This window comes from Protomyctophum bolini (assembly GCF_963924005.1).
Source record: "Protomyctophum bolini genome assembly, chromosome: 24".
Classification (NCBI taxonomy): domain Eukaryota; kingdom Metazoa; phylum Chordata; class Actinopteri; order Myctophiformes; family Myctophidae; genus Protomyctophum; species Protomyctophum bolini.
The window spans coordinates 23346377-23418465 of NC_137885.1; the positions used below are offsets into that span (position 1 = coordinate 23346377).

At 43.3% G+C, this 72089-nt stretch overlaps 1 protein-coding gene across 1 annotated transcript; it reads left to right on the forward strand.

Moving 5' to 3' along the window:
* Positions 1-14344: 14344 nt before the first annotated feature.
* slitrk6 (SLIT and NTRK-like family, member 6) lies at positions 14345-41925 on the forward strand. The gene is made up of 2 exons (XM_080758875.1): positions 14345-14880; positions 37391-41925. Exon 2 carries the CDS (start codon positions 37406-37408, stop codon positions 39947-39949), a length of 2544 nt encoding a protein of 847 aa, XP_080615001.1. The 5' UTR covers positions 14345-14880; positions 37391-37405; the 3' UTR covers positions 39950-41925.
* The last annotated feature ends 30164 nt before the right edge of the window (positions 41926-72089 follow it).

A 72089-nucleotide genomic window follows, 5' to 3' on the forward strand; every position in this document is an offset into this window, starting at 1 on the left:
TGTTCTGTGTATTCGCTGCCAGCCGTACTGAATTATTCAGTTCTTATTTTTGCCTGCCCCATTTTATGGGAAGTCTAAGTTAGAAAATAAACATCCTGAACTTTGAATCCTGCCGTTTGTCGTACTGCTTTTGGGGCCTCTGAACGCACCCTGACAAGCATCATGTCCAGGGGGTGTACTTGTACATCATGTCCAGTGGGTGTAGCATGCTTGTACATCAAGCAGCCTCACGCTACAGAAACAGGAGATAGACTCCTGCCCTATTAGGCCAGTCAATCTAAGCAACAAAAAAAAGGGGCCTAATGCAAAAGTAATCGTTCAAGGTTTTTTATGATCCTTAGGGTCATCCATCCAAATAACATAAAAGTATTATATACATTGTGGATCATGGTAAATTCAGGGGTTGAAAGTCGGAGTATAGGCAAACAAATGCTTTAAGTAGCATGTAATGTGTCAAACTAGGGGATGTTCATGATTCTGAATCCATTCCAAGCATTAGTTTTGCCAAAAAAGCTTAAAACGGCCATTGCCCAATGAGTGTCAGCATCATGAAAACCCCCTAGTTTGACACATCACATGCTACATAAAGCATGATGAAATGTTGAATATTTTGCCTTCTATAGGTTGTTAATGGTATGGTCACATGTTATGCCAATTATGAAAATTGCTCAACATTATTATGCAAGGTAGCATCCGGCAAGTTTCTACATGCTGGGGACCCATACTAATTACTAAACATTTCTAACATAAAACCTTGGTGTACTCAACATGTCCGGGTTCACAATGGGGCTCTATGGGCTGGCTACTTGCCCACATTTGCCCACATGTGCCCAAATGCGCTGGCTATGGCTATGTTTTGGCCAACTTTCAACCCCTGAATTTACCATGATCCACAATTTACTATAATACTCTATTTTTAATATGCTATTTGGTCAATTTGGAATAAACTAAGTATCATAAAAAACCTTGAACTTTTACTTTTGCAATTTATTTTGGGTCAAATCTTATGGGCCTCATCATGGCTCAGCAAGGCGTTACTTCACTCCGGATTTGGCTGTGTATTCAGCCAAACTGTCTCTAAAACAGTCATCTGTCTTTCTAGGGAACCGCCAGCAGAGGGCGATGTTAACCAAGGAGAAAGCATCCAGTCCTGTCATGACCTGGCAGACAGGATTGTGAGGATTTTCTGAAAGTAGAGGCTGTCGGTGAGTTCATTATTGTCATTTAGTGTAATAAAAATCAAACCAGCCTTTCTCTACAGTACATCACTTGTTCTCAGTGGTTCTAACAGGTCCACAGCTAAACAAGTGATAGATAGGAACCAAATGGAAACGTACTGTATGGTATGGGTTTGTTACTTACTCTCTGTGAGAGTAATGATGTGTCAGTAGTATGGTCAGTAGGCGTATAATGGCAGTATTATGGTCATTATTATCAGGTTGACTCAAAGTTTTTACTTAAGTAAACATATCAATAATAATAATAATAATATACGATTTATATAGCTCTTTTCTAGGTACTCAAAGTCGCTTTAAAAACTATTTTTATTAGAAAACTAGTTAAAAGGTTAAAAGGTTTGGGGGGGGGGGGCATGTAGAGGAAGCCTGTCTGAAAAGGTGGGTTTGAGTGTGCTTTTGAACATTTCGAAGGTGGGGGCAGCTCTGATGAGTGAGTTCCACAGAGAAGGTGCGGCCACTGCAAAGGCCCTGTCATCCCAAGTTTGTTTGTAGGATTTGTGGGGTTCCAGTTGGTTGGCAGTGCTTGACCTGAGTGAGCGGGAGGGGACATGGTGTCTGATGAGTTCAGAGAGGTCGAGGGGGGGCCTGATGGTTGTTGAGGGCTTTGTAGGTGATGGTGAGTATGAAATCAATTCTGAATTTGACTGGGAGCTAGTGGAGTTCACGGAGGACAGGTGTGATGTGGTGCCTGGATCGGGTTCTGGTGAGCAGGCGGGCGGCCGAGTTCTGAACGTACTGTAGTTTTTTGAGAACCTTGGTGGTGACGCCATACAGGAGGCTATTGCAGTAGTCGAGTCTGGATGTGATGAAGGCATGAATGATTGTCTCAGCGGCAGCGGTGGGATAGCATGGGACGAAGGCGGGCGATGTTGCGGAGGTGGAAAATAGGCCTACTACAATGTAGAACTAACTTTTGAGTAAAAGTATAAAAGTATTGGTATCAAAATGTATTTAAAGTACCAAAAGTAGAAAGTACTCCAAATGCAGAATGTCTCATTTCAAGATTTCTCATTTCTGATACTGTATATATAGTTGTGGCCATCCAGGATTGCCAGTTGATGGCTATGGCCATCAACTGACCATGTGTATATTCGCAAATGAGTGATTCAAAACATTATTTTATGGTTCAAGCAGATAAATGTCAGTCCAATAATCCTAACATCTTAACAGTTTGAGAATCATGGTAGAATCACTACTCTACATGGATGTCTGGATGTATTGGATGTACAACAAGAGAGGGAGTGGACACCTACTTCAGCATAGAAAGCATAACAAAGCACTCCAGTGACTCTTTTACTCCAGCCACCAGGGATAGATTACGTGGCGGGAATGGGCCCAGTGCCCAGGGGCGTCTGACCTCTAGGGCACTGTTCCTCAGCGTGGGGTATGGGGATCGAGTGTACAAATTGGACCCTTTATTATTATTGGGCTAAATGGACCAATAATGTATATCAAACCTGGGATCCTTGGAATTAAAACAAAGGTAGAGATTCACTGAACTAAACTATTCTGGAACCCCGCATACACGGTAGAATCCTCAGTGTTAATTGAACTCTGAGAGTGTACAAATGGAACCATTTGGTCCATTTGGTTCCATTTGCACTTTTGAAGTTACAGACCTGTAGAAGTCCATTTGGTTACATTGTGTACACTTTTGGAGTTACAGACCCGTAGGGGTCCATTTGGTTCCATTTGTAGCCTACACTTTTAGAGTTACAGACACGTAGGTGTCCATTTGGCTCCAGTTAGACATGCTCAGAGTAAAAGACCCATAAGGGTCCCGACCCCAACGCTGAGAGGCAGAGCTCTAGGGGCCTGCCGCCTTGGCCCCAGACAATTATAGTGCAGGGCCTCGGGTTCTGCAGCCAAACTCCTGATATCATACTTTGCCCAGTGCCCAGGGGCATCTGGTCACCAGGGCCTTGGCTCCAGCCAACCTCAGTGCAGGGACTCTGGTTATCTGCCCAGTGTCCTGCAGGGGCCTCTGACCGGGTTGGCAGAGGGAGCACCAGATGCGCACCAGATTATGTACCAAACAAGAATCTGTTGGACTTTTGGGGCTAACCATAATGGTGAGAGACTCATACTGTTTAGATACAGTATGGGAAACATGCATAATGACCTTTGGCTCCCCAACGGTCATTATGCATGTAGCCTGGGGTCCACCTATGCGTTCTATGGCATAGGCAGCTCCCGGCAGGATCCGTCGGGAGAATCTAGACACAGCTGCGCGACATGAGACTGATTAATTAGAGCGACAGAGAGAGAGAGGAGTGTGTGTGTGTGTGTGTGTGTGTGTGTGTGTGCGTGTGTGCGTCAATTTAACAAAGATGCAGACGATCAGAAATCAGCAGAGAGTGATCGACATTTGTGCTACTCTATGCCGAATTGAAGTAGACTCGGACCCAGACTTTTTTTTCCCTCCCTGGAAATAAAAACGTCTGGGTTTCCGAGGGAATTATGCATGTTACTCGAAGAAATCGTGCAATAAAATCATTTGATGTAATTTTAGAACAGTATAGGGTGCCCTGAATAGGACACATTCAACACAGTATTTAAAGTAGTGTTTTATTTATTTATTTAACAGCCCAAAGTTGAGAATTATGTCAGTGTTATGAGTGGAAAATCTCCAAAATTATATGGTGAAATCCCTTCAGGATCGGGTATAGTTTGAGACATTTATAAGAATTATATGTGGATTACTTGGACTTCTGGATTGACAGTGAAACGCTGTTCTGGCATTTCTGTCTTTAGACAGGGAAAGGCAAATATAGTCTACACATAATGAGCTTTGGGTTGACTTTAACTTGCATTTTCGTACAAATGGGACAGTAACAAAGTCTAGATACAGAATGGAATTAGATGGGACTACTTGCGGTAGTGGAGGGGGTCACCATGGATGCCATGTCTCTCCTTGGCCCACTCCTGTTCTCACTCTATACCAAAATAGAATATAATCTCTTAGACAAAGGTAGCCAGTGAACCATTAGATTGGCTGTTTTCACTGAAAGGTCACATATTAGACTGAGCACCGAAGAATGATGTAATTTATACATCCTACCTGGTTCAGGTTTTTTCTCCCCATTCTGAATTCCCATAGACTGTTTTATATTGCGTCAAAATAAGAACCGTGTTCCAAAAATAAACTATGAAAATAATCTTGCGGTTTGACTCGAGAAAACGATAATGTTATTGCTTTACCATCAACAGAACAGACTGTATCAAATGAGTGACTGACGATTCAGTCACCTCCCTGAAAATATCGCCGGGACAGTTTGTTTATTTTTGGACCACTATATGAGACGATTCTAAGATGACTTAATGTTATTCTCCATAGAGAAGAAACCTTCCGCGAGCCAGGGGATGAACAAGTGATGCCAGGACCGCACTACTCTATTATGTCATGCATAGAATAGGAATGCTAGGGTTCAAGCGGTTATTGGAGGAAAAATAGAGTCTGCAACACTGGTATGAAAAACTCAGCTCCACTGGTTTATTTGACTCAACATTTCGATCCCTTAGGATCTTCTTCAGGAAGATCCTCTTGTACTGCCTTTTGTCTAGCACCTGGGCTAGAGTGGAGGTGCATGCTCTATTTCCTTTTTTCAAGCGGTTATTGCCATCACTTTAGTTCATAGGAATATACTGTAGGCCTATAGCACATCTTTGACTGTCTTTGGTGCTTTGAAGGTGGTGTTTCTTTTGCTGTTGCCAATTGAATTTCCCTCTCGATGGTAAACCTGAGCAAACCTGAGCCGTGATTCAATTTAATGAACAGAGTTCATCCTCTGAGCACAGATTATGTTAAAACACTGAGCCTATTGAATTAAATAAGATCATGAAGACAAAAGAAAAGGTTTGGAATGGAACAACGTCAAAAATTTGATTTTATTCACAGTAAAATATTCTTCAATGTATCCATTTGTAAGAGTGTACACTGCACACATGTAACAAAAAGCACTATTTAAATGGCTGATTTTACTGTGTGCTTAGCATGTGTGAAAGAGATTAGAATTAGGCTATACAGTAAAGCGGCACTATTCAACTTTCCTCTTCTATCCCGGATTTGAACCTGGTTTAGTGCTTATGTGCTGAAATGTTTTACCATTGAGCTAATCGAGCCGGCCTGCTTGCTCAGAGAATACATTTTATCTTGACCATCAGGTCAAAATGTGTGTCAGATCCTGTGTCCAGGTGCGACATGACCTTTGACACAATCCAATAATAATAATAATAATAATAATAATAAAACTTTATTTGTATACCACCTTTCATGACATGAAATGCAGCTCATTTCAGTGCTTTACAGAGCAATGGAGAAAAAGAAAGAAAAGCAAGGCAAGGACATAAAAAAACAAGCAGTAATTCAATACAGTGAGGACATGAATAACAAAAAATAAAAGATCAATTAAAAGCAATGTTGTAGAAGTGGGTCTTGAGCTGTGCTTTAAAATGTCTACAGAGGCTGCCTGACGAAGGTACAGTGGGAGTTTGTTCCATGACGTCGGCCCGTAGAAGCAAAAAGCTGCTTCCCCGTATTTTTTTGTTGCCATTTTTTTAGGCAAAGCGAGAGCAAATAGAAGAGCAGGAAGACAACATACGTCGTACAAACACCCCAATTGTAAAAGTTATATTGTATTAACATGCTCTCTATACCATACAGACCGACTGTGTTTTGCTTGTGCCTGTTGTAATTCATAGGGTGGGACGGGAGATCAGAACAAGAGAGGTAAATTGAGAAACATGGTGAGAGAGAGAGATAAAGAAACGGCGACAAAGAGCGATTGGGGCACAGTGAGACATGAGATCGACGTGAGATAGCCATGTAGTGGGGTTGAGCCCCCGAGGCCATTCCTCTGAAAGCCGAAGACTTGTCCCACTTTAAACAGTTTCACCTGACAAATGAGTCACTCGTCCTGGTCAGAAAACAACTCATCACTTCCCGTGTTGCCTCCAGGAAGACGATGATTGGGGAGGGGGAGAGGCAAACAAAAGACAAAGCAAACAGAAGACAAAGGCAGCATAGCGGGCCTCTCAGTGCGATTAACAAAAGCGACGGCCTCATTTGTCGGAACACAAAAGCGGCCGGGCGGCTTTAATTAAAACTTGTCCCAGGTGCACAATAAAACAGGATATTGCTCATGTAGTCCTCTTTTGTGATGTACATTCAGAGGGGTCTCCCTGCCACGACGAGAGGCACGGTGTCAAATGAACTCCTCTCGGGAGTCCTGCGTCGACGGCGTGTTGTTCACCTTACGGAAAATGACAAGGGCAACCTTATCGGCGCCACTCATGCGTATGACTCAGCCGCACAGGTAAAAGAGACGTAGAAGGCTGCAGGGAAGGGCACTGTGTGTGACAAATGGTATTGGACTGCTAATAAGATCCCAGCTCAACAATCAATAGGGTTTAGCTCGAATGAGTAATGCGCGCAGTGCGGTGAGTCGCATATACGGTAGACTTTACAGTCAAGGACGTGCGACTCCAGTCCTGTAGTAGTCAACGTACACATGCATGTTGTTCTGTCTCCTTTACTGTCGGATCATCATATACAGCCTACTGCCTAGGACTTGTTTGATTTCATTAGATCTCTCACCGCAACCCCGTGTCTCGTCTGTGCACGTGAGGTTTTTACCAGTTTAGTAGGGAGCTTGTGCGGTGCCTGACTAGGAATTCAATGTCCCTTTTCCTTTTTGTGATCGAATTTGGCAAGGCAAAACATTACCACATGTCTATCTCTTCTGAAATTGCTGCCGTAAAGTTCTCAGAGTCAGACCACCCATGGGCTACATTTTGTCTTCCCTTCAGGCTGAGAATGAAACCACACCCGGGGTGACCTTGACCAAAATCATTGTTGTTTCTCCCAGCTCATTTTTGTGGTGTCGCGTTAAGCCAACCATGTGCTGCCACAACCACAATGAGCCAAAGGTTAGAACTGAAACTATGAGCTGAGCCTGTGCTCACTGAACTTTCTGCACTTTTTCTTGGCACTTCATTTATTCATTATTTCTCTCAGCAAAGGTGTATTTCGCCTGCAGCGTTAGCTTATTACATGTGTCTGATTATTTTGTTTTTGTGGTTACACTAGTCACATGCACCATCACACATTTGGCAAAGTACATAATTACAAACCATAAATCATTGCCAACTACAGAGAAAGCGGTTAGCTACACACAAACAAACCTCTGGGTTAACAGTGAAAACGAGCTGTAGATTGAGAAACCCCAGACTATTTTAAACTGCACATAAAATATAGGCCATCTGAACATTTTGTTTCCGATTTACATAATTTTTCAATGCAATATGAAATTAAATTAACACACCAAAATGGGTTAAAAACCTCAATACTGAAGGGCGTTCAGATGTGTGGGCTTAATTCTCATAAAAGTGTTACTTACACCGAAACTTAAACTGTTTGTGACAGACTGTCTTTCCGTTCAATATTGCACAATTCTCCACTGACAGGTCGACTCTCCACTGACATATCCGACAAGCCTGGACCTGACTGTTGTTTACGAGGGAAATTAACATCTAGTCTCACGCATGAACATGCTTCTAGTCTCACGCACATGCCGTGTTTGAGCAGACCCTGTGATTCATTTGTCAAAAATAGCCCATATTGTCAAAAGCTTTAAGAATGTGTATCTGCAAATGTCAGCCAGGGCCACGTGTCAATTCACCTGTATATTTGCTCCCGGCTTTACATCTCATTGACATTTATTTACACACTTTGTTTTAAATGTCATGCAAGATGTTCAAACACAAACAAGACCATAAATGGTAGACCCATCCCGTCCTTGTTTCTATCACTCCACTCCAAGAAGGTCTTTCTGTCTGATTTTCCCTCTCGTTCCTCTTGTTTACATTCTTAATCCAATAGGTACGACCGTAAAGTCCCTTCGTTGAACCAATAAGGAAAAGGGCAGCTATAGTAAAGGTGGCAGGCTACCGTAAGAGATCAATGCGATTAATGAGCACTCAGAGAGGCTGCTGAGATTCAGCCTAGACTGCAGGGCACCCCGGTGACTCACCTGGTATAAGTGTATATCTTCGCTGGCGGGCAGAGACCTTGTATCTCCATACTTTCACTTTTTATGTGTTTCCCCCTGCCCCCCAAAAAGCTCCAATTTCAAAAAAGCAACAGTCTTCTTGCGTAAAAGTAGCAGAAGTAGCAGATCAACAAGCTCAGAACACGTCACATTGTGATGCGTTGTGATCTTGTAGATCTGCTATGTTTGGAACATGTTGAAAGTGAAAGCGGTTAAGTGTGTCTGTGGTGCATTTTATAAATATTGAACCAATGAAAAGTATTAACAAGATCTTGTGACTAAATAATGACTACAATGGACACATTGTGGACACATACAGTAATCCTTTCTGCACCTGGCCCACGTTCGAATATGATGTGAATCTCTTTTCTTTGTGTCATCGACTACTTACCTGTCTCCCTGTTCACTGCCACTATCAAAAACATAATAATTATAATCTTCGTGGATCCTGAACTATATTTGTCGTGTCGCAAATGGTTTACAGACTTTCCGAGGCGTGTCGATTGGATCAGAGAGAGTAGTATTACTTTTGAATGAGCCTGGTGCACAGAGCAATATTACATTTACTCAATTTAAGGCCTGCGAAGAACAATTTCAAGCATCCCTGCAGTGCATGCTGAGAATCTTATCTGACACCTCCCTGACTGAAGTATATAAACGATGCTGTGGGTAAGCCTTCACTTTGGGCCTGTACTGACACAAACAAACGCACACTGATGTGCCCACGCCCACCCACACACACACACACACACACACACACACAAACATGCGCGCACGCATGCACACAGCTGCTGTTATGGGTGTGTTTGAAAAGAGATTCCCCAAGGAGATGAGGAAAAACACACAGCCTTGTCCTTTGAATCTCATCAGCCGGTACCACTCTTCTCCTATAGCTGCCATTGGCGGTGCAATACCTCCTTGAAGATGACTGATAGTGACATTGAAGACGGGGAGAGAGCAGTGCCACCGAGGGTTCACTATACCATACCACGGAGAGCAGACTGACAAAATAATGATTCTTAAAGGTCCTAAAAGGAAGACAGTGCTTCCTCAGTCATACATATATAAGACAGTCATTTGCCTCCCAGAGTGCAGGCGAGGACGTGACCTTGACCTTTCTGCGGGGCAAAATGAATAATAAGCAAGGCGGGATCTAATGGCGCCGCGGCTTCCATGTGGATCTCTGATGTCATGTGCATCATGTCATAATTGATAACGCCAGTCTTGCCCTCATGATCTGACATTATGAACTCAAATATTATGAAATACAAATATTCACAATGTCTGGCAGTGTGCGTGGGAAACATCATCATGCAGTCAGTCAAATTGATAACAACAGTCTTGTCCTTATATGATCTAATGTTATGAACTCAAATACATTATGAAATACAAATATCCACAATGTCTGACAAGACAGACAGACAGACAGACAGACAGATGACCCCCTTCTCTCCTAGCTGTGGTTTGCTCTGATGATATTTTTGCATATTGTGACTGTCATTATGGACAATATTATATGAAGCTTGTTTGTTCAGGAAAGGTTGTGACAGAACACATAAGTTTAAATAATACGTTGAATAAGTGTCAACATTGTGGGGGGAAAAAACCCAATAAATATACTTACAATAAAACATTGCAGAAGAAAGCTGAGTTGATCGTATACTAATGCACAAGCAATTATGAATAAAAACACGTACAATTGTCAGTTTCACAAGGACATATTAGGTAATTAAAGCACATTTCCTTTGCTGATAATATATTCTTTTTTTTGGTCATTGGTATTAGAAGCAGGAGGTGCTGCACACACTCGCATAATAATTCTATTTCAAATTAAAAAAAGGCTCTCAGTTAGGTCAGCTCCAACCTAATTAATTTCTTCCAGTGCTGTGCTGTCCTGCTGCTGGAACGTCTCCATGGTCCCTTCGGCTCAAACAGCCCCTTGTTATTACTTCATCATTTGAGTGGAGAGGCATGGTGTTTGTCTCGTTGAAATAGCCCAGTGGTTCTCAAACCTTTTTCATGTCAAGGACCCTGAAATTGATGTATGTATTTGGCCGCAGACCCCCACTTGAAAACAGTTTGTGCCAGGGACCCCCCCATAAGAGAAGGTAGATGGTATCAAGATTTCTCAAAATAATTATAAAATAATTAGCCAAAACGTAAAATAGGAACGGGAACCTTCTGAAGGACCCAGACCCCACTTTGAGACCCAGTGAAATACCCCACAAGGCCACCTTTAAAGATAGACATAGCACACGTGGTACCTCATTAATAACGGTTCTGCAAGGTTGTGTTATTTAGGTGCCTAATATATTTCATATTCCTATGTATACAGTTCAGAGACGAATATAACAAAAGAATAAATAAACATATGGTGGGGTTTTTTTGGAACAGTTGACGGGGGTCTCCTTTGTGAATATCACTCTTGCTTTTTGCACATCAGTTTTCCCTGCATTAACATCGCTGTGCGGCGGTACACAATACAATTAGGTTGGGCCCAGATGCTTGACTCAGTCACGCATGGCTGGTCAGAACATTCATCTTCTATGCTACATATGGACTATGGGGGCACACTGTAAACTCTTGAGTGTTAATGAGTGTTCATTTTAACTGCTTCATTTAACTGTGAGTCCTGGCCCTGGTTACACACAACCAGACGTTTTGGCCTGAGGTTAGTGCTAGAATAACGGTCATGGGGTCACTCAATTAGTTAGGATTCATCTTCCAGAGCGCATGGATGAACAGTAGGTTTAACTCATTGACTTCCAGAATTAATACCGGTCTGTCCAGTCACTGTCATGATGTCTTTTCAGGACCTCTGCCTTATTAAAGGGGCAAAAATACCCCAGGTCTTGAACCGGAAGTTAGCGAAAAGCTAAGGGATTCTCTTTAGAAGACATTTTGAAGCTCTTGCTACTGAGATGATCGATTATTTCTATGGGAAAATCCCACCCTTTAATCAATGGGTGAGAAGCGCAGCTTGCCAGACCTTTGTCTGACTGAGTGTAGTTGGTGGGAGTGAAGGGTCCATTGAATCTGCTGGAACTTTCTGATTTCCAGGTGGGCTCTAGGACCATTCAGCTTCACTCAAACTACACGGAGCCTATCCATCCAGACATTTTTTGTTGAAATATGTTGTTTGGGGCCAAGGTCGTGGACGGGTGAATGGTCCGACTGATGACACCTTCATCCTTAGAGTTCTGCCACTAGCATGGCTAAAACAAGTGAGTGGCCAGCACATGGTGACTGGTGGATGACTGTGTTCACTAACTTCAGCTTCGCACATGCGTGCAACCAAGTATGAACAAGTAAGCCTGACACAAAGGTCACATGAAGTTTTTCAGAAGATTACTCACACTATAGCGTCCCTATTCTGGGGTGTACCGTCGGCGAGGTGAAGAGATTTGGTCTAAACAGAGCTTGTATATCTCCTATTTTTGGAAAAATATTTAACTCAACTCTTAGCCTTATGGAGGTGCCTGGAACTAAATATTTTGAGATGGGGCCCCACGGCCAAATACATAATCATTTTGGGGGTCCTTGACATTAAATCGTTTGCTATTCACTCGATAGCATAGGGACTGCTTCTGTCGCAGGTTGATGTCATATGCCCATGTGTGGTCTAGTATGGAATGCATATAAAAAACTACGTAATACTTCCTAAGGATGATATGAGCATCAAAGCGATATTTTAAATACTTTTTATTAGCACATTTTGTCCACTATGGTGTAAGGAACCTTAATGAATATTTTAAGCTTTGGACTGGAGCTTATTTCAGTGTGCGGATCTTATCTTTTTTCTATTATTAACCTTAGCCCGGCACCTGGCGTTTAGTTAGTGGATGTGCATCCTCTATTGTATCTTTCTGCATATTTGTCTTATTAGCCAGGGATCCTTTTAAACGATGATGGGCCCTCTCTCTGAAATGTTGCAGTGTGTGTGTGTGTGTGTTAGAAAGCCAACAGCACACAAGGAGTGTTCAGGGATATTATTATTGATAGGCGCGTGCGTCATTTTTTACGGCTTCATTATTTATCTGTATCTGTATACGAGGTGAATATTACTCATCTCTAGCTCGCAGCAGCACGTTAGTTCCATTCAGAGAGAGAGAGAGAGCACAACAACAAACAGGAGTCTATGAATTTAATTTCATGCTGTTGATCTGCGTTTACAACTCGAGCATCTGACTGACTTTGGGGAAATAATTTGATTGGTAAAAAAGCGGTGTCTGTCCTGCATGCACATCACAGACACAGACATATACTGTAAACAATCCACAAATCATAACAGTATACTATTGCAGCAAGAGAAGGGTCTCGAGGACTTCATTATTGACTGTTACAGTACTTGGCAGCCACGCCAAGGCAACCAACCTCCTAAATGGTAAATGGTGCATTATTTTGTTCAGCTATTTTTGTTTAGCACTCTGTGACAAGGTATAAAATAGTGCTTCAGTAGTTAAGCTAAAACAAAGTGAATGCAATCATTTGCTAAACAAAACACAGTCCATCTTATTGTTTCACTTCTTCTATGCATTATGTCCGCTCAAAGTTGTATAGTTACATTATAGTCTTCCTAGAAACACAGTAGGCCTATACTGTACTGTCTTTTATAAAAACGTTGATAGGCTATACATGCTAATTGCATAATTCTGAGTTGAATATTAACTCTGGATCATCCATTGACGGAAAATAGGCATTCCAGCTAAATAAAGACTGCATGGATATGGACTTCATCTTCATTTCCAGTTGAAAGCCAACGGAGAGCTGCTGAACTGTCACTTTCATTGACGTCAGTGTGTCCTTCATTCCGGGGCGACCTTTGATTATAGTACAACTTATATCAATAGCTGTGATGTGTACGGCCTCTCTAGTCTCTCAAGACATGAACGAACGTCCAACTCTCTGACAGACCCACTTAACCTGCAGGAGGCTGCTTTGCGCCTGCATGGGAGAGGCATTCCAAGTCCATCTGATAGTGATCAACCGTGCAGCTGAGGGAGAACTATAGCCACAAGGCAGAGTTGAAAGCCAGCTGGTTATCCCACGATCATGTTCTTGGTTATTTCAAACACGTTTACTCCTTTGGCAGCTCAACAATGGATACGACTTTGAAAACCATCATGATCTGCGACGTCGGCATAAAAAGCAGCTCTAACCTATATCACATTATTTCAACTGCTCTGTCAACAACTGTTTTAGGGATTCATATTAGCATTCATTTTAATTGCCAGAATGAAAATGAATGACGGGTGTTGTACAGTGGTCTAAAGTAACTAAGTACATTTACTGTACTTAAGCAATTTATTTTAGGTATTTCCAATTTTAAACAGGCTACTTTTATTTCTATACCCCACTACATCTCAGAGCAGGCAAATACTGTACTTTTACTCCACTGCATTCATTTGAAAGCTTTAGTTTCTATAGTTACTTTGCAGATATAAATTCTTATATTATAAAATATAGCCTACATTAACCAAAATTCAGCCCTATTCTATACACCGGTATAGGTTAAAATGTGAAAATAGCAGATCTACAAGCTCACAACGACGTGATGTGAGCTCGTAGATCTCCAAACATTTTAGTACTTTTACCTTTGGTACTTTAAGTATATTTCGATGCCAATATTTTGTACGTTTACTCAGCATTTTGAACACATGCAGCCAGGCCTTTTACTTGCATCATAGTATTTCATGTATATTGTGGTAGGCAGCGTAGGCTATTGCATATTGCTAGTTTTGCTTAAGTAAAATATCTGAGTAGGCCTACTTCTTCCACCACTGGTGTTGTGGTGACATATTTTTCCTTTCGTGGGGTCTATGTTGTTCTACCTGCAGACTCTCCCACCCCAGAACACTTGTATGTCCGCCCCTGACTAAGCTTGGCGCAGTAGCCAGCCCTATTTAAAGCCCATCAATGCATGTATTTGTTCCCTTCTTCCCAGAGCTTCCAATGGGAGGAGCTCTATACGATGCAACTGCATGCGAAGCTTCCCCGAGTCCACCTCTAGAGCATGCAAATGACAGAGGAACTCCACTCCAATATATCACGGTTTGGAACACGATTCACTACAGGGAGCGCACCGCACCGCACGGGCACAGCACAGGATATGCGCGCTCCTCTCATACGCTGGCAGGACTGCGAAAGATGACAGAAGTCAGCACCGGCTTTCCCCCCCACTGTTGTGTTCGATCTCGTGGCGTGACCCTGTTAATGAATTAAGTACACAGTGGAGGAAAGACAGAGGAGAATGAAGAACGTCCCAGGACCCGAATGAACGGCAGATCAACGTGAGGCGAGCGCTACTTTTTTTTTTTTAATGGAATAACCGCGACTCGAACATTCATTGTACAGATTGAAACGAGAGGAGGAAGAAACTGCGGATCGGAGTGAGGCAGAAGGGAGTAATAAGACTGCGCGTAAAGTTTCTGTGATCATCATTCCATCTTTTAAGGAGCACATCGGATCGGACTCGAGAGAAAGTGTTGGCGAGGTTCAATGCGTCGCAGCCCCGCGCCCCCCGATGGAGCCAACACTGTAACATTTGGAGTACCAGGAGTAGCCACTCTTTTTCCTTTTAATCAATTGAGCCGGTAAGCCAAAGACGACTGTATTTTTATTGTCCCATCATTGTGTTTTGTATCGTATATTGTTCCCCTTTTATATTAATATTATGGACTAGCCTGATATTAGGTAGACGATGTTTAATATAGCTTTCAGGGTACCCAGGTGTCCACAAATGAACACGTTCCAACACGATGTTGTAGACTAACTATAAGTCGTTAATATTGCTCTCAGTTTAGGCTGTCATCATAATAAGTCGGTATTTACAAGTGCGCCGTGTCAGCATGAAGCATTTATGATGATGGATTAACATTTCTGAAGTGATTTGCTACTATACCTCCATAACATATTCTATTTAAGCATGCACCGACCGAAGAGTTAGGCTGCTGTTTAATCACTCTCTCCTTGTTTAAATCAAGAAACGAAAAGTAATTTAAAAGTTGTGTAGGCTATAATATATGTCACAGTATCATGACAACTATATAGGCTATAGCTCCCGATAGATAGATAAGATAGATAGATGTGGGAGCTATAGCGTATTGTCATGATACTGTTACTGTGACATAACACATCTTACAGATACAAAATAGAGGAGAAAAGAGAGAGACTTCAGAGGGCTATACTGTAACTCACCGTGCAGGACTCAGGAGGCTATACTGTCCTATGGCGCTGCGCTGGCTGCATGCACAGCATGCGCCGCGCTGATCTGCATAGTGCAGATTTACTGGCTCTGCTGCCTTTCATCTTTAAGCTTATTAGCAGTGGAGTGGGCATGTAGGACATCTACACACCGAACACAGCCGTTTTGGCCGCTCCGTCTTGTTCTCTCAAACATCTGCGGGTGATTTGATTATGATATATTTTGGTCAATTAATTAATTGCATTTCTTGCTCGTGCTCTAGATGAAAACTGATATGGGCTAAAGCTTGTTTTGGCATATTCTTTCCACCTCCCTCCTTTGGTCTACTTTTTTCTGTCTTGCGGAGGCTAGCCTCTGCCATTTGGCACTTCAGGACAGGTCCAGGAGGGTGTGCAGAATGTGCACATTCGGTAAGCACAAGTGCACCTTGCTCAAGAAAAACAGTGTCTCCATTAGCTTCTTATTGTGGTTTCTTTAATTAGATTTGGATGCCAATTTTGGGGTTGACTGCTCCTTTGTTTTAATAGCTTGTGTGCCTTTGTACCCACTTCATGCATCTGTTCACCCCAAGTTGTGTATTTTGAAGAAATATTTAAACTGTTTATTTTTAATTATTTACAAGGCCTTACAATTAGGCTATTGGATACATTCCAAACCAAGATGCACTTTAATATGTTTGAGTAAAGTAGGAAGAGTCTCTTCTCTGCCTCTATATCTGCCAGCTCAAATTAATGGGGCAGCTTCAAAGATCAGTCAACCACAGAACAATTGGGGAAATAATGGACTATAATATAAACTCCCCAGAGGCAGGCATGGTGTGTTTTCTTGTGGTCATCAAGACGCAGTTCAGTTGGATTACCATCACATGAAATTTGATGCTCAAACTGGCAACGAGGGAAAACATTTACTATACCCTGTATACTGTACATCCCACTACATCCCATATTTGGGTTTTGTCTCCTCGGCATTGCAGGTGGGCATGCAGTGCTGCCATTTTGTGAAATATCCCATGCAAATTGGGTTTGTCATCCTTAAGCTGAACAGTCACAGGGGCCATTAGTGGGCGAGAAAAAGGACAGAGGCGGGGGGGGGGCAAGGGGGGGGGGGGGGGATAGATAGTCGAACTCTCTTCAGCCGCAGTGTACTCTGAGACAGGAAAACCCTTCAGATAAATACAGCGAGGCTATTTCTCAAAAGACGCACAGAAAATAGGCTCCGCACACCCACGGAATATTGGATCAGCCGAGAAAAGACGAAACGAGGGGCAGGGGAGTTGAACTCTCTCTCGCGCGCCTCTTCAGTGGGCGGATGTCACAATTATCATTTCCCTGGGATTGCAGTGGAGAGATGCGGGCCGCTAGTAGGCTCGATGCAGATGCAGTATACGTGGGTGCAGGGTCGTGTCAAACCTGCAGGGCAAGCCACATCACTTTTAATACAGCGGGGGGAAAAAGGACGTCAGTGCCACCATAATTGAGGACGGAAAACAAACACACACACGCACGCACGCACGCCAGGGACAAATTAGCCATTGGGCCAGTGGGGCCGTGGCCCAGGGGCCCTTGGCTCTCAGGGGCCCTTCAGGGAAATTGGACCGTATGGTACTAGGTTTGACGCCCTGAAAAGGGCTCCTGGGGCCCTTCATTGGCCATTGATTTTGTTAAATTTAGGTCAAAAAGATGATAAAAACACGGAAAAACATCAACATTTTGGGGGCCCTGCAAAAATTACCGGCCCAGGGGCCCTCGTGGGGGTTAATCCGTCCCTGACGCACGCACACACACAACACACAGGTCATGCTCATGCACATGCAGAAACTCCATTAGTGCACGCACATACGCAGAGGTAATGGGAGCACCAGGGCCTCTAATCTTCCCTCCCGTGTCAAGCTGGAATGAAACTGGCCTCGCTGGATGCAACAATAAGTCTCTCATTCTCAGCCCCTCCAAGTTCAGAACCAGAACACCTAGCACTTTTCTTCTACTGCTCAACGTGACTGTATTTTTATTTTCAATGCTAGTTTAAATGGGAGCGAGTTGGGTAAGGCTGGTTTATGGATGAAAGCCTTTTCTATTGATTGATTAATTGAATTGATTGAAATATTTATTAACAGTTTGCAGAATTACAGTACATTTCAAGCACAAACTCAATACAAAGACTGTTAACTGTGAGTGGACGACCCAATTAAAGCATTACACTTGTTTACAACAGGGTCCACATTGTTCAATTCATCAAAACATTTAGAGACATACAAATAGACACTTCTATGTAGCTAAAGAACAGAACAGGAATTCATCATATTAGCATGCAGCATCAGAATAGGCATTATTGAAGAATATAGCTGCATGTGGCCTGCTGAGTGTATATGCCACTCATTGCTGTGTTGCTGTTGCACGGGGTCTGGCAAAGTTGGCTTTTGTCACGAACACTGACAGGTCGCCTTGTGTAACTACAGTATAAACCCCTTTTTTATGACAAAGCCCTCTATCAGACATGGGGGAGTTCAGGTGAAGGACAGTGGTTTCCAAAGTGAGTGCAGGTACAGAGTCCAATGAGTCCTTGAGGATATTCTTCAGAAAATACAGAGCATAGTATGAAGTTTGTTTTCATTCACCTTTAAGATAAAATAGGTCTGTGCCTATATATCTATGTTAAGCAAAAGTCCCTGCAGGTTGGTTATGGAATGGAAAGCCAGTGTTATGACGAAATGTTCTGTGAACCAAAGGCCATGCAGTGCACACAATTCACAGCCTTTGTATAAAGTGCAGCCTTTCTGTGTTGATGCCTGCCGATCACACAGTTCTAGAGTTCAAGATCATAAACACGTGATTCTTGTTGTCTGTAAATGCATTAATCTAAATCCTCTATTATGAATTGATATATGATATCTGACACTTGCTCATAGGAAAAAATGAAAGAACCTTGCAGGCCATGTTGAAAGCGGTAAATTAGCAGCAACATGACGGGGTCACAGGGTCGTGCTTTCAGAAATGCGTTTGGCCTTCACGCAACAGTACTCTGCAGTATTCACTTTTAATTGGTCTTGAAAAGCCTCGTCCAAGTAAAACCAGGAAGGTCATCACAAGGCCCAGCTGCTTAGGCCATTAAGCATACAATTAACGTACTTGCCTGAAAAATAAGTTTTTATAGCTTTGAAAGAAGAGCTACTGATGCTAATCAGGCAGATTCTTGTAATCTGACTAATTCTGATTACATCATTTACTTTCCTAATTTGCCCAGGCCATGCACTTGGCAAAGAGGTCCATATAATACCATCCTATGTGAGGTTACCCTCTAGAGCTGTATGATGGCCATTGACCACTGTATACAGTTCTGTGCACAGTGGACAAGTCCAGGTACAGAAAAGCACTATACTGTTGCGTTATGGTGCTAAATGACCCATTAAAGCTTAACCTTACATTGCAACAAACAAGCACAGGTCAGCTTCCGCAGGGCTTCCAAGCCTAAAGGCTCGTAAGCCTTTTGCTCTATTGGATTCCACACATCACAAAACACATAGGCCATTTAGATGAGATAATTTTTAATTTGATGTACTTTGAACAGTTAAAATGGACAAACAAAATAAATAACACTACAATGCATGCCTGCCTGCACAGCCCCTAAATCGTGCACGAACGGCACCCACATGCACACAGACTGAAAGTTCAGCACCACGGACAGCGATCCTGTCATTTTGGAACCCACTTCAACTAAAGCAAATTATGTTGGACGTGTATTTCCTATGACATTCCACCCCTGGGGCACTACATTCCTAATGCTTAGCATACAGTAAAGTTGGATGTGATGGGCCCGAGGGGGGGGCGTCCTGGGCCCGAGGACAGCCGTACTTTCCCCCCCTGAATTTCTGTCCCAGGGATGATCATAGCTATAATAAGAACAAAGTGATAAAGGCTACATTGTGAGAACAGCCCATAAAGTATGTGATTTGCAATAGCTTGGCTTTGGCCGTGTGTGCTTTAGCCAGATTAAACAACAAGAACACATTTGACGTGTGCAGTTTTTCTCTCTCTTTTTTTTTTTTTTGTACGGCCATTGTTGCATCGTGCTTACCTTGTCACGTAGCTTCCAGCTGGAATGCAATGCCTCTGTTGGCATCTCTCCAAGCCTCAAACAGAAATCATGTTCATCAATCTGGTGTTCTAAGTGACAAAGGCTACTTTGTGTGCATAGCACATAAAGTATATATGACATGGCTGCAGCTGTGTGTGCATATGACAGATTAGAAAAATAAAAAATAAAACCTATTTGACTTACCCCATTTGAAGAGGAAGGCCATTGTTGCCTTGTGCTTACCTACCTTGTCATGTAGCTTCCTGCCGGAATGTACAAGTATCTGTGGCAGGTCTCCAAGCCTAAACAGAACTCTTGATAGTCAAAAGCATTCATCATTGGTGTTCCGTTTCCCCAAAAGAACAGTATGTTTTTAGATGCTCTGTTTCCTGGCAGGATGACCAAATAGCCCACCCAGTTGTAGCCTCACAGAGTAATGAATGACAATGTTAAATTGCTAGGTCCATTCTTACTTTGCAAGCTTTATGCCGTACACACTTTTCCAAGTCTTGTGTGAGTACAAACTGCTTGTTTTTAGTGTGTTGCTGTTGATTACTATTAATGTGTAATTGCAATCTAGGAACACAACTTCCCCAATGTGTTCCCCACATGGATTTCCCCTGACCCATAAAAACACAGTACCTGGAATGCTGTAGTATCCTGCACGCAAACACGCATGCACGTGTCTGCGTGTGCGTGCACACACAGAACCAAATGTCCCTATATATGGGTCCAAATTTGGTTCCATTTGTGCACTCTCAGAGTTCTTGAAAATGCTTGAAATAAAATGTAAAAGTTTGAGAACCACTGGTCTAAGGACTGTGGTTAACATGATCATAAGAGACCTTCACATTTTGTTCTACGGCATAACTTGCACCTATTAATATCTCAACTGTGAATTTTGAAGCTGTCATGTGCATTTCTAAACTGAAATGTGTGTGGTTCGTAAAAGGTGAAATGTGTTGATTTGGATTGTTAGTTCGATTATTAGCAGCTAACACAGGATGATGGGGTTGTGCTTTTAAAAGAGACATTTGCAATGTTGTTGTTGTTTGCCTATTTTAACTGTCCTCTGCAGCATTCACTTTTAATTGGTCTGAAACGCCTCCTCCAATGAGACCAGGAAGGTCAGCACATGTCTCAGCTGTTTAGGTCATCAGGCACTTAATTAGCTTACCTGCCCTGGAAAACAAAGATGTTAGCTTTGAAAGAAAAAAGACCAGCTAATCAAACATCATTGTACTCTGACACATTCTTATAACTTAATTTACTTTCCTAATCTACCCAGGTTGTGCACTAAGACAAAAAGATTTACACAATGCATTATGCTAGATTATGCTTTAGTGCTGTGACAAAAGTAACAAAGGCGAAAGCCCATAAAGTACAGTTTCTGACATGCAATAACTTGGCTGTGTCTGTGTGTGTATTTGAAACACACACACACACACACACACACACACACACACACACACACACACACACACACACACACACACACACACACAGGAAAAACACTAGAGGAAGGCCATTAAATGTCTTTCGCTTGCGTATGACAGATTGAAAAAAAAAAAAAAACCCATTCCTTACAACATTTGAAAAGGAAGGCCTTTGTTGCCTTGTGCTTACCTTGTCATGCAGCTTCCAGCTGGCATTTAGGCAACATGGCAAGTCTCCAAGCCTAAACGAAAATCATGTCCTTCAATCTAGTGGTACACCTTCCCAAAAGAACAGCCTATCTTCATATTTCCCATGCCCTCTGTGTTTCTTGAACAGGGTGACCAAACAGCCTGCGCAGTAGTGAGTAATGAAGGAAGAGATGTCTTGATCAAATTGTAATTCACTAGATTTTCATTCTTTATTTGCCTCTGGGGTCGGTCTCCCAACTTTATTTTAGATTGTTGACTAATATTGATTCGTAATTCGTTCTCCGAATAATAATAATACAATAACACAAAAAAAAAAACACAATTCACTCGTACATGGCTTTCCTGTAACTCATGAAAACCACAGTACCCAGACTTCTCTAGTAACCTTTAAGGACCACAAAGCTATATTATTAAATGTCTGGAGAGAGCACAGAGTTGCTCACCCATGCAGCTCATAATCCCCTAGGGACACCCTGCTTCCGAGTATTCGGAAGGTGAGTGTCACAGCTTGAAATAACAGCAATGACCGACCTTGGATGCATGCATATCAATGGTGACGGTCCATTGTGTCGATCTACTAAGTACTCTAGGTGTCTGAAGTATAGTCTAAAGAGTTGGATAACAGTGACTGATGGATTCATGAAACAATTAATTTACAGAGGTGAGGTTTGCAAGGTAAATGCATAATGACAACACGAACGTTTCCCCACTCTGCAAGTCAATAGAATACACATTTATTTACGGAATGTTTGGGTTAGTAAATAGTCATAAAGAGGTTATATCAATTAGTGATCGCTCGCGACTCAAGCATGTGCACGCTACATAGATTCCACAGCACATCCCTGCGTGTGTGCGTGGCATGCATGTGTGCGTTCGTGCATGTGTGCATGCATGTGCACCAGCAATATATTGGTAGACCTTTGTTTTGTTTCTGTCTAATGTTTGTGGTTCATTTTGAAGCCGTCATGTCATTTCCAAACTGGAATGTATGTGTGGTCTGAAATGTGTGTGTGTGGTCCTCAGGGAGACCTTTATCGAAATGCCATCTCAACAAAAAGTGACAATAGTTACTTTGTGAGCACGGCCTATAAAGTATCTGATATGCTTGACTGGCTGTGTGTGTGTGACAAAATTAAAATAGAAACTAAAACACATGTCGTATGATGGTGTAATCTTGTCATGTTGCTTCCTTCAAGGTTGGAACGTAGGTCTCCATGGCAGGTCTCCAAGTCTTAGGGCGCACTCACACATCTGCGTCAGAAGTGCTGTAGTCAACGCATGCCGACGCCTCCTCCCATATTGTCTTGGGCAGTAGGCCTACTGTTAGTTTGACTTACGTTGGGAGTGGTTGGCTTATACTGAAAGATAACTGTGTGCGACATCTGCCTTTCTTTTCTGTTGGCCGATAAACGTTCACCAGTGTTGAACACTACAGTTCATAGGAGTTGTGGTGCATCAAAGCACCACAACTGGATGGTTCACCTCGTGTATGTGTGACTGTGTGACTGATGGGGCCCTTATAGTTAATCTAGAAGAGGGTCTGTGTATGTGTGGCAGTATTAATTTACTTATTTTCATTTTGAGTGACGCTAAAGCCTCCAATGCATGGTCTATGGGATTTTCTATGTTTGACAGTGAATGAAGTATATAGTTAATAATGCCTCACGGTGCCCATGCAGCCCACAAGCTTACAAGGCACGTTATTTAGAGCACATTCAGAAAACAAGTGCTTCCATTACCGATATACCAATGGCACGTCAGAGCTCATACAAACAATAAAACTCAAACAAAAAGAAACAAGCCATCAAATCATACAACTAAGCCTCGAAATAAACTGAATTAAGAACTCCTCTTCCACTTTCTGTGCTTTACCTCTAAGGTTTGTCAACATAAAAGATTCCTGTAGCCATTCTAACATGTCTATAACCTTTTTTTTTTTTTTATCAAAAAGACTGCATAAGTCGGAGCTATGAGAAAGATTCTGACAAAACATTACAAGTTGGAGGTTCATTCACATGGACTTTTCCATACCCTGAAGTTGGACATTTCTCATTTCCCCACTTGGTATGAACACCCAAAGTCCTCGAAGCTTATAGAATTGAGGACTGCTCTGTGGGATTTGGAGCAGACTAGATAACATCAAATTGCCCTTAGTGGGGGCCCTCCTTTACCTATAGCCGGGGGGTGATTGATTATTATGTTATTTTTAATTAGCGGGTCTACAAGCTGGTCTGTGAAGTTGTACATATGCCATTTTTCCCTTGTTTTGCGTGACACTGCCATATAGTTTTCTACCCGACAACTTGGCGGTGACGTTATCCCTTGGCTTACATGGTGACACAGCAGTGTCCTCAAACCATTTTCTCCCCATGCCTTTACACAGTCAAATGTATCCATGTGTGCAAATGGAAACAAATGGACCCTTACAGGTCCATTTGGTTCCATTTGCACACTCACAGAGTTAAGTTAACACAGAGGATTTTACTGTGTACCCCCCGTCACTGCTGGCATATGAGACCCGTTGTGTTGCAAGCCAGGTTGTTTTTGCGATCGATCCACCTGCACTTAAACCCAGCTAGCGGGGTTAATCTGGCGTCTTTGCCTGTTGAGACGGCTGTTAAATGGTGTACAGACTCCACACCACAGGTGCAGGCTCGGCACGTTAACGCAGCACAACCCAATTATGTAACGCCCGAGGCTTCTTCTACCTGTTGGATGCGTTTCGCAAAAACAAACTGCCGCCGTCTAAGATATTGATTAAAGAGGAGCCTGTTTATTCTCCTTTCTGTGTTTGATTTGCTCATTTATTACAGTTTGTTTATTGTTCAAAAGTAACTTCCCATGGATACTTCACAGGAGAGAACTTCTGATTTAGAAGGCCTCAGGTCTTAATGGGTTAAAATAATATTCCTGAAATAACACATTCATTATAGGCCTACAGTATTGACCTTTTTCTTACAGCCCATAGTGCATTGCGTTTGTGTGTGCATAAGTTCCTCTTTCTCTTGCTGTGTTGCCAGTTTTGCAAGAGAAACATGTGGCCAGGTCTATGAAAACAAGCACAAATGAAAATAGCTGATCTACAAGCGACACATTGTGAGGTTGTACATCCGTTATTTAAAAACACATTGAGAATAAATCGAAATATTTTGAATATTTTTAAAACATGAAAAAAAAGGCACAAAATATGTTCATATTGATTGATTGATTGATTGAAATATTTATTAACAGTTTGCAGAATTACAGTACATTTCAAGCACAAACTCAATACAAAGACTGTTAACTGTGAGTGGACGACCCAATTAAGCATTACACTTGTTTACAACAGGGTCCACATTGTTCAATTCATCAAAAATAATGGAAGTCTGTGGACAATTACATATTAATCTGGGGAAATGTGGAAGCAAGCCCAAATACGTTAAGCAACTACTGTACACTTTAGAATCAAGCCCAAAGAAACATCAACCACTACCAATAATGTATTTGCAAGTGACTTTACAGAAATAACAAGTCAAAGGTTGCTTATAATAAGCAGACATGGCAACATGGCCTGAAGGAAGCAAAGCACACACACAAGAAGCCCCAGTACCTTGGCGGGGAAAAACGTGGATACAAAGGCCTTATATACTGTAGCTGTAGCACGGCCTGTGGTTGTGTGCATGGGTCACAGTATACTGTCACTTCCATACCAGTGGCTCTCGAACATTTTTGGCTCAGGTCACCCCTGTAAATAACTTTATTTTACTTTTTTACGTAAATCTTTACCCCAAAGATACAGCATGTCACGAGGAAAACCGGAGAGCATATTTGTTTTCCATTAGGACAGAATTGAAAATATCTTTTATACTTGGCGTTTAACCTTTTTTGGTGAAGAGACTTGTTGTATAGAGTGTGTACAGTAAGTGATATTGATAATATTGATGAATTCCAAATATTATCAAAGTATTCTTAGGCACCCCTAGTTTGAGAAGCTATGCTCTACCCACCGCCTGCAAAGCCACCTTTGTGAATATCTAGGGAAGCTTCAACTATCTGATTTTTATTTAGGTATGCTGATTGGATGTGTGAGTATACATCATCACTGTTGGGCAGACACCTTGTATCTCCTTGTATTTGTTTAAACAAATGAATGAGCAATTTTATATGCGACAGTCACGCACAAGTGTGGGGAAAAATCACACCCGTGTGAAACGAGGGGCGCTAATATATTAAAGTCACCTAATCAACTCATGTTGATTATAGGTGATGTGATGTGATGTAAAACAAACGGTGTCAAAACAAACATTAAATTATTTTTATTGTTAATGGCATTTAATGTTTGTGTTAGGGACCAGATGACGTACATTTTCAATGGCATTTTTAAAACAAACATTGAACTAAAGACAACCATTAAACCTGTATATAGGAGGGGCTAGCGCCCCTCAAAAATAGCCAATCTACAAGCTCACAGAACATCACAATGTGACATGTTTTGAGCTTGTAGATCTGCTCTTTTGTTAAAACAAACAAACAAACAAACACAAAAAAACATAGGTTGCAAACCCTATCGGGTTTGCATACTGTTTAAGGAAGCAGATGTACACCTATTCTTAGTCAATTATGAGGCTGCCATTACCCATTATCCTGTGAGCACCGTGGAATAGTCTAATCATTATATGGATAGAGGCTGAGCGAGCCATTGAAAATGGAAATTGAAAGAGCAGAGAGTAAGAATGCACTCAAGGCAGCCCGGGGAGAATCAGGTGGGAGATCTTCCTCCTGCCTTCACCTGCCATTCATAAGGGATCATGGAATAATGGCCTGTGGAGTATTTCTAAAGCTTTCATTCGATGTGTGTGCTCAACTTCTCAACCACACTCATTATCGCACTTTTTTTGACTAGTTATTCGCAGCGAGTAGTACACCTGTGGGATTCTAGTTATTATTCTCCAACATAATCTGCATCGCTGAATGCCGCTGCCCCAGAGTCTGGACAGTGCTGCACTGGAATTCTTCCTGAGAAGAATCTCCTCACATTTAAATAACTTCCTGAGAAAAGAATATCTCATTTAGAAGAGGGTGTCACCTATGTGAATGTACCCAAAACTATTTCAGCCGTGGAAATGTAACTTTTTTTCTCTAATTTGAATGAGAACTGTGATCGGCACCCACCCACTAGTCTTTGCTTCGTTGCCTGCAACCTCACTGATAGAGTAGTTAGGAGCTGGCAAGATTAGGCGAGATGACATCCAACCTCTACGAGAGTCTGCATTGTGTAAGGATGCCAGGGATGCAGCAGACTTACATTTTCACCCGGAGATGAAAATACTCCAGAGTTTGAAGTGCCATCTGCATAAAGTCAATGTAACAATGCTCCACTTCAAGCTGATTCATCTTACAGTGTCCTCGGTGCGACAGCCCGAGGTTTACATGACAGTTTGCCTAACTAGTGAGGTAGTGCAATAGACAAGCTAAATGATATAACAAATTGTCATAGAAAGCCTTGGCCAAAATCACCCACCTCCCACACACCCACATGCCGCGCCCCGCCAAGTGGAAATTGGTTTCACATTACTTATAGCTATAAAAAGTAAACTGTTTCCTTTTTTCGCTACATCCAGAGCACATTCATTTACAATTCATCCACTGTACAACAATGTCCCTGTTTAATGGAAGGAATAAGCATCCTATAAATACAATAAACCATTTCACACTGAAAAAATATTAATCATAGGTGCAGATGTCTTCTCCCTGAAATATACCGTCTTAATCTGCCCACCGATTTCCAGAGAACTAATTACTACACATTAGTTAAACAGACCATTCAAAGTGCAAGCCTGCTAAATCACGCTTGCCAAGGGAGCTGAATGCCCCCCATGCAGTACACCCACCCGCATGCCCACACATACACACACGTGCACACGCACACATGCAAACACACACGCATGCACGTACGCACACGCACACACGGTACATCTATAATTAGTTGTATCATGCTTTTGCTTTTTATCTGACGGCAGGGCCCACTGGCTCAGAACAGCACTGTGTCTGCATGGTTTACGAGGAGGATTATGCGCTGTTGTTAGGCGCAATGATGCAGTGTGTGTGTGTGTGTGTGTGTGTGTGTGTGTGTGTGCGTGCGTGCGTTTGTGTGTGCGTGCGTGCGTGCGTGCGTGTGTGTGTGTGTGTGTGTGTGTGTGTGTGTGTGTGTGTGTGTGTGTGCGTGTGTGTGTGTGTGTGTGTGTGTGTGTGTGTGCGCGCGTGCGTTTGTGTGTGTGCGTGTGTGTGTGTGTGTGTGTGTGTGTGTGGGTGTGGGTGTGTGTGTGGGTCCCTGCATGGTGAAGACACCTCCCTGCGTGTGCTGCTTTGAGAAGGTTCACTGATGATCTTGCCACGCTGCAGGCTGCAAGCTGCAAGCTGCAGGCTGCAGGTTGCAGGTTCTAGGCTGAATGCTGCAGGTTGCAGGTTGCAGGCTGCACGCTGCAGTCCAGGCACAGTATTTGATTCCACAGCACCCCGACAGGTGAAACCTGGTCACCCCACCGGCGGGCTTACATGGTTCTCCTTTTTCCTCGTCGCTCATATATCTCTCTGTATATCTCTCTATCTTTCTCTTTTTGTAAAACTATAGCGTTCATATTTTTTGCTGAAGATGGTTGCGTCCCGTAGTGAGCTTGTCGGGTCTGCTATATTCAGCGAAAGCTTTCCCCACAGTATGGATGCTCATATACTTGTGTACGACAAAAAACGTGCCGATCTACAAGCTTTTGTGTCGCTTTGGCACATTTGCACAATATATGAACAGTATGTTTATTGTGCTTAACATAGTTTATTTGTAATAGTTCACTAGATCGTTAATTTTGTGATATTGTCAAATGCAATGCATTTTGTAATTCATGTATTTATAATCATAATTGCGACCGAAGGTTGCAGACTCGCAGTTAACCATGGAGTCATTTCCCGTCAGTTGGTGTGTCGGGCACCATATATGGTGACCAGGTCTCGTGACATCATGTGACATCATCACGAGGATGTGGAGACCCTGATGTCATAGTAAAGTCCATTTATGGAGATCCCTGATGTCATCCCTTAGATCTCCATTTATTGATATATGTCAGAACTGGTTCTGACATTCCATATATTGATCCTTCCCCGTCCATCCTTCCTCTATGATGTCTCCCTTTTGACGTATTGACCTGTCCATTAAAATTTCAAACTCTAGACGGGCCTGCCCCAAAGTTATTAGTGCAACCACGCCCGGCAGCCAGCGAAAACTAGAGTTTTCAACAGGCCAGAAAAATTAAGGTCAGGCCCTACATAGGCCCTCATCAAACCCCAAGAGAATGTCCCCTCACCCTTAGATCTCCATACTGTATGGAGCTGACATGTTCTGACATTCCATATGTTGATCTGACCTCATCAAACCCTGTACACTCAAGACATGCTCCTTACATGGCCAGTACAGAATTCATTCCATGTTGATCTGACTCCCCATGCCAAAGCGCCAGCGCTCACCCAGCAAAAAGCAAACAAAAACAGCTCACAGCACGTCACAAAAGCTGTTGCTTTTGAATATTTTAGAAAAATCTTAAAAGAGCTCCTGGTTTAGAACGCAATTGTAGAATCGGCCTCAGTTCCATGTTTGGCTTGCTAACCGACATGCACCCACCCTGTGGCTCACTGTATCTCGGCAGAAGCGGCCGAGTTTATTTTGCAGCCAAGTCCCTTCAGTGACTCTGGAAGCAGGCAGCAGCAACCATTTCCTTCCTGCCTGGCTCACACTGTATCAAAGAATTACACTTGGCAAATGAGGGCCTGTGGCATACTGGCTGCAGATGTTTTAGACAGTTTGGCAGACTTATACCCAGCCAAATGCGGAGTGCTCAAATAAAGACGCAGTGCCACGATTGTGGTACATGATTATGTTCATTTGGAGGAGTCTGCATTAGTCCTAATTGTGTGGAACTTCTTGATAATCTATGTAATCCATGCATTTAGTTTTTTTTTCTCAGTCTTAGTTGTACTGCAGTATTGTTGTTGTGAAACTTTTTTTCCCCTTCTTCTTTGGTGCTAATAGAAGTGTTTTAAAAGATTGCAATTTCCATTTGGCAAAGAATGCGCAGACAAGAAGGGAGAGAAGTGGGTGTTGACGAAGTCAAAGCCATGTTTTGTTTTATAATTAATGAGCTGTTGGATGTGTCCACACAGACAAACTGTTTTTGGAGAGAGAGAGAGAGAGAGAGAGAGAGAGAGATCCAGAGTCACAATTACCCAATGAGCATTATATACATTATCTTCTACATTATCTACCCGTGCCACTAGAAGTTAAAGGCTTAATTTGTGCAAAGAGCAATGTTCTGAGTGATGGCTGAGAGGGAGGAAGGCACATTACTGTAATGCAGTAGTGTGCAGTAGTAGTTGTCTCTTGACTGAAGAGACACGATGGTTTCACCAGTTTGGAGGGGAGAACAGGTGTCGTTGTACGTATAGTGGCCTCATGCAGGTACAAGAGCAGGAATTGGCCTTCTATTCATAACCCATTAAGACTGGGTCCGATTCCACAAAATAATGTCTTCTAAATCTTCTGAACAGTTTCCCCGAAAACCGTATGTTGCTACATCAGTGGTTCTCAAACGTTTTCAAATTGTACGTGGCCACCGACCCCACCGCAAAATAGTTTGTTCCAGGGACCTCCAGAAGCAAAGATTTGAGTTAAGAACTTTCGCTTTCAGAAATATACACAGTCAAATATTTGCACACGTTTTCAAGATAAAAACAAAAGAAGCTCTACCAGCGCAGTGACATGCTTGTATTTCGGCTATTTTTATATAGCCAAAGTGTGGATGAAGTGGTTAACATTTTAAACGACACAGATGCCTTCCCGGTTTTAATGGGTTATGGGCTATTCGTGACTCTTATACGTGTAAGCTTTACTCGGTGTGACAGTGACGGGGATAGAACGTGACTAGGGATGTTGCCCTCCCTGTTATATAAAAGAGAGAGGCTCTCGCCCAACTGGTGTATATACACGACACTTATGCCATGGGCTGGCACAAGCGGGCTGGCACAAGCCCAAAGTTAACATTACGCTGTTGGATATAGATCTCGCGAATAACTGAATCTGACAATCTGCTCGTTGCCCTACGACACCTTTTGTACAATGTTGAATGTCATTGATGCTTCAGTAGACAATACAGAGGATGCTAGACACGGATTGCTGCTCAACATAAGTCCGGGGTGGGATTTTGCGCCCATGTTATTATCGCAGTCAGGTCTGTGACTGTGTGTGTATTAGGAGGAGAGATTAATTGAATGTTACAAAGACAGAACTTGTTTCAAATTGTGGCTAATGTCGCATGCTGTTCAACGCTGTTAATAGCATTTTGGCTCATTACAAGCAGTCTGGTATCTTATTCCCATTAAAAAGGCCACTGGTGATCTCTGGTGTTTAGTTAATCTAAAGTATTTAACTAAATTGATTGGATAAAATAGGTCAGCCTTGAACTGGTATTTAATCTCCATGAGGAGCGTGAACAGTCTACTCACTTTAGAGTAGTCTTTTTTTACGACAAGAGAGAGCAGTCTCTCACGCTGTGCTGTAGATTTTATTCATACTATATATAGACAGATAGATAGATAGATAGATAGATATCTTTTTTTTTGCATCCCTTTTCTGAGCACGTCATAATAGATCAGCTGGTATGTATTTACTGCAAGGAGGTGTGATTGTTGTGAAGGAAAAAAGGTTTCTAGGTTTCCGGTGGTTAAATAAATTGCACATTTTGGCTGTGGTACATACAGTACAGCACCACAAGCCACACACACATGGTGTAAAGCGGAGTTATATCTTGGACTATTCGTGTACATGTGACACATCTATGTTCATTTGCATCAGAGCATTGTAAAGCCTGAGGGAATCGTCTTGGCAGTTGCATGCTATATCACCCTCAGGTATGTGGCAGGGGAGTGTTGGATGAAAACAATTCTTTTGGATCTACTGCACTGGCGCGCAGACACAGTGATTGACGTCATGGGGCTGCTGGCTCGTGTTGGCTGCACGTTTTGTTTGTGGAATTGACTAATATCGGCACCATCTGTTTCTCTCGGGGTGCGTGGGGGGTGTCGCGCGCATCACTCAAGGCAAATCTGATCAATTTGTGCAGGCAAAACAGTTTAGAACGTGGCGTGCTGCACCGCCGGATTTGGCACGAGATCATTCCGAGCTTGATTAAATATCTGTGTGGCAACTGGAGGGCGTGCGCGTGTGTGCATGTGTGTGCGCGAGTGCATGTGTATCTTATAAGGAAGTGGTTCTCAAAGTGGGGTCCGGAGACCCCAAGCGGTCCTTCAGGGGGTTCTAGGGGGTTCCTCAGCGAAATTATTGATAGGTACCACATGGATCCTTACAGTCTGGAACTCAGAGGGTGTACAAAAGGAACCCGCAAGGGTCCATTTGGTACACCCACCGAGTTTTTGACCTTTGGCATTTGTACACCCACCGAGTCCATGGCCTAATGCATAGCAAACCGGGGGTCCTTGAAATTAACACGTTTGAGAACAGCACTCAGGTCTGTGGCTGGTGTGCGTATCAGCACTACATGCAGAGTACAAGCATGAGATACACGCATGGGCGCGTTAGAAGAATTGCCATACAGCTTTAACATGGTACTGTAGTCTGTGATGAATAAGCAATCCGGCATGGGAGAGGTACTCCCTTTGATCCTGTGCATCGCCGCTACACCCTGGCACAACGCTATAGATAGCTGTTCCGAATCAAGCATCGACGGCCTATTTGTGGGACAGTAAATAGGGAAGGCCTATTGTTTGCATCATCGTGACACCTCAAGTGGGAGTCACACGAGTGATACATAATTAATCTCCAGAGGAGTGTCTTCTTTCTTGCTTTCTTTCTTTCTTTCTTTCTTTCTTTCTTTCTTTCTTTCCTTCCTTCCTGCCGGCATGTTCTTGGGCACCTCTGTAAACCTTGCCAAGTAGTTGAACCTTACCTGATGATCTAAGGCTGTGCACCGGCTTATGCGGTTCCAGCATAATCAGAGATATACCCTAGCTGGGAGTCAGGCCTCGCAAGGCTTTAAAAGTCATCAGTAATATCTTAAAATCATCCCTGAAACTCACCGGCAGCCAGTGAAGGGCAGCTATCTAGCTTCATAATTTTACACCAGTTGAGGACAGGAGACTAGAGAACCTTTTTGCTTTTAAAGCCTAAAGTATAAGGACTTTCTAAAGTCTAGGCGAGATGAGATGGAGGTTGTGTGAATGGTGTTGGTTTCATTGTGTTGGATAAGCTTCATAATATGAAGTGGGTGGGTGGCCAAGTATCTGTTTGCCAAAGGCTACTTACTGTAGAGCAATAAAAAAGGGGGGGAAAAGAAAAGTAAAACATAATAAGAATGCTCAACTTTTCAGAGGCCTGTTTTTGTAGCATTTTTGCAAACCCTGGCCTGTCACCATAGCACTGTCACCGAGCAATGTGGGGAATTTGTTTGGCAATATTCTCTTATACGTAGGCGTACACATGTAAAATATATGACAGTTGTAAGTGTCTCAACAACTCATGATATACCAGTATACCAGTTCCATATTATGATTCAAAATGAATAATTCCTCAGTCATACTATTTTCACAGAGGTCTACATAACTAACATTGCAAACTGTGAGATAGCGAGGCAGTAAAGCAGAAGAAGATTTGCTTCGTCTCCCAACCCTGGCTGGGAGTCTTTGAAATTGATTTATGTTGGGAGAAGACATTATTCTATTATCAATATGCAAAGTAGCCCATCTAACATCGTTCACTGTTGTGGGAAAGCAGTACAACAGTGAGATATGTATTTGCATTAGCTGGGGGAGGGGCAAGCCATTGTAATATAGAAACGCTCTTGGGTCCAAGGGGGTCTTAATTTAGGTCTGTTATTAGAATTCTCAAGCTGATCGGAATTTCCAAGCTGAGTGCAGTGCATATATCCCCCCTGCTGCTCTTCATACGGCTGTCTTGGCCCCATAGGGTGCTGTCACCGAAGGCACTTATTTTCTCCCATTAGATGCTAAAAAAATAACAGCAATGAAATGAAAAGTCTGCGTTCCAAAACTGTAACAAACTAATATGGGGGAATTATCATGGGAATACGTCTCGCTGTCTCATCTTCAGTTTGTGTATTCACGGTGCAGGCCTGTACACTTTGTCCTCCGTCTTGTGTGCGTCAAGTCATGTTTCCAATAAATTTCCCACCAATTCCATGAGAATAATATAATGCCAAACAAGTCTTCCGGAGTCTTTCTGATGTAGCGTGGCTCGCCATAATCTAAATCACATTGCGGTGTTTCCGCTGTGCCTTCAAATACCCAGCATCCGTCTTGTTGTCTCCACATCTTGATTTTCCTTCTTAACCCATTCTGTCCGGGAACCCATTTTGGTGTTTAGCATCACGTTATGCTTTAGCTATTGAAAAATAGCAGATCTACAAGCTCATAGCGCGCCACCGAGTGGCGCGCTATGAGCTTGTAGGTCTGCTATTTTTGAAAAATCGAAGAACGACTGACATTTTTTAGAATCTGATCTCAGGTCAGAATGGGTTAATCAGACCCAGTGTGTGTCCAGTGAAAACCTCGTATGAATCTGATCTCAGGTCAGAATGGGTTAACAGTCTGGCTGCGGCCTCATTTGGACTACCATACTGTACATTTCCCACGTGCCAATGATTGCATGCTCTTGGAGAGGCCTTGGCATCACGCTTCGGAAGAAAACTTTCAAAAACAATAGGCTGAACTAGAGTGGGAATCAATGACGGAGGAGGGTTTTCAGATAGTGTATGGGGTTTGTGCTGAATCTGATTAACGAATTTGGCCTTTTGCTTGTGGTCAGCCTATACTGCCATTGGAGTCAAGTGTGTAAATGTTAATTGAAGGAAGAAGAAAAACACTTGCTCATTTAAAACCCTTATCAATATTGCTTTTGCTGAAAACGTATCTTAAGTGGTTTTCTGAAATTGACTGAATTGACTACTAGTCTGTGGCATGACTCACTCTGAGCGGGGTGGTGTGTGTGTGTGTGTGTGTGTGTGTGCGTGTGTGCGTGTGTGTGCGTGTGTGTGTGTGTGTGTGTGTGTGTGTGTGTGTGTGTGTGTGTGTGTGTGTGTGTGTGTGTGTGTGTGTGTGTGTGTGTGTGTGTGTGTGTGTGTGTGTGTGTGTGTGTGTGTGTGTGTGTGTGTGTGTGTGTGTGTGTGTGTGTGTGCGTGCGTGCGTGCAACTTGGCTCAAATGAGCAATCTTCATAATAAGGCAGCGAATCCAGTGGAGCAAGACATAAAAGGGCTCTCCCTGAATTGACCCGATCCCTGCTGTGAGTCACCAGAACAGGAAGAGGCAATGCAAGTAGGCATTCACTGCAGCATATAAATAGCAACACACATCCTGACTTCTCCTGTCCGGATGGATGCTGACGATAGATGCCTTTCACCCATTTTGACCTGGGAACGATTCTACAAAATGTCTTCTAAATCCTGACAGTTTTCTGAAAAACCCCATGTTTGTCAGTCGTTCTCAAACATTGCCATGTCAAGGACCCCCAAGATTATATGTAATTGGCCGCCGACGCCCATCTGAAAATATGTTGTTCCAGGGACCTCACAGAAGCCAAGATTTGAGTTAAAAACTTTCGCTCTGAAAGAATATATATTCAAAGATTTGCGCCACATTTTCACGATTTTTCAAAAATAGCATATTTCTATGCATCTGTAGTATTGTATTGTTTAGTTTTGTTTTATTTTGTTATGTGTTTGTTATGTTTTGTTTTTTGTGCATCTGTAGTATTGTATTGTTTTGTCTATTTCTTTGGTTGTGTCTTGTCAATGTTTTATACATATGGAAGAAAATAAATAAAGTACAAATCATAAAAAAAAGAAATAGCAGACCTACAAGCTTGTTTCAATAGCTAAAGTAAAACAATGCTTAAAACACCAAAAGGGGAGGGAGGGACAGGGAGGGGCGTCAGCTGCCCATGTCCCAGATTCACAGGAGACACCGGTCAGAGTGGCACATGATGACAGATCATTGGCATTACTGAGACGAGACAGAATAATGAATAATGATGGATCATCATTAGGGATGTTGTCCGATGGCTGATCCGATACCATTTAGAGTCACAGATACTCTATACTAGTATGTGCCGAGTACAAGAATACGTTTGGTCAATCCAAAATCAGTAAATCACGGAGCCCCGGAAGTGGCCATTGACAGAAGAAAAATAAAGTTTGTGGCCTCAAATTAGTATTTTCTGGCCACTAAATACTAATTCGAGGCCACAAAATATAGGACAGCGTCACACAAGTGATAATTATTTTCTGTCAATGGCCACTGCGCGGCTCTGTAGTCCAAGGTAGAAAAAAGGACAAAACATTCTCTACTGCCCCCTCCAGCATTGCATTCTTTACTCAGATTTGTCATTAGCCTTTAGTATAAAAATGAATATTCCTCCATTACACAATTGTGTCAGTTATAGTCAATTACAGCATGACTGCATGTGCCTCCGGGCCACAGCAGCATCCACACTGCGTGTGTGTAAATTATCACACAACGCGATCCAGTGTGCGATCACAGCTTCGACATCGTGCAAACATCTAAACTACAAATGTTGTCTGTGATCCCGCTAATTGCTGACAGCTTTACCACGCAAGTGTCCACAGTAACGCCGCAAGGCATCTCTGCAAATGACGTTGACGACGGCAGACACTGCAGTGCTACTTGGCTTCTTTGAATGTTGCGGCTCATTGCGATAATTTCATAAATGCATGGGTTGAATATAAAGCATAATGATACTGATCTTGGGTATTGTCTTCTGGCATCCCTGACCTCCATAATAAAATCTGATTTATTTACAGTAACTACTTTCAACCTGTCATTGCAGGTGGAATCGTCCAATAACTTCCGGTAATTTGACTATTAGTCTAAAATGTACAATTTTGCAATGCATCGTAACACTTTATTAGTGTGTAGATCTACTAAGTATTCATAAAAATAGGGCTGCAGTAAAAACACAATAGTTATTGTTATATGATTTCACAGATATAGTTTGGATGTCGTGTAAACACTTTTCCTTTCCCTGAGGCCGTACAGTACATGGTGTATGTACATCACTACAATATGAATGACAATTTTACCCAAGAGCTCTTCTGTCCATAGCGAACAGTGCTCATGCATATTGTATGATGCAGTTATAATTGTCACTTCACGCCTTATTCAGTTCATGTGGGGTAGCACGTGAAACTTGCACGCAGTCAAGAGGTGGGTTCAAAGTTGATTCAAGGTTCAACGTTCAAGGTTGTACGTTGTTACATCTTGTGTACAAGTATACATAAGAGTAAAACTTACTTTTGTTTGGCTTCCTTCAGACAATGCAGCAGCATAGATAAGTCAAGATCAGTCAAAGCAAGCGCAGCAAACAAAGGGATAAAAAGTACAAGAAAGAGCAAACGATGTAGAGTAACCTACTGTATGTACATGTGCATGTTTTTCGAAATGCAAGGCTATGTTACATATTCCATATATACAACACATTTAGTTTAGAAAGGTGCAGTCCGAGCATAATAGTGCGAGAGGAGTGTGTGTGTGTGTGTGTGTGTGTGTGTGTGTGTGTGTGTGTGTGTGTGTGTGTGTGTGTGTGTGTGTGTGTGTGTGTGTGTGTGTGTGTGTGTGTGTGTGTGTGTGTGTGTGTGTGTGTGTGTGTGTGTGTGTGTGTGTGTGTGTGTGTGTGTGTGTGTGTGTGTGTGTGTGTGTGTGTGTGTGTGTGTGTGTGTGCGCGCGCGTGCGGTTTAGGTGGGGGCGGGGGTAGCATTTTCCTTTGCCCTGTTTCGCTCTGGTTTTTATCTGTTCATGTACCTTTATTGTTTCATCGTGTGTACGGGTATATAAATATAATTATTTTGTTCTGGTTCCTTGAGACACTAAATAAATTCAGGATCCTACACACTGGATGATTGGATGAATCACAGCCTGTGTTAGGCAAATGAGGATTAAAAAAATAGGATAAAAGTCATCACTAATGCAAGCCTAGCTCCCTCTGTTGTTGTCTGCTGTGTTTTATGATTACTGCTCTGAAAGTCCTTCCACTGTATCATGAATTTACACTTAACCCCCCTCCCCTTCTTTTTATCTCCTTCTCCCCCTCCCCCTTTCTGTCCTTTCTCCCCAGATCCCTCTGACAGAAATGCTGCCGTCCATCGTTTTCCTGGGCTTGTTTCTCACTGCGGCCGGGTCCCAAGACACCCATCCCTTGGAGGCAGCATCCCCGATCACCCAGTCCTGTGACTCCCTGTGCACCTGCGAAGAAAAGGACGGCGTCCTCCACATCAACTGCGAGCAGAGGAACATCAGCAAAATCTCCCAGGTCAATGTCCCGACAGGCGTGCCCTTCCACCTGAACCTCTACAAGAATGACCTGGCGGAGCTCCGCCCCGAGGAAATGGAGGGTCTTAAGAACGCCCTTTCACTTCACCTTGGGGCTAACAGCATACAAGAGCTCGAACCGGGAGTGTTTAGTGCCCTCGGCTCTTTGAAGAAACTCCACATAAATAGCAATTTCCTGGTAACTCTGAAAGAAGACACTTTCCAAGGCCTGGTGAATTTAGAGTTTCTCCAAGCCGACACCAATTTTATCCAGTTGGTCGAGCCGGGAGCCTTCAACAAACTGATCCGCCTTAAGGTCCTGATTCTCAATGATAATGCCATTGAGTTTTTGCCTGGCAATATTTTCCGTTTTTTGCCCCTCACCCACTTGGACTTGCGTGGTAACAAGCTCCAGACGCTGCCTTATGTTGGGTTCTTGGAGCACATTGGACGGATCATGGAACTTCTCTTGGAAGACAATAACTGGCATTGTAACTGCGATATCTTACATCTGAAGATTTGGATGGAGAACATGAGGGCCCAGTCGGCTATCGGCGAGGTGGTCTGTAGCGAACCGCCCCAACTAAAAGGCACAATCCTGGCCAAAGTGAAGCGGGACGTGCTTTGTAAATCACATGCCGACATCAACCTGGAGGAGCCTTCCAAGTCACTCGATATGGTTGTTACTCCATCATCCAAAGCTGCTCAGATTCCCAGGCTGATGGACGCAAAGGATGACGGCAGAATTCCGACGCCGTCTCACGTTCCTGGGAGCCCGTGTGTGGAGCACTGCTCCTGTCACAATCACCCCGTGGCAGGCTTTTTGATGCATTGTCAGGACCGAGGGATTCAAAGGGTCTCGGATATCGGAATACTGGAGCAGAGCCCCACCAAGCTGGTCATGACAGGGAATATGATCCAGAGACTTTTGAAGTACGATTTCGTCACGTATGATAGTCTCGAGTTGCTGAACCTGGCGAACAACAGAATTGATTACATCGACAATGAAACATTCCTCAGCCTGAGCAGCTTGAGAAAACTTTACCTGAACGGCAACCGGATCGAAAAGCTTGTCTCCACGATGTTCGTGGGCCTGCACAATCTCGAGTACCTATACTTGGAGTACAACCTCATTAAAGAGATTGCTCCGGGCACATTTAATCCTTTGCCAAACCTCAAGCTGCTGTCGCTGAATAACAACCAGCTCACCTCTCTTCCCGCTCAGATATTTCGCAACGTGCCCCTCACCAAATTAAACCTGAGGAAAAATCTACTCATGCACCTGCCAGTGAGCAACGTGCTTGATCAGCTCGACGCACTCGAGCAGATTTATTTAGAGGAGAACCCGTGGGACTGCAGCTGTGATTTGCTCAGCCTCAAACAATGGGTAGAGAAACTGAGGAAGGACACTGTGGTGGGCTCCATTCTGTGCCACACGCCAAAGAAAGTCGTGCAAGCCGACCTGCGGAGCCTTCGCCACGACGCGCTGTGTCCCGGTTTGGTGACCTTTCACTCTCTTTCCCCGGCGGATGCAGAGAGCGTCACAGCCACGCTGGGGCCCGAAAGCCCCGCCGGGGGATTCCTGAGCTCGCTCACCGACACCATCCCGCTCTCCGTGCTCATCCTCAGCCTCCTCGTCATCTTCCTCATGCTCATATTCTGCTCCGCGGGCGCCGTGGTGTTCGTGGTGCATCGGCGGCGGCGGCGGGCGAAGAGGAAGATCGCCGAGGAGCAGGGCCCGCGAGAGCAGAACAACACGGGCAGCCCCATTCACCTGCACTACAGCATGTACGGCCAGAAGACCACGCACCACACGCTCACCCAGCGGGCCGGCTCGCCCACGCTGTACGAGGAGCGCTCGCACAGCCCCATAGTGCAGATCTGCCGCAACCCCACCTACTGCGCCCAGCACAAGGAGCACGAGTCCGCCGACATCGACTACGGCTTGGAGGGCAGCCTCGGCGGCAAGCAACACGTCTACCGGAGCATCATGGAGAAGGAGAACACCTCGCCGCTCACGGGACACCCCAAGTTCAGGTCCGTGAGCGGCGAGTGCCCCCCAGAGTTCCTGTCCCTCGGGGACCCCAGCGCCCTGTACAGAAACATTCTGGAGAAGGAGAAAGAGCTGCAGCAGCTCGGAATAACGGAGTACCTGAGGAAAAACATGCCCCAGCTCCAGTCGGCCGTGGAGATGCAGGTCCCGGGGCACCAGGAGGAACTCAAGCTCATGGAGACGCTCATGTACACGAGGCCGCGCAAGGTGATGCTCGAGCAAACTAAGAACGAGTACTTTGAACTGAAGGCTAATTTGCACACCGAGCCGGACTATTTGGAGGTGCTGGAACATCAAACTACGTTTAACTGAGTTTAGCCTGGGAAAACACACAGCACTCAAACATGTTCTCCTTTGTCCTCGAAACAAGTGCCTTGTACGACCTGCCCTCTTGTACTTTTCACACTGAAATATATACCGTGGACACAATAAGTAGCAATTCATTTGTAGCACGCAGATTGTTGTTATTTTTCTTCCTGACAGCAGTGTTATGTAGCTGGTGACAGACATAATACGGTGGCCAAATGTAACTTTAATTAATGATTGCAGGGATTTGAGCAGTCCTGTGGCTGCATGGGGAAGGGGGGGGAATCAATTCGAGCACCTGTGATTGATTAAACCCTCCTGGTGCAGTGCAGTCAGTTAAAATGTTCAGTAAAGCGTAAACCTGCCCATCTGACACTCGGCGGGCTAAAACAGATGTTCCACAACAAGTGAACGGAATCGAGAGTCGCCACTCTGCACACATAATTGGCGTGCGGATGCGTGTATTTAGGATCAGTCGATTCCACTGTTAGCGTATGTCAGTTATAGGTCATAATGCTATAACCAGCATGCTCATTGTGCCATAGCATCAGCAGAATGCCAACTGCACTGTACATTGGACCACACCGATGGGAGATTATGCATATATTCATGGTGCGTTGATATCCAGGCCTATGCTATTCTTCATGGTCAACCAGAGACACTGCGCAACCCTTCCCCGTCTTTGTTTTTATATTTATTTATTTTATACTCAAACTGATGGTATTTACAAAGACAATGTTGATATGAATTGAGTTATTCCGTTCAGTAAATAGAGCACTTAAATCCATTATCTTACACGACTGTAATATTGTACAAACGCATTGCACTAATCATCAGATGCCATAAGGTGGTGCATGACAATCAACACACAATGTCCTGCTGAAACATTAACGTTATTTGCTTCCTCTCTGCCAGTAAAATAGAGCCAATATGGTGTGTGTGTGTGTGTGTGTGTGTGTGTGTGTGTGTGTGTGTGTGTGTGTGTGTGTGTGTGTGTGTGTGTGTGTGTGTGTGTGTGTGTGTGTGTGTGTGTGTGTGTGTGTGTGTGTGTGTGTGTGTGTGTGTGTGTGTGTGTGTGTGTTTGTGCGCGAGAGAGAGAGAGAGAGAGAGAGAGAGAGAGACGGAAAGAGATAGAGAGATGAAAAGAGATAGAGAGAAAGACAGACAGAAAGAGAAACTACATTATGTGACAGTTTGTGTGTGAGGGAGAGACAGAGAGAGAGACAGAGTACAGAATCTGTACTTTATGTGACAGACAGACTGCGTGCGTGCATGCGTGTACGGACGCAAGCCTGTGGGGGTGGGGGTCAAGAATCGTCTGACGAAATCGGTCCTTCTCAGAAAGCAACCGCCAGCATCACTCATTCATACATCTTCCTTTTTGGCCAATTTGGGTCAGCTGATTTGGAACAGCAGTCATAGACAGTGGTGGGGGGATGAGGGAGTGGGCTGCAGTGTCAGCACTGCAGCCCACTTGTCAGCATGCTGACAAGCAATCGTGTGCCCCAAAAGTTAACAACTCTGGTCATCTCGCCTCATTGCGAAACCAACAGGACATGGGTGTAATGCTGGCAGTGTGGACACTGTCCTGGTTCCAGAACGGTACTGTATGCCTGATTTACACTCTGGTTGCGTGGCGTGTCACAAACTGGAAATGGCCGACGTGCAAGATCACAACGTGTGGCGATGCGACACGTTGTAAGCTTGTAGATCTGCTATTCCTGGCGATGTGCAACACGGGCAAGCAGCCAACCAAGTGTAAATCAGTACTGTATGCGCACTCTCACTCATTCTCGGATTCGCGTTCAGCTCTGAAATGGTTTATGTAAGCACATACTTTATTGCTTTTATATTTAGATTTCATTATTTATTCTGTATATTTTGTATATATACTTATGTCTCATATATATTTTTTCTTTTACTTTCTTTTTTTGTGTGCCTTTCAGTGCTGTACAGGCTATAAACAGAAGTTGTAAGTGATGAACTGAAAATAAAGAAATGCAATACTGCAGAACCTTGGAATCCAACGTGCATACATGTCAATACTTTATTGCATTGCATTTATTTCCACGAAAGGCAGGGAAGGTGCCAGTAATGCGATGCATATATGAAGCCGAACATGCCATTGGTGTTGTTCCATAAAGTGTGTTCATAGCTTTTAATTACATCAAAATTATACGTCAACCAATTAATCAGCACAATGTCAATCATTTGGAAATTCGGATTGGTACATTTGAACATTATAATGTCAAGATAAGGTTAAAAACGTCTTTAATAAATCTGCCACAGGGCCGTTTTGTTCATACTACACAAAGTAGTCTTTTCTTCTTTTGAAACTTCTTTTCAAACCCAATTTTCATAGGATTAATGTTACCCACGTCGCTGGGAAAGATTGTTGGTGACTTTAAGCCCTGTGTAATATTTTGGGCAAGACAATCCGAAATGTTAGAACAATCTATCTCGTAGTTCTATACCCAAGCACTCCTTCCTGATTGAATGCTCAGTAAATGAATGATGGCACAGTGTGCGTCAGTAAGCAAATTTACCTAAGATTGCTTGGCAGCAAAATAGCTCCTGGAAGTGAAAAATGTTAATCCTGATGGCATATGAAACTAGAATGTATCATTTTTTTGTAATAGATACACAGCTTTGGACTGATTTCTCTCCAGTCCTACACATTCTATAGGGCTATACATAATATCACCTAATTGGCATGTCAAAGCCATCCCGTATTTGCTTGAGTCAGAAGCAGAACAAAGAAGCAATGGTTGTTTGTCCTACATTTGAATAAGGCATGTGTCTGTTTGTGTGTAAGCATGGCAAAGGGGGGAGATGCAATGCAAATGAAAGACATATACTGTGTATCCCTATTCCCTGACATAATTTTATAGCTAAACGGACAGAATTCTATTTTATTTGAATGATGAAACCCAGCTGCCATTAATAGTTGGAAATGGAAATGAAAATGGGGAAATTGCGGAAATGGAAATTGCGGAAATTGTAATTGCGGAAATGGTGCAAATGGAAATTGCGGAAATGCGGAAATGGAAATTGAGGAAATTGCGGAAATGGAAATTGCGGAAATGGTAATTGCGGAAATTGCGGAAATTGCTCTTCACTTATAGCTATCTATTTTCAGGTAGATTGTTTTATTTTACTCAGTCAGCCATATCACTACTCATTTTTTTTCATGAAAAAGGTCATAGCTGGGTAATCTATTTTCAGGCAAATTGTGTTTATTGTATTTTATTTTACTCAGCCATAACAATTTATTTTCTGTTAACCAACTTGCTGGCTGGCAGGCAGGCAGACAGCTACTCATAGACAGGCAGACAGACAGACAGCTACTCATGGAGAATTGGACAGGCAGGCAGTCAGACAGCTACTCATAGACAGGCAGACAGACAGCTACTCATGGAGAATTGGACAGGCAGGCAGACAGCTACTCATGGACAATTGGACAGGCAGGAAGGCAGACAGCTACTCATAGACAGACAGACAGCTACTCATGGACAATTGGACAGGCAGGCAGGCAGACAGCTACTCATAGACAGACAGACAGCTACTCATGGACAATTGGACAGGCAGGAAGGCAGACAGCCTCTCATAGACAGGCAGACAGACAGCTACTCATGGACAATTAGGCAGGCAGGCAGACAGCTACTCATAGACAGGCAGACAGACAGCTACTCATGGACAATTAGGCAGGCAGGCAGACAGCAACGCAGACAGACAGCTACTCATGGACAATTGGACAGGCAGGCAGGCAGACAGACAGCTACTCATAGACAGGCAGGCAGACAGCTACTCATAGACAGGCAGACAGTAAGACAGCTACTCATTGACAGACAGACAAATAACTACTCATGGACAGACAGACAGACAGGCAGGCAGGCAGGCAGGCAAAGAGCTACTCATGTTATGTTATGGAAACAGCTCTTTGTGTTTATGCAAGAAAATGTAACACATTTATTTATTTACATATTGTGTGCATGCACATTTTACTTTGATACATTTTGCGAAAATAAAGCAATTGAAAGAGAGAAGTTATCAAGTATCATTAATGTCGTAATTTTATCTACTGGCCCCTGGCCCCTTGCCATTTTTGTAATGTGGCCCACAGGTAAATCTATTTGAGTATCCCTGGTATACACAATATAATAACATGCATGCAAACTCATGCCTGTTACTATAAGGTGCACACTAATCCGTGCAGGCTATTACACCAACATGCTTACTCCAACACACATGCACACAAACGCGTAAAGCTCCTCAGAGACTTGATCCCGAGGATCTTGAGAAGTGACCAATTCCTGCTCGTCTATAGTGCATGCATTCAGCAGTAGGCTATTTTATTTTTTATTTATTTTTTTGCCACATGGGCAAAGTGAAGAAAACTAGGTCTGTATTACATAAATTGAAGTTCATAGTCTTATCATGAGCCGTAAGCAGAGTGGAACAGAACATCTGACCTGAAGGGATCTTTGTGTGATACAAACAGCTGGATTCATGCCTGAAGTCTCCTCCTGCATCGGAAGCAAATCTTCTGTTCCTCATTCAAGGGACATCACGCTTCTGAGGTTCTGGCAGGATGGCTCTGCTACTGCACTCAGCAGGAAACCTGATTCGGACGAGCACACACTGATAACCACCAAGTGGTGTAAAGTAACAACGTATACATTTACTTAACCCATTCTGACCTGAGATCAGATTCTAAAAATGTCTGTTTGAAAATGACAGTTTTCTGAAAAAGCTATGTTTCTATGTCAGTCGTTCTTCGATTTTCCAAAAATAGCTAAAGCATAACATAGTGCTAACACCAAAAGGGGTTCCGGCCCAAAATGGGTTTTGGGCTGTACTTACTATAATGTTGCAGTATTTGTACTTTGCTTGAGTATTTCCAATTTCCAATAAATGTACAGTAGGCCTACTTCTACTCCACTACATGTCGGATCCACATACTTTTACTCCACTACATTTATTGGAAAACTTTATTGGAAAACATACATTATCCACTTCATTCCTACTGTATATACATTTCGGCCATTTGAAAATAGCCGATCACAATGTGTCACGATGCGAAGCATTGTGGATCTGCTATTTTTATACATTAGCCTTTTTTTTTACGTTTGGTACATTTAGATTTTTATTGTTTACCTTTAATCAAGAAAAATGAATTCCAGACTTTTACTTCTAACAGAGAAGTCTATATTGCAGTATTGATACTTTTACTTAAGTAAGAAAACAAAAAGAAAAGTGAGTACTTTTTTTCCATCACTGTAAACCACCTTGATTCTGACATGGCTACTCTGCTGCATAAAAGCTGGTAGTCAAACAAGGCTTGCTTTCGTTCCAAGCCCTAAACTGGCACCGATAGTTAACACGTGTTCACAATATTAGCACACCTTGTGTGTTAATATTGAAGCAAGGCTGTGGTCCAAACTGAAAGCTGTTACATCCAGCACTTTTAAATCAAAACCGATGCGTGTGATGTCAAAACGCACCGGGACACGGATTATATAGACAAAGCTCCCGTTTTACTGTCGTTATCCTCCTTGTAGGTTGAAGAGGCCATGAAACGGCGCTGCAAATGACAATTCTTCTGCAAATGGCTTTTTGTTTTCTCCATGCCACGCTGTTTAAATTGAGGCAGCAGTTGTTTATGTTCTTTATATAGTATGCAGGTCATTCAAATTGCCCTTGGAGATGTATGTTGACTGCACTCTGTGATACACATGAATGTTAAATATTTGATTTGTGGTGGCACCATCACATGGCATGTAATTGGATGTAAATGAGAGCTACTATAATGAACTGAAAATGACTAACAATACCCACCGATTCTTATGGCCCTTAAGTGAAAGTGTACACAAATTGCAAGCCCACAAAAGCATTTGCGTAGAGGCATGTGTGTGTGTGTACACACATTTGTTTACACACGCCCGCGCTTACACGCTGCACTTTCGTCACATGCCACATCTGCAACAAATGCAAATAAATGCAGGCCATAACTCATTTCCAGGCAGCTAAAAGCACCTTCAAAGACTTCAGAACAAACACTTCCCCCGGACCATAAACAAAGTTACCGACTATTTACAATTCACGCCCAAACATTGCCCCTGTTTTATTTGCATTCGAGCCAAGCACGAAATGTGAAATGTGTGACCTCTAATGTGATTATGCCGTTTTAGAAATAAATAAATGGACGTTAAAAGTATATCAAAGCACAAGGTGCTATTTCTCGTTACCTCCATAATTAGTGATGTGGTTGAGGGGTATTGTGGGTCTATGAATAACGCATCACTTTAATCTGTAATAGGCTCTGCAGAATGGATCTGTAAGAATCTAGTCCACCCTACTGCAAATTATTTAACAAGCCAAACTGTCTCTATGCACCCTTGTCTCTACATCTGAGCTATTAGTATTCACGTCTCAGGCAAAACAACTGAGCATCTCCACCGGATTAACATTATTGATCTTTCACTTTAGCGGCTGTTGCAGTGCGGGCCTGTCAGGGAGCGTAGTCCACACAATGTTCTGTGCATTAAATTATGCAGATTTCACTAAGATTTATGTAGTTATCCCCCCCTCCCTCCCTGCCACCAATGCCTTGTGTGATGCTGGAGGCATACAAGAGCAAATCCATTTAAAAAAGTAAAAAGTAAACTCCAAAGCGTTAAGTATAGCACACGTAAGGTGTTGGCATTGTAGCTTGTTCTAAAATACTGGATAGACCAGTTTTACTCACACCCAAACGATGCTAATTAGCAGCCAGTCATCAACCAAAACAACAGTAGACGTATAGTCAACACCTGTTCCAGGCACAAATCAGCAGGGGGCAACTCCCCCCCCCCCCCCCCCCCCACACACACACACACACACACACTATGTATAACAAATACTCGCCTATTAACACAGTGATGCGTTACAATTACGCAGCAGCACCAACAACACACAATTACATGTATGTTGAGCATTCTAATGTCTTCTGCTTACCTTGTGTTTCTATTAACTATTTAACATTTGTAAAACATATTCAAAACAAAGTCCAATCTGGACTGGAGGTGCACAAAGTCCAATCTGGGTGGACATTGTCCCCCAATGCCCCCCTAGAACCGCCACTGCGTACAGTAGGCCTATAGTATAAGCCGTTAAAAGACAGGGGGGGGGCATTTATTGTGCTTTGCTTATTTTGCTTATTTGTCCAGCGTTAGCGCATACTGTAGGAGTCAGGTGATGGGGAATATTCTGCGATGCACTACAATCAATATGGCCAATATATGCAAGATGTCTGCATGCTTCCTCTTTATTATACTGTAACTGTTTTGTCCCCCCACCCCCGCCCTCTCTCTCTCTCTCTCTCTCTCTCTCTCTCTCTCTCTCTCTCTCTCTCTCTCAGCTCTCTCTCTGTGATGTCTGTCTATATACTGGCAGTCACAAGCAAACCTATTCTATTTCATGTTAAAATCACACCCGTGAGAAGTGAGGGGCGCTCTTATCATCATACATTATCTCATTCTGGCCAATCCAGGCCCGGCGCCACGGGGTGCCTGTCACCCTCAGTTGCAAATTCTGCCCCCTCAGTTTAAGTTTAATGTAAATATTGTTTTACTATATAAAAATGAGGTGTGCACCCTCGTCATTTCCCTGCCCTACACTTGGTAGAGTATGTATGCTCAGTCGGACACACACACATACATAGGTTCCCGCATGGGCCATGCATAGCTACTTAGAATCAGAATCACACACACTTAACTTACCCATGCACACCAAGAACTGCACACACCACTGCAACAGTGCCAAATTCTCAGAGTGGAATATAGAAACCTTTGTTCGCTTTTGCTGAGTGAAACTACACTCCTCTGCATAATTTGTAAAGGCGGTCACCACGTACCCGCTCTACTGTTTGTCCTCTGGCTGCGGAAAGCACTTGAGGGCTGGTGTTTTGGGTGCTGAGCATGACACTGGTCCTATTCTTTGAACTGCTTCTGGAGGAAGGGAGACTTGTATATCTGCCATGCCAGACACCCACATCAAGAACAACACACCCACGGCAACGCAATGCAGAATGCTTGTAAATCCCGTCACTGATATTTTGTTGATTTTTGTTCAGTGAAACGGCACTGGGTATAGTTATCGGCTGAGCGCACCGGTTTGCTAGCCTCATAATGCTCGTAGATAGTGGGCAACTAATCATAAATCCAGCTTTATTGTGTGTGTTGGATCTTACTGCTACTAATTTCCACTTTGGGGTACTGACCTGACTTGACTTGTATTGAAAGTTGGCATTAGAATGCAAATCATTACACTATATAAATATAAAATTAGCACTAGTGTATGTGCTGCAGAGATATTACTTTAATATGTCAAAATATGTAAATTGTCCAGCTTCAAAAGCAGTGCATTGAGTTATTATCCTAGGGCGGTGTAGAATAGAGCAACAACATTGTTTGGCTGTGTTTAATGTTTGTCCCTATAGACATGGAGAACTTTGAAATAATAATTATGTAATTGAAGGGACAAAAATGAAAAGTTTTGTGTTGATGGGCTAGAGTGTGAAAGTAGGGGCAGCTACAAGCTGGCCAACTCATGTTTTTAGCACTTTTCTATTTCTGAGCAAATATGCAATTATGAACATCATATATTTCAGTACGCTTAAAAGAAATCATACCTGTGTGAACTGAGTGGTGCAACTCCTCCCCCCCCCCCCCCTATCTCTCTCTCTCTCTCTCTCATTAGCAGGCAACAGTGCAGCACTCTCTCTCTCAGCAGAAGGGGCAGCTAGCTGAGCTATGGGAACAGGAGGAAGACATGGAACCTGGTGTCTAGCAAGGCGCTAGGCACAGCTCATTGGTCAGTACTCTTCATAGGCATGCAGCAGAGCCAATCATTATGCAGTATCATATCTTAGCAACTATTTCACCACACTCCGGTCCACAACATTGAAAAAAACAAATGGATGCTGTTGTTGACAGCCAAGTGCCAACAATCTTATCTACCTCAGAGTCAGAAAGTTCTAGTAGTGAGATAGAACTAAAAAAAGAAGTAAAACAAAGTGCAGAGCTGAGTGGGAAAAATATTCGGTGTATTTTTATGAAACAAAAGCTTTGCAGTTTGAAAGTGGATATACAAGCTTTCCCTACAGCTGCAATGTTGGTGAGTTTAATGTCGTTTAATACAAGCAGATGTAAATTGATGGTTTATGGCAAGTCACTTCATATCATTATAATAAATCTAGAGTTGCAAATTTCAAAGGACTGTGCTGTCATGTGCCAGTTAGCCCTGACAGGGACACATATAGTGGCATCATTTACTGATGTTTGCACTGCATTAATGTTATATCTCACCATACCTGTCAGTCACTGCAGCGAGTGTAGAGCGCTCATTCTCCAAGCTCAAGTTGATAAAGACTTATTTAGGGAGCAGCATGGGACAAGAGACTCAGTGGACTGGCTACGCTTTCTATTGAGAACTGCAGAGCGAGGGCTTTGCTGACTTTGCTGAGTACAAGGCCCGTAAGGTGACCTTCTAATGAGGGAGTACTCTGGTAACAGCCACATCCATTCCATTCATTAATGCTGTGGTTTTGTAAGGCATATAATGAGCTGTGTTTTTCTTGATGGTTGTGGACATTCTGTGGAAGTGGAATATATCATCTTTGTACAAGCTTTGTTAGTGTATAATGCTATATTTGAATGTTTGATAGTTTGGAGATCGGGCTGTGGTAGTTTTGTTTTTGAGCCCAAGTCAGGGCAGGTTGTTTATTGATGAATATATGGACACTGAGCTTGGCAGCTGGTGCTGTCTGCATGTGGTGCTGAAAGGCTGGTTTAAATGATGAAATGATTGAAATATTTGTTTGCAGAATTACAATCAAGCACAAACTCAATACAAATACTGTTAACTGTGAGTGGACGAGTTTACTCAATGCTGTACCATATGTTCTCATGCCAATAAAGCCCCTTTGAATTTAATTTAATAATTTAATTGTGTGGCCGGTCACCTCACCTGTAATGTTAGTCTATACCTGTCCTATTGTGTGAGTGTGTGTGTGTGCATGGGCACGCGCACGCACACTTGTTTATGGCGGTGGTGGGGGGCCTACAAAATATTCTCGCACCGGGGCCCACCATGAGCTCACTACGCCACTGTCAGTCATATTATTGTATTATTGTATGTATGGTCCCTTAAAGCAGGGGTTCTCAACGTTTTTGGCTGAGGACACCCAGAAATGCTTTGGCCATGTCTACACAAACCATTAAACTGATTAATAGAGTGCAAGTACAAAGGTAATACATTATTAAGGCGCATTTAAGATTTAACAGAATAGGACTGAAAATAATAATAAATGCATCAAAAGCCTCAATAAAAGGCAGCCGCAAACAGAACTGTTTTCCGCTCTAATTGTAACATAATAACTAAACGTTGTAGCACTAGCAGACTGCTGTTTTCTGGGAGTCAAATTGTTCCAGATATGTGTTGGAACCTTTAAATATTTACCAGATTTAGTTTTGACTCTGGGGACAGAAAGCACACCTTATCTTTATCTCTTAATTAGCTCTCTGAGTTGCAGAACTCATGGTTATAATTTTTTTTTTTAAACCTAAATGAGAATTCTTATGATCTCTTTGCATTCTTTGTGTTTTTGTGTGACATTGGAGTTGTAAATGAGCCACAATTGTCGGGATGAACCCGACAAGCCCCTCGGGCCGATCCTATGATGTTAGTTGCCAACTACAGCAGCCATGGAATCAATCCATGGGTAGGGTACTGAAGCCCCCCTTAGTCTCTTGTTTACAGGGCAGGGCTTAATGGATTCTGAGCGTAAAGCCACTGACCCAATTTCACATCCTGAGCAATCAGAGGTATTTACTTATTGAATGTATATTGTTTACGCACAGCTGTGTCTCAGGTGGAGCAACATGGATTACTTTCTGGAATAAATTACAGATGTGAGTGAGTTAAAAAAAAAAGAAAAAGAAGAATGTGCTCGCTCGATCATGTTTAGCTTATGCAGTCAAATTGCATTGAGTCGCAATCCCATGTTAAACATGCAGGGCTTGCGAGGGTGCGCCACATATATAATCTATAATTATGATGGAACACAATGCACAATCAACTGGAGCACAAACTCACAGAGTAGCTGAGGTTTCAATCCCTCTTGTTGGGGCAAATGATCTGCCCACAGCGCCTGCTGGCCCCAAACACAAGTGTTTCGTTGATGAATGCAACGCTTGTTTCTAACCACCTCTCAGGTGATATCATTATTACAGCAGCTTTGTGGTATCATTTTGTGCTCTCCCCCTCTCCCTCTCTCTCTGTGTGTGTGTGTGTGTGTGTGTGTGTGTGCGGGGGCATACAGGTCTACAGTCCACCCTTATACACTAATGTGTCCATTAACAGATACTGTAATGCAGTTCATATGGATAGGGACAAAGAGAAGAGCTTTGCCGATGGAGACAGCAAAATAAAGGCCAAGGTGAAGGTTTAGTCAACTCTGTCAATGGAAATACAACACGCATGGAAGACTACAGTAGATTGTTTTGGCATAATTTAACAGATGATCTGGCATGTTTATCCCATTAACTGGCGGACTCCAGGCAAGCAAGTGTACAGGGTTTAAGTGGTTAAGTAAATTGCACGACAACTGCGAGAAGGTGCTTAAAGAAGATTTGTTTATTTGGCATGGTCCTAGTATGCAGCCTGGGTGACAATGTCCGCCAGATGTCCCTGAATGAAGTTAGCTGCACACTTTCTTTCTTTCTTTTTTTTAACACAAATGATACGTAGCTTGCAGAGTTAGTTCAGTCAGATATACTCGAGGGGTTTCATGCCGTGCTCAAGGCCGCATACACATATACTCAAGGGGTTAATATGCTGAATTACTATGTGGGTGTATTCAGTGTGTGCAAGACCCACATGTCATTCGCTGACGTGGCAGTCAGCTGACCAATTGGGCGAGCTACTCACTAGTCTGCATGCTTTTTCTGCCTTCCTTCTGCAATGGTTCCTGATTGCTATGTGATGTTTGCTCCCACCACCACCCCAGCTGGGCTCTGTTATTTTTGTTCCCCATGGGTTTTTTATTGTCTATCTCCCTGCTCTTAATGTTTAATGATGGTGTTTGATTGTGCCGAGCAGGGAGAAAATGCAGCATAGGCCCGAACGCCAGATTATTATGCACACTTGTATTCTCATTCTATAATACATATTGGTTAAATCTATTCGTGAGTTGTCTGTCTGACTGAATGTATCATTCATGAATGCAGTACTATTTAACCTGGTAGCCCATTGTCAGCCAGATACAACCATTGCCGCCTGGTATTCTCGCCACACTTGTAGCATAATGGGGGACTTTCCCCAAAATGGTCCTCTGCATAATTATGTATGACGGTCAGCACCCACTCTATGTCCCAAGGCTGCAGAAAGCACTTGTGGGTTCTAGTGTTGCTGTTCAGTAGCCTACTGGTCCATGTTCTTTGAACTGCTTCTGGAGGAAGGGACTTCAAGGGAGAGTATAGTGTCATGCAATTTGTTTTTCTCCATGTTTGCACATCATATTTGCACATCATATTATTATTGTGAAAAAGTTAGGTAATCATTACAAACTAATGGCTCAGTGAACGAGGTACACGCCTAGATAATTCATATTTCAGCTCGGCGCCATGTGCACATGTCAACCCAACTGGAGCATGAACTGAACATGGTTCAGCTACACCACGTCAACTGACACAGCTCCAACATGAGATGTGACCCTGCTGCCCATGTATGACAGTTTGACAGTGCTGCGTGTGCAGTAATATCTGTGACAATGAGCCAACAACTCCAGATCTCTACTCATTCAATGAATATGACCATCATAGTATGCAATGTAAAACCTGGTCATGCGCGGCAACATGGATGTACGTCCCAGAAGAGGCTATATCCCTTCATTAAGTCCGGAAAGCACAGTTATGTTCAGCATGTTCGGTATAAAGCCTGCTCGTGTGTGATGGGGCCTTCTGCTTGGACTCTGAGAGGGCAAAGGCAAGGAGATGGAGAGAGTAACGAAAAGTTCAAGAAACAGAAGGGAATGCAGACGCACACACAAGACGTCACACTTGTGCGGCTGACTTCAGAAGAAATGCCTCTCATATGATCGCATGGCAGAAATATGACCTTATAGCCCAAAGTGTTTCTAATAATATTATGGGCTAACGATGACCCACTTTGAGAGGCCGTGCCAGCCCGTCCGTCCGTCCAGCTTGGATCATTCAAATGATCATTGATGGGCTTTCTCGGCTGCAGAAAGAGCTGCAGATGACGTGACACAGTCCATCCTTTTCTTCTCTGAGTGATGATGTAATTAAATGTTTCATGGAACGCCAACATATTACCACTGCAGTGCCTCCAGGCTATCATGTTCTTTCTCAAGGGACTGTCACACAGAGATGGGATCCATCGCCTATCTCCTCTCTCTCTCTTCCCCCATTAATTTATTTCACTCTCGTTCCATGCACTGTTCTCTCTTCTTCTTTTGTTGCCCCGTTCTTTGTCTCTATATCTCTAATCTTTCTTCCCTTTCCCTTACTTCTACCAAAGTACAGCTAAGTCGCACCAATTAGAGGTGTACACTTTGAACTGTGGCAACACAAATTATCTTTGTAGCGACAATGCACACATACTGACTCTCTCTCTCACTGTCATTCTTTGCTTTGTTCCCACTGAGATGGGACTATCCATTATCCCGTGGAGTGAAAGGAGTTTATGCAGGCCATTTGGTACTTTGAAGTTTATTTTTGTCGCTCTGAAGAAAAATTTTGAACTATTTCATAATAATGGTGAAAAACGAAATCATCTTTTCAGGAACTGAGGAAGATTTGCTGATTTATTCACTGTTAATGATGTATTATTGATAATTTATAAAGGGCTTCAATTGGTTTGGCATGGTGGGTCAGTCGCAAGGTATCAAGTAGTGTTCTCAAACTCTGCCCGAACCCGACCGGTACCGACCCGACCACCACTGGAAATGGAATCCATTAGACATTTTAAAATTATATGGAAATGGTACATTTCACAGTCTAACGTGAGCTACATAAATCCTTTATTTCGGTGATAAGTCCATTGAACTCCGTTCTCACTCTCACAGACACATACTGAACCACGGCGCATGCCGCTGCGCTGGCCATGCATTAAAGTGGCGTTCTTTTTTTTGGGGCTTTATTGGGCTTCAGGCCTAACATTATGGTATTTTTTTGGGTCGGGCCGAGCTTCGGGCTGACCCAGTTAGGGCCGGGCCTTAATTTTTGGGCCCGTTGAGAACTTAGTATCAAGGTCAATAATGTCTATTCACAGCAGCTTTGGCCTTCTTGCATATAATAGTTGAGTCAATGTTGTCATAACATTGTGTAGTTAGGTCACAGATATTTAAATTCCATTTGTAAATCAATCTTCTCCAAAGATTATTTTTGTATAGCTTTTCAATCCACGCTTTCAAGTGTATTGAAGTGCAACGGCAGCTTAACTTTGACAAAAACGTATGGCACAATGGAATTGTGTGTTTTGGATTACCTACAGTATCTCAAGTAGCTTTCAAGTCTCTGCAGTGCACCATACTGAATTGCAGTGACGTAGACTCCGTGGGAGCATCGGGGCTCGAGCCCCCATGAGGAATTAGACCTGAATATGTACAGTATAAGTATATTCACCTAGTCAGTTTGTCCCGTTTGTACTGCGCCAGGTCGCGCGGCGCCCGTTCGCCCAATTCTCGTCTTTGCATTGACTTTGTATGTAATCGCGCCGCTCTAACCATCCAAGTCTGAACGCACCTTAACACCTCTTTTGTCCTGGCAGGGGGTGGTGGGGGGTGGACCGCGTTGCCTTTTCCTCTTGTACACAATGCAGATCAGGCATTCAAATGCTAATCTTGTTTTCACCTGCCAGGCATACCGCATACAGTACTGTACTCTGCTTAGGCGACTTGTTCACAATGAAAAGGAGTAGCCTACCAGTTGACTCAGTGCAATTACTTTAAACATGCTCTTCTGTTTTTAATCTAAACACTGTGACACGATTGAAAAGTGTTACTCAAAAGTGTTTAGAACCAGCCCCCGTGACGATTATAAAAACATTTCGTCTCTGCTGAATTGAATGGAAACAAATGGCTTCTTTGAATATTAAATAAACTATGGAGTGCTGTGTAAAGTTGTCAGCAAGCATGTCAAGTATACAGTGAGTTGTAAGATCACCGGCATGGCCCTTTAAATCTGTGCTGATGAGAACAGGCAGACGTCAACCTCAACATTCATTTTCTTTCAACACCCCACCCCCTACCTCATTAGCATTATATGCTTTTTAACGAGAAATACACTTTTCAATATGTTTAGCCCGAGGATATTTATGTTTATCCTCTATTGACGATGAGAGTTCACAATATTCAACATTGTTTAGGGTTCACTCTATAGTTCATTTTACGGCGCAACACTTTTGAGGCACAGCAGAAATCCAAAGACCAATTACAAGATCAGAAATCAAACAAATAATGTCGTTGGAGAATAGTGTTGTCTAAAGGGCAATTTAGTTAGTACATACAGGATATTGACAGCCTCCTTTCTGCTTAAACCAAGTAATGTAGGTGTGAAGTATTCAATAGAGTCAGCATTGTGAGTGCATTTAATTGAATATGCAACAACTGAATAAAGAACACTGGGTCAACACCTCTAATTAATGTTCAAAGTGTGACAAATGAAACATTCTATATCCACTACCTAGTTGGTAAATTGCTTGGTAAACAAGATACACAGAGCAAGTATAAAAGCATATGAATTCATGCATGAATAAATACAAGTGCATAAATATACATACATGCATACACATTACACAATGTATTGGAACACGTGGCTTGCTTTGTAGCATCTTTAAGGCTTTGTTTAGTTGAAACCATACTGCCTGGGGCTCATATTTACTTTCTACCCAAGCTATAATAAGTCTCATTAAAACTTAACCATATAGCCAGGAAACTCATATGAACTTCAAGTGACTTAAGACTTACAGTAAGTGACTTAAGACATACATAAATATGGCAATGCTACCATAGATACGATTACTGACTATCTTGAGCTCCAAAAGCCAGATCAAGAGTGTCGACATAGAACATAAGATCATAATGCATGTGACAAGAAGCCTCACGGGTCCTGAGTGACAAACCCATTTAGAATCCTGTTATATGTCATCTGATTAGTCGCAGATTATCATGTTGACATAACCACCCACCTCGCTAATTTCTGAGCCTATGGCTTTTGTATACATAATAATAATACAAACTAATTGTGGGCTTTTGTTTTGCACTGACTTGACACACGAGTGACCTCGGCAGTCAAACAAGCTGCTGAGCAGGTTGCGCTATAGATGTTGCAACAGCAAAACAGGAGAATTTGCCAGCTGCTAATTGAGGGCATGTTAAAGCGTCCCTTAAAACGAGTTTACATGGCATAACACTGGCAGCGTCAATGTATCAATACCAACCCAGTCTCATCCAAACATGCTGAAATAACACGGATTGGCATCCATATACACAGTACACACTACAGAAATCCCCCAAATCTGTACATGTTTTTACATGGAAATCGTCCCCATTAACCCTATAGTTTTATACGGCTATGGAGGGGCGCCGTCTCAAGCGAACTTGAGCAATGAGAGCCACCCTTAGAGTATCTAAGGAGCCACCACAGAGCGAGCTAAAGCCAGCGAGTTGCCATGGCGAACGATGTGAAGTTCGATTGAGCCGAATCACCTCCGTCCGCGCTGCAACCCGAAAGGCAAAGGAATAGTAAAATACTGAGATAATGGGTTGGCAGAGGAGGTTTAGCTTGACACTGTGGAAGTGTAATTGACACTGGGTGAAACAAGTGGGTTGCAAAATTATGGGATAAAAATTATAGATTTTTTTTTTTTAATAAATGCCAATCTGTGTTATTTCACCGTGTTTGGGTGAGATCGGGCTCATCAATACCAATCATTGAGCAACATCGACTGCACATATTGTGTTTATACCAGAAAAACACCATTCATGAATTTTCCTTTCAGGAACTGAGGAAGATTTGTAGATGTAATTAATGGTGCTGATGTATTATTGATAATTTACAAAGGGCGTCTTTAATTGGTTTGGCTTGGTGGCAAGTCACAAGACATCGAGTTCAATACATAATGTCAACGTAGATATTCTATTCACAGCTTTGGCAATATTGTGCATGAATATTAATAGATTTTTTCCTGTGAATGGCTTTATTTTTGGTTTGTATACTGTATGTTTACACCATTTTGTTTTACACTTAATGCTTCAGCATGCCATGGTAACAATATCAAAACATGTGTGCTCCCCAACAAGAGGTGATATGTTGTTGTTGTGCATGCGCATTGCACACTCTTACAAAGTACAGCAGTGGTGATGCTGTAGCCATGCATTTATCTAAAAACAATGCACATGCACCACCACCAGCCCAATCAGAGTATAGTATTGTCTGTGACTATAGTAGAATTCAAACATCTTACATTATGCATGTGTTGCAGCATGCCAGGGGTGAGAGGTTTAGATACTGCTGCCTGCAGACCAAATCGATAAAACATAAAAACAAAAAACAAAAAAAACAGAGGGAGTGGCAGGGGTGGTGATCCCACTTTTTAAGAAGGCATAGATATCAGAGGGTGTGTGCCAATTACAGTTTTCACATTACTCAGCCTCCCTGGGAAAGTTTACTGCCAACTTGCCAAGGTACTGCATGGCGGCTGATAGTCAAACCTCAGATTCAAGAGGAGCAATGTGGATTCCGTCTTGGCCGTGGAACAACTGACCAGAACTATACTCTTGCAGGGATCCTGGAGAAGGCCTGGGAGTATGCATATTATCCGGTCTACATGTGTTTTGTGGATTTGGAGAAGGCATGACCTGGGAGGTTCTGTGGAAGGTGCTGCGGGAGTATGGGGCGAGATCGAGAGCTGTGTCCGTGTGCGCTCTGTAGTAAGTCGGATTTGTTTCCGTTGGGGGGTGGCCTCTGCCACTGCATTTTGTCACCTATCCTGTTTGTGCATTTCATTCATGAACAGGATCTTGGGGTGAAGTCGTGGTGGAGAGGGTATACGGCTTGGTGAGCTAAGGGTTGCTTCACTGCTATTTGCAGATAATGTGGCACCATCGATCGAAGACCTTCATCTCTCATTGGAGCGGTTTGCAGTCGAGTGTATACAGTGGCTGGGATGAGGTTCAGCATCTCCAAATCTGAGGCCATGGTTCTCAGCAGGAATCCGCTGGAGTGTGCAGTAGTAGGGAATGAGCCATTACCTCCTACCACAGGTGAAGGAGTTTAAGTACCTCATGGTCTTGTTCATGAGTGAGGGGAGGACGGAGAAGGAGATCAGCCGGATAATCGGAGTGACAGGGGCAGTATTGCAGTCGCTGTACTGCACTGTTGTGACGAAAAGAGAGTTGAGCCAGAAGGCAAAGCTCTCTGTCTACCGAGCAATCTTCGTTCCTACTCTCACCTATGGTCATGAAGTGAGAATCATGACCGAAAGAATAAAGTTGCGGATACAAGCGGCAGAAATGAGTTTTCTCAGACGTATGAATGGCATCTCCCTTAGAGATAGGGTGAGAATTTCAGTCACGTGGGAGAGAGTAGAGTCGCTGCTTATATGATGCCTCTCGAGCGTCTCCCTATGGGACTGCCTTAGGGATCCCAGAGAATTAACTTACTAATGTTGCTCTGGAAAGGGAAGTCTGGAGCACTCTGGTGGAGCTGTTGCCCCCGTGATTCAACTACGGCTAAGCGGTTGTAGATGGATGGATGGACTGACAACAGAAAGCATCAATACACCCTGAAAATGCATGTGTAATTTACAATGCAGATATATAATACAGTATACATAAATAGACAATAAGTAAACGAGAGTTTAGTAGGCAGGTAGAGTAAGAATGGAAAGAGAGAATATTCCATCAGAGATATTTTTCAGATGCCAGAAAGTAATAATTTAAAAAAATATTGATAATATACCATATATTGACCAAAACTTTGTGAAAAGGCGAAATAAATATTGGAAGCTTGTTTGAATGTGTGCAGATCTTTATTCCAGTTGCAGTTATCCTTTTATCTTTAATCATGTTTTGTCTTCAAGTCGTGCTGCATTGTGGTTATGCAAGGAAATAACACGTAATTATTCCCATTCATTATTTGTATTATTATTTTGTTTAGCTTTTGATTAGATATGTCCGCATATAGAATCACCAGTACATGAGAAGGGTTGTTTTCCTTTCCCTACTTTCTCTTCTAATCCATCCCACATCGCACTGACAATAGCGCCCTTGCTATTTTAATTGGTACATTGTGTGTGATGATGATGTGATTACAATGCGAGGTCATAGTAAATGAGTCACATAAATGAGTGCCGTTAAGAGTTCCAAACCCCTTTTGGTGTTTTAACGATTATGTTTGCTATTTTTGAAAATCGTGAAAATGTGGCACAAATCTTTGAAAATATATTCTTTCAGAGCGAACGTTTTTAACTAAAATCTTTGCTCCTGCTGGGGGGGGCCCTGGAACAACATATTTTCAGATGGGGGTCGGCGGCCAATTACATATCATTTCTGGGGTCCTTGACATGAAATATTGAGCGCCAGTGATATAGAAACATAGGTATTTCAGAAAACTGTCATGATTTAGAAGACATTTTTAAAATGTCTACGTCAGGCCAAAATGGGTTAAACACATAAACCCTGTCTAATTTGTTGACGGGGAGTCTATTTTTGCCAACATATAAATGCTATAGGATTCAGGTTGTTAAAGTATAGTATATATGCCACATTGTTCATTATGTCTCAATAATGCCCTGGAACAAGAATGAATGACACAATGCAGTTTTAAACCTGTTTCTTTCCTTTTTTCCATTTTGTTTAAACAGCCAAAAACAATTAAGGACTTATGACTTATGAGTATATGCATTATGTGAATGACAGGCTATGAATCAAACCCATTATGTCTATGTGTTGTTAATGTGAGAAAATTAATTAAAATGGGATGGGTTAGTTTCAAAATCAATGTTTGATCTATTAAAAATGTAAAAATGCTATGTCATAGCTTTCAAAACCTTTTCAATTTCCCAAGTGTCACACTACACTTCAAGCGAACAATTTAAACTAATTTGAAGATATCTCGCACAATGCAGCAGTCCTGTCCCAAAGAGTCTCCATCAGACTCACATTAATCAGAGGTGACTCATAGGTCATCTTCTGAATGTCTGGACTTTCCCCCATGTCTCCCAGCCCGAGGCTGCTAACTCTGCAAGGACTTTGGGCTGTCCCACAGTGGGACCGCTAAAACCACCACGGGTGTTATGTGGGCTTTCGGAGCCTTTCATTTCGACTGTTCAAAATCCCCCGGACCCATGGGAAAAGGCATCCCACAATATCGCACAAAAAATATTCGTATGATAGTGCTTGACTTAGACATTTTGTCTACTGGCCCAAAAGTGTTTTGTCAGAGTAACTACAGTTCCCTTTTTTTGCGCTTCTCTTACTTTTTTCCTTTTCTTTTGTCACTGCAACATTTCCGGCTGTGAAATGATGACTATCTTTTTGGGAAATGCCTCCCTCATTGAGATTAATCATGAATCATGAATGCTGACCGTTGCACGAGACAAGATAATTTGTGTGCAACTATCTCTATCTTGCAGGGTGGCTCTCAAGGCGAGCAGGCCCAATGCACAAATTGCTGCCGGGTCATTTATAACGGCATGCCGTGCTTGTCTAATGTACGTGTTGTGGGAGGGAACAGAAAGGATAGCTAGTTATGCATGTGATTGTTATCTATTGTAGCAGCAGTAGATTTAGCTCTAAATCTACTCTGGCTTCTGGCCAGGTACCTGGGGAGGAAAAGTAATCAAAGCCAGAGAGAAAGACATCAGAGGAAGAACCGAGGGACAGGCATTCGTTTTTAGCTTCACTGGCCAGAACGATGGCCATTGGTGATGCGGAATTAAGCAAAACAAATAATAGAACTTCCATTGATGAAACAATTACATCAAGAGAGCTACTGCTACAGAGTGTCTGTGACCTACCCCAATCATGTCGTTGTCAGGTGTCTGGCAAATTGTTAATGTCAGATGGCTTCCAATGTGGGATGTGTGTGTCTTTCTTTCCATTTCAACGTCTGTTGTGTGTGTGTGTGTGTGTGTGTGTGTGTGTGTGTGTGTGTGTGTGTGTGTGTGTGTGTGTGTGTGTGTGTGTGTGTGTGTGTGTGTGTGTGTGTGTGCACGTGCGTGCATGCGCCCTTGCGGATAACGCTACATGTGCGTGTGTGCGCATGTGCGTCTAAAACAAACAAAGGGCACATACATTTGGTGAATCAGACTTACTCAACTAATACAGGTTATATAAGCCTATGGTCTCTTTCAATGGAGCATAATAGTCGAAGTGGAAAATTGTCCTGATTGTCAACCCCTGATAAGTGAGAATGAGGTGACTGAATAATGCTATAGTTTATCTACGGACTATTCTTAGAGAGTCACATGTTGTTAAAGGGTAAACCCACAGTATAGCTATAATGTTTATCAAGTGCTATTTGCAGATAAATGTATTACCAACCCCACTGTGATTATTCAGTAATACTGGCAAGCCTTTGAATATTTTCCCTGCCATTCGTTAAAATGTGTATTTTTACTGCAATGTACAAGACGTATAGTGGATGTATAGACATAAATAACAAAACATGAAAGAAGGTTTGCACACCGTAGCTCTGTTAAGTGCAATGTATTGGCACATTGCCTTGTGGATGTGCCAATAAAGTGCACTTAACGAAGCTGTGGTGTGAAAACCTTATTTTTATTGCTGCCTTCCACCGGTCCAGCAACTGTTTTGCACGGTATTTGGATGTGCGTGACTACTATGCATTGTCAGACAGACATAATCCGACAAACAGGAAGGTAGGAGCTCGCGCACACCAGTAGTGGGGAGGTGCTGACCGCAGGAGATAAAACTATGACTGAGAAAGGAGAGAGGCCGCACAGCTCGTAGTCACGATGCCATCAAATTTTTATTTTTCCAACGTTTCGGCAACAAGTTGCCTTCTTCAGGGAATGACAGACATAATCCAACACGCCATCGTTGTTAATGCATGTTGTCGGTCCTCTTTTAAGGTCGTGACTCGTGATTATGCATGTGACTTGGCTGCGACACTGTCTTGTGCAACTCTTCACACGTCAAGTGACAGCGTAATAGTATCTTGATGAAGATTCATGTTGTATGTTTCTACAAGCACACAACACAACCACATTCATGTGATGTCACTGCACATGCACATTATAGCCAACAGTCATTATGCTGATTTACTGACAAATACTTTATAATCATTGTGACATCTTTGCCTGAAGAGGCAGCGAGGGTGAAGTCAGTCCGTGACTCATGGCGGGGCCCAAACGGAACACCGAATGTATGCCTAAAACTTTAAACCAAACACTATCCCAAGGTAGAGAGTATATAGAGACACCCCTTTTGTATTCTGGAGCGTCTTCAGTGCAACAAACTTTAAATGTATGAGGGAAGAATTTATAGGGGGTAATTTACCCTCTGTGTTCCTTTCTTGAAACCGGCGAAGTCAAAACAATTACTGTTCACCCAGTAGGGCAGCTTTGTTTTGTCGCCCCAAGTTAAACGCAGTGCAGCTTCTCCATTCACAGTGTGCAGTGCATTGTCAGAAGAAAAAAAAATGAAAGAAAAAAACAACAACACGTAATTAGCAGAACTTATATGCAGCACACGCCGTAACAGCATGAATGCTAAAGCCACAGCGTGAGCTGGATGTTATCCATGCGGGCGCAGCGCACGTGCACTCTCGCAGTGGAAAAGGTTTTGTTTAGCGATTACGCCCCAGGAGTCCAAGATGCAATCAGGGCCGTTCTTACCTCTGTAATTTACCACAGTGTACCTGTAATGGGGGCCAATCTCTGCCTGGGGAGCTGAAGGAATATTGATGATGGTGTTAGTGTACACGCCGTTATGCACGTCTCGTGTACACAAGCACGCACACGCACGCACGCACGCACACACACTCACACACACACACACACACACACACACACACACACATACACACTTTTCATCTGCATATAGGTAGGCTACTGCATGTACAACATTATGCACAACAAATAGCAACACGCTTGTGAGGCATTGTGAGCTTGTAGATCAGCTATTCTAAAAATGTTAAAAATTGTTAAAAAAAATTGTTAAAAAAATGTTAAAAATGTTAAATGTCAAATATTAATGTGGTTGACTCTAACACTTCTACATGCCTATAACCTGGAACACTAGTAATCTATCCTTAATCTAATCCTATACTGTTTACACATACAACCACCTTTGTGAATCGGGTCCATTCACTTTTAATTTGTGTGCCGTCCCCCCACTTTTGTGAGGTTTGAGCCAACATCATGTCATACTGTAAAGCTATCCGTATAGCCCTGCCTATACAACAAAGCCCTCCTGGTGGAAAAACAGCACATTCAGAAGTGAGGACAGGCACTTTCCAGCTTCTTACTTCCCACATGTTCCTCACATCTACTGTATGCTTGTGAGGACATTTGTGGTTTAACCCATTCTGACCTGAGATCAGATTCATACGAGGTTTCCACTGGACAACACACTGGTCTGATTAACCCATTCTGACCTGAGATCAGATTCTAAAAATGTCAGTCGTTCTTCAATTTTTCCAAAAATAGCAGACCTACAAGCGAGTGGCGCGCTATGAGCTTGTAGATCTGCTATTTTTCAATACATAAAGCGTAACATGATGCTAACACCAAAATGGGTGCCCGGTCAGAATGGGTTAAACAAAGCTCAAAGTTATGATGCACACGCACGCACGCACGCAACATAGAAACATGCACATGCAGCTGGATGTAGGGAGCCGGTTTAGTTTATACTAAGCCCCACTCCGCTCAGCCTGAGTTCCACATGCACCCATTGATACTGTACACATGCACGTACTGTATGAAAGCACTAAAACCTGCACATGTGCATAAGAGTGTACCCACCACACACACCCACACCACGTTTGTATTACTACTGTATACTTGTGAGGACATCAACATTTTCGGTCAGCAATTTTATGAGTGCCATTTAAAAACTGTTATACCTAACCCCAATCGACAAGCTCAAGAGTTGGGAGCTTGTAGATACAGGCACAAGTCCTTTCCGTGAGTACGAGGGGAACGGTCCTCACAATGTCTATTTCTCAAATTCTTCTATACTCGTGGGGGCATTTGGCCCTCACAAGTACAGCAATACTAGTAATACACACACTCACAGAATGTATATGAATTCACAAACACGCGCGGAACTCGGTTAAACAGACAAAGTGGACAACAACGATAACAAAGGCGAATTAAAAGCACAGACACGCACAGACACGTCTTGCCGCCAGTGTGTGAAGCCATGCTCACTGGGCCGTGTAGCCCGGAATCACAGCTATCCTCCCCTAAACAAGCTGCGACTCGCGTGCACGCGTGATGCGTGTAGGTGTTGTGTGTGCACCGCAAGCGAGCCCAGCCTCCACTGGCTGGGCCCTCCCCCAAGAGTCTGCCATTATATGCAACGTGTGTCTCCTTGAACCACCTCCCACTGGAAAGCTCCTATCACAGTCTAATTTGTTCCTGATGGGTAGATCACACACTCCTCCAGACAGACAGACAGACAGACACACACACGTTAACCATTAGACCAGAGCTGCTAGTGATAGAGATGACTCCAGTGAGTGGGTGGGTCGTCATGCATCCTGCATGATAGCACAGCATACAGTACACTATACTGTACGATGGCAGTTCTCACGACCTATCCAAACATCTGTCTCTGAGAGTGTGTGTGTGTGTGTGTGTGTGTGTGTGTGTGTGTGTGTGTGTGTGTGTGTGTTGCAGCCTACGTATGATCCAAAGATGGAACAAGATATAAGACCTGCCATGCCGTCACCCCAGATATACAGTATCTGTACATTCACTCTATAACAGGCCTGCAGCACTACATAATACATTACGTGCGTGCGTGCGTGCGTGCGTGCATGCATGAGAGAGAGAGAGAGAGAGAGAGAGAGAGAGAGAGAGAGAGAGAGTAAGCATTCAGAGGTATTATCACCTCAGCTAAAGGACAAAACCTTTGACTGTCAGCTCTTGCAAATCAACAGTGTGAAAGGACAAAGGAGTGTTGAGCAAACAGCCCTACCCCTGCTTGCCTGCCACCACACACACACACACACACACACACACACACACACACACACACACACACACACACACACACACACACACTTAACCACCTCTTGTTCAACACAGTGACATGACTCAATCCTCCTTTTAGCGCTTGATTTTCTTTGTGTTATTTTCAGGGGAGGGTGTTTGGACCCTACTGGGTGTGAGCTATGAGGGTGATGAGGGCAGAGCTGTTGACTCCATGCTGTCATCCAGCCAGGAGCAAGTGGAAGGCCCAGGCTGCTCCTCACCGTGCCTTGTTATCCACTATATTAGCTAAGCCGCACGGCTCTGGACAACTGTCACACACACACACACACACACACACACACGCACACACGCGCGCACACGCACACACGAACACACACAAACGCACAAACACATGCACACACTTTAAGCCTCACCTCCGCAGGATATAAGATTGCTGTCAGCTTGGTGAAAGCTGCATTGCCTTGCCCATTGCTTGCCCCCCCCCTCTCTCTCTCTCTCTCTCTGCCTCTCTCTCTCTCTCTCTGTTTCTGTTTACGCACCCTCGCTCTCTCACAGAGTGAATGTCTTTTTTTTTCTAGGTTCTATCTCCAGGTCTCTCCCTGTCTTTTCTATGTCAACCATGCGTTCGCTCACTTACATCCTTTTTTCCGGTCTCTACGCACACACATTTTCACAAATGTCCCACAATGGAAATAAGCCTTTTGGTCTTTTTTGAGTCTTAATGATATAAATTATGTAATTGTGCATCAGACTTGCTCAATAAAAAATAAAAATCAATCAATCAATCAATCAATCAAAAAACCTGCAATGCAACACCGACAAATCAGAACATCATCTCCACACTGGGAAAGCTACACGAGAACATCTCTCACAGAGGTGCCAGCTTTGTTGCAAAATGTTTTAAGCCGCCCAAGTCACAAACAGCCAATGTGACCGTGACAGCAGTTCTTTTGTGTCTCTCTCCGAGCCCCAGCACGCCTCCCATTCGATAGAGCTGGTTGGACGGCGTCTCTTCGTTGGTGCCACTCCATGCTCAGATTATCTAGGAATCTGTGGTATGTCCCCCCGAGCGTTAAGGTGTCAGGCAGAGTGAAAGAGCATAACTGTGAGTTTCAACTCCCCTCCAGGGCCCTCTTTTTTGTTTTTGTCCTCTTTTGGGTTTCCTCTGTGAAGCTTTAAGCCCAGCTGCGTGCGAGTGTCGCACTTGAAAATAGCCGATCTACAAGCTCACAATGGGATTGTTGTGGATCGGCTATTGTCAAGTGCAACCCTGGCTTCATCATCTAAGAATAAAGTCAGGCTTTACAGCCGCATTATCAGATGCTGTGTGATGAGGTTGTGTTTTGAGGGAGTGCCGTATGACTCGTCTGAGTGCAGGAATGAGTGGCTGACCTTTGCTGCTTGTCTCCCTTACATTTCATTTGTCTGCATGACTGCAAGGCATAGTGGATGTATTTTTGGATTATGCTTTCTCTGTTCTTTCTCTCTTTCTGTACCCCCCCCCCCCTCTCTCTCTCTCTCTCTCTCTCGCAGAACAATATCAATGTCACATCCAAGAAGGACCCTGCATGGCCTCGCCTGGAGCGTGCAGTACTCCCTGCTTCAGCACTGTGGCTCCTGAAGAGAAACGGTTAGTCATCTTTAATGGAGAATGGGCAAATGTAATGTGGATACAATACTGCATAGTATAGTATAGTATAGTATAGTATAGTATAGCATAGTATAGTATAGTATAGTATAGTATAGTATATACACATGATTCTAGACAGCTCAGCCCGAATTAACATTGTTTTAAAAAATTGTGAGGGCTGCTCTATGAAAAAACATTCTTCCGCCAAAATCAAAGCACTTGAAAATGCGTATCTCCTATACCTGTGCCTCTGCATCAGTGCACGGGATCAAAACAATTTTTTTTTCCCTTCCAAAACACAAGGATTAAGGGCTATGTTTTTTTCAAAGGTGTGTTTGACAGGGGCCGGGCAATGGAGCATATAGCATTATTGAAAAACTGGCTCTGAGGGCAGCACTGTGTGCAGCGAGTGTCAGCTGTGATGGTTAGCTTAATTTTTCACAGGTGTGGCTCATATGACAGGGATGGCAGCTGCCCTTTTGGAGACGAATCACCCACAGGGAAAGAACCCTCTCAAATAAAGCACACACACACACACACACACACACACACACACACTCGCATGCACACACAGACAGGCATACACAGACAGGCACACACGCGTGCGTGCGCGCACACACACACACACACACACACACACACACACACACACACACACACACACACACACACGTACACACACACACACACACACACACACACACACACACACACACACACACACACACACACACACACACACAAGTGAAGATAGGGACAAAAAAGATAGGGAACAAACTAAATCCGGAAGCATATATGGTGCATAATGTAGAAAATGCTGATTCATTGAAGGAATAGGAATCATTGAAGGAATATGAGGCATCGCTTGAGATAGATTTAGACAATGAAGGTAAGAATAAGAGACCATTCACTTAAAATACCACCCCCGAAAGAAAGTTTTTAGTACTTCAAAGGAAGTTGTGTTCTCAAGATGTAGTTCTCTTGCAGTAGGCTTTGCATGTAACACGTTAGACAGTGAAGTATAGAATTACTACACTACAGAATTTCCATGTACTCTCGAGGCAACATATGGTAATTATGTGTTGCAACATGATGCTTGTGACTGTGAGCTTGTAGATCTGCTATTTTTGCTGAAGGTTTGCCTTCAGATTAGGGACGCTTTGGCTTATGCGGTTCAAGTGGTTGAATGAAGAGCGGCGCTGGTCCGGGCACGCAAAACCCGGCCCTATCTCCACATGAGAGAGATTAGCCATCATTCACAGTTTCATCTCAAGTGGCTGTTTGAAATGTTCCCACAGTCGAACTCACTCCCAGTCTTGTTCGTTCGACAATCTAGCTCATTGCCACCATGGTCTGCGAGACACGAGACTGCAGTGGGAGGGGGGAGGGGTTCTTCACTTTTTAACAAGAACTAATGAGATTATGGCCCAATAGAGACCCATTCAATTTGATTCACCACCCGGGAGTTCCAGTGGTTATTCAAGGAGAAAAAATGAAAACGTCTGAAATACTGTATTCTGAGCCGTTCAGTCGGAATGGAGACGGAGTCAGATATCCTCCTCATCTTTTTAATGTGGCATTCTGAAGCGCTGTGAGTGGGGATTCTCTTCCAGCACATTAACTCCAGCTGGAGTTTTCGACGAGATGAAAGTGTGATAACATTGGATATAAGGCTAGCCACTTACTGTACATAGGCCTACACTACACAACAGCCATCCATAATAGCCCGACCTGTGAAAACAGCCCTGTTGCCATCAAGTAAGAAGACTGCATAAGAAAAGAATGTAAGGGGTTGTTTTGGGGCTTTCATGCCTTTTATTTATAGGACAGCTTAGACTGACAGGAAATGGGGAGAGAGAGATGGGGACTGGGGAGTGACACGCAGCGAAGGCCATCGGGATCGGGACTCGAATCCGCAACGTGTCAATGCCAACACACTGTGTGTGTGTGTGTGTGTGTGTGTATATATAGACTTTTTATAAATGTATCTTGTCTCTATAATTTGTCTTATAATTTACCCTATCACTATCACAAAATATAAGCAATTGTTTTACTCCTGTGTCGCAGTTTTAATCTATAATCGATGTAGTGATAATGATTGTAATGGATGCAGTTCTGAGGCGCATGTCATCGTGTCTGGGTACCATGCACTGGCAGTGGATGTCCCACGCTAACTCAGCGATAATGATGACAGCGGTAAATTGGCTCACTGCCATCTCCGTCATCGAGCCGTCTTCTGAAGTCGGGTCATGGACCGTTAACATGTAATTCACACAATCTGCTGTATGGCTGGGGATGTGTGTGTGCTTGTGCACGGCACGCACACATGCATGAGAGAGACAGAGAATGGGAGAGTGGGAGAGAGAGAGAGATACGTGGGTGGTATCAGAGACAGCATCTACGCTCTTCTTGACACTTAAGGTCGAATTGATGGAGCAGCATTTGTTCCAATGAGTAATGTGAAGAGAACACCTTTGTAATGATAGCTTTATGTAACACAGATGCCTCATACAATATGGTGGCTTTTTCAAAGAAGCATATTACGTTCATTCCAATGCTAGTCTTGGTGATGTCAATGCAAGTAGACAAGATGATGGATGAAGAAGCAAGGTATCATTATGGGGAGAAATGTCGCTCATGCATCCAAAAAGTTTATTTATAAAGATACCTTTCTGTCACTGATGGATGTATTAAGCTAGGTGGATTGTCTGTATGCATGGTGAATGCAGATAGATTTTATATGGAGTTTTCCCTGACTGTTGTATACAGCTGATTCCTGACACAGCTGGCATATTGGATATTGCACACATGCAATCAAGCCAAACTAATTATAAATAATTTTCTTGATTGCCAAAAGGGAACTCACATGCAATAGGCTATGACCCTGTGCACGAATCAGAATCAGAATACATGTAAAACATGTTAGGAATTTGTTTCGGTGAACAGCAGAGTACGGGTACCACAGGTGCCATGGACAGCGCTATATTGGAGCGAGTGGTCCAAAATAAACATGCAGTGGTAGTTTTTGTTTTTGTCCACTATAAGGGTGTGATATTTGAGGGGGGTTTGCCATTGCCTAAAGCGCCTCTTAATAGGTTGGTCGTGGCGTTCAGCAGCAAGCAGAAGGGACAGCGCATTCCTCTCATGGAGTTCTAATGTAGCTAGAAACCGGATGAGGATTGACAGCCCCGCCCCCCGCTATTCAATTCAATAGAAGTTGCTCAGTTGCATTTTGAAGGCCCGGGAAGACTTCCGAATGGTACCCCTCGAGCGTTGATATGATTGGTTTGGCTCCTATCATAGTACCCCTCGAGTGTCGATTGGCTCCTATCATAGTACCCCTCGCACTGTTCTGACGTATAGGACGTCACGTCCTATAACGTCACAAATTCATTCATGAATTTAACCTGGGTCCAGCGGTGCACGCTCTTGCTCGTGCATGTACGCCACCCGCCTGCCGTTCCAGTTTTGACCACTACCGTCAGTCGCTTCAACGTTGCCCAGCCCTTCTGGAGGCTCGGTTCCTCTGTGTCTGTTGCCTGCCGTCCCTGTCACGCTGCCGACCCGGGAATGTGTGTGGAACCAATGAGCAGGAGAGCGAACACCAGAAATAACTTGAAAACTTTACTTTCCTTGGAACGTTTGAACACAGGTTTTCGCCACACAGGGCAGAATAACGCAACATAAATACATACAGGTACAGGACAGAGAGTCAAACAAACACATCACTTAAATATCAGAGTCAATCATTGGTAGGCCTACATATTGTCCACAGCTGTGTTCCCAGGAGGAAACTGTCTCTCAGGTAGGACAGGGGAGGGGAAACGCAACAGAGCAGGCAGGAGAGAACATACTATAAGGGTGGTGGTCCATGGCATGGCACGTTCTGGGACAGAGCGTGACAGTCCCACTGAAACTATCGGAGGAGACATGGTTCTCTGCACCCTCCCCAAGAACAAACAGTAGGGTTTGGCAGTGACAGGGACTATACACAACGTGGGGGAATTGGCATAATGACTATTATTGCGGGAGAAAAGTATGAAAATAAATGTTGACCACAAAGAAAGATGGCTGTCGCCTTAATCTAAAACCAAGATCATTGGATGGAACTAAATTAACACCAGCCAGACGTCACATCGCGTGAAACGACTCTTTTCCGCCAAGTGGAGAAATAAACCTCCAGTGAAATAAGTGTCTCAATGAGCTCATTACTGCCCACCAATACTCACTCCACCCACTGTGTCGCTATCATTAAGACTGTATCCCGGATATAATGACCTTGTGTTGTTACAGGGCTGTCACAGGCTATATCGGTAATGGTCTTCAAGTCTCTTGATGCTTAAAAGGGACATGAGTAAGGGGCATAGACGCACATACACGCACACGCGCACACACAAACACACACACACACACACACACACACACACACACACAATTTGTAACGTTGCCGTACATGTCGCAGACTGAAAACAGCCGATCTATAAGATCATAGACCGGCTGTTTTTGGTCCGTGCGACATCGTTGTACAACGGGAGCCCAATTTATGCGTGGCAGTTCTTTGCCCTGAAGGATAGAAGGTGGCCATGCAGAAGTGTCTCGACACATTGCCGGAAACCCCTGACCCTGGCTTGAGGTCTGAATGTGCGCACGTGAGCGTGTGTGTGTGCGCGCTGTGCGCGTGCTTGTGGCAGACAGTGTATACAGTTCCACTTCCTCACTGTCACAGATCACTGCCGTGTGTCACTCGCAGGGCAGGATGTTTAATGTGAAGCGCGTGCTGGGGAGGTCATTGACACCCCACTCCTCCCCAACGTGAGCCGGAGCATTTTTTCAACAACTCTGGTCTCGTCGTGCTGTTCTGTAGCTCCTCCGCTGCTCCTTGGCAGACTCCACTCACGGCGCACCGCTGTGCACCGTCCCAATAACCTCACCGCTCACTGACCCTCGCTGTCTCCCGTCTCGTTCCTGCAATGTTTGTCACAGAGGCAAGTTCCGTGCACTTGTAATGTACACGGGGAGTAAATTATCCTGTTACCGTCTCTGATTAGTCCCCGCGATCAATTTAACGCCTGTTTGATCACAAAAAGAAAAAAAAGGGGGATGAGAAGGCAAAGGGCAAGAAAATTGAGGAGTTTATATACTATAGATTACCACCCGGGCATGTCAGGCGATAATTAGTTTATCACAAAACCATAGCCTTATTTATTCATGAACTTATTCATGAACGTAATAAATGTATTAGCAGGATCTGCCCCGGTGAGCGAA

What these genes read in the sequence shown, in the direction of transcription:
- slitrk6 (XM_080758875.1), top strand. Translation starts at nt 37,406, where the DNA reads ATGCTGCCGTCCATCGTTTTCCTGGGCTTGTTTCTCACTGCGGCCGGG.